Below are 72089 nucleotides of genomic sequence, written 5' to 3'. Positions count from 1 at the left end.
GGGATTGCATTGAATCTATAGATTGCTTTGGGTAGTATAGTAATTTTCACTATATTGATTCTTATGATCCATGAACACGGTATATTTCTCCATCTATTTTTGTCCTCTTTGATTTCTTTCATCAATGTTTTATAGTTTTCTATATATAGATCTTTTGTTTCTTTAGGTAGATAAATTCCTATTTTATTCTTTTCATTGCAATGGTGAATGGAATTGTTTCTTTAATTTCTCCTTCTGTTTTCTCATTGTTAGTGTATAGGAATGAAAGGGATTTCAATGTGTTAATTTTATATCCTACAACTTTACTATAATCATTGATTAGCTCTAGTAATTTTCCAGTGGAGTCTTTAGGGTTTTTTCTGTAGAGGATCATGTCATCTGCAAACAGTGAGTTTTACTTCTTATTTTCCAATTTGGATTCCTTTTATTTCTTTTTCTGCTCTGATTGCTGTGGCCAAAACTTCCAAAAGTATGTTGAATAGTAGTGGTGAGAGTGGGCACCCTTGCCTTGTTGCTGACTTTAAGGGAAATGCTTTCAGTTTTTCACCATTGAGGATAATGTTTGCTGTGGGTTTTTCATAAATAGCTTTTATTATGTTGAGGTATGTTCCTTCTATTCCTGCTTTCCGGAGAGTTTTTATCATAAATGGTTGTTGAATTTTGTCAAAGGCTTTTTCTGCATCTAATGAGATAATCACATGGTTTTTATCTTTCAATTTGTTAATGTGGTATATTACACTTATTGATTTGTGGATATTAAAGTATCCTTGCATTCCTGGGATAAAGCCCACTTGGTCATGATGTATGATCTTTTTAATATGTTGTTGGATTCTGTTTGCTAGAATTTTGTTAAGGATGGAATAACCAACAAATCATAGAAGAAATCAAAAAAGAAATAAAAATATGCATAGAAACAAATGAAAATGAAAGCACAACAACCCAAAACCTAGGGGACACTGTAAAAGCAGTGCTAAGGGGAAGGTTCATAGCAATATAGGCTTACCTCAAGAAAAAAGAAAAAAATCAAATAAGTAACTTAACGCTACACCTAAAGCAACTAAAGAATGAAGAAATGAAGAACCCCAGGGTTAATAAAAGGAAAGAAATCTTAAAAATTAGGGCAGAAATAAATGCAAAAGAAACAAGAGACCATAGCAAAAATCAACAAAGAGAAAACGACTAGACCATTCAGATATGACCTAAATCAAATCCCTTATGACTACACAATGGAAGTGAGAAATAGATTTAAGGGACTAGGTCTGATAGACAGAGTGCTTGATGAACTATGGTTGGAGGTTTGTAACATTGTACAGGAGACAGGAATCAAGACCATCCCCAAGAAAAAAAAAAATGCAAAAAAGAAAATGGCTCTCTGAGTAGGCCTTACAAATAGCTGTGAAAAGATGGGAAGTGAAAAGCAAAGGAGAAAAGGAATTATATACCCATTTGAATGCAGAGTTCCAAGGAGTAGCAAGGAGAGATAAGAAAACCTTCCTCAGTGATCAATGCAAAGAAATAGAGGAAAACAATAGAATGGGAAAGACTAGAGATCTCGTCAAGAAAATTAGGGATACCAAGGGACATTTCATGTAAAGATGGGCTCAATAAAGGACAGAAATGCAGAAGCAGAAGATATTAAGAAGAGGTGGCAAGAATACACAGAAGAACTGTACAAAAAAGATCTTCAAGACCCAGATAATTACGATGGTGTGATCACTCACCTAGAGCCAAACATCCTGGAATGTGAAGTCAAGTGGGCCTTAGGAAGCATCACTATGAACAAAGCTAGTTGAGGTGATGGAATTCCAGTTGAGCTATTTCAAATCCTGAAAGATGATGCTGTGAAAGTACTGCACTCAATATGCCAGCAAATTTGGAAAACTTAGCAGTGGCCACAGGACTGGAAAACGTCAGTTTTCATTCCAATCTCAAAGAAAGGCAATGCCAAAGAGTGCTCAAACTACTGCACAATTGCACTCATCTCACACACTAGTAAAGTAATGCTCAAAATTCTCCAAGCCAGGCTTCAGCAATATGTGAACCATGAACTTCCAGATGTTCAAGCTGGTTTTAGAAAAGGCAGAGGAACCAGAGATCAAATTGCCAATATCTGATGGATTGTCGAAAAAGCAAGAGAGTTCCACAAAAACATCTATTTCTGCTTTATCGACGAAGCCAAAGCCTTTGACTGTGTGGATCACAATAAACTGTGGAAAATTCTAAAAGAGATGGGAATACCAGACCACCTTACCTGCCTCTTGAGAAACCTATATGCAGGTCAGGAAGCAACAGTTAGAACTGGACATGGAACAACAGCCTGGTTCCAAATAGGAAGAGGAGTATGTCAAGGCTGTATATTGTCACCGTGTTTATTTAACTTATATGCAGAGTACATCATGAGAAATGCTGGGCTAGTGGAAGCTCAAGGTGGAATCAAGATTGCCAGGAGAAATATCAATAACCTCAGATATGAAGATGACTCCACCCTTATGGCAGAAAGTGAAGAAGAACTAAAGAGCCTCTCGATGAAAGTGAAAGAGGAGAGTGAAAAAGTTGGCTTAAAGCCCAACATTCAGAAAACGAAGATCATGGCATCTGGTCCCATCACTTCATGGGAAATAGATGGGGAAACAGTGTCAGACTTTATTTTTCTGGACTCCAAAATCATTGTAAATGGTGATTGCAGCCATGAAATTAAAAGACGCATACTCCTTGGAAGGAAATTTATGACCAACCTAGACAGCATATTCAAAAGCAGAGACATTACTTTGCCAACAAAGGTCCATCTAATCAAGGCTATGGTTTTTCCTGTGGTCATGTATGGATGTGAGAGCTGGACCTTGAGGAAGCTGAGCACTGAAGAATGGAGGCTTTTGACCCGTGGTGTTGGTGAAGACACTTGAGAGTCCCTTGGACTGCAAGGAGATTCACCCAGTCCATTCTAAAGGAGATTAGTCCTTGGTATTCATTGGAAGGACTGATGCTGAAGCTGAAACTCCAGTACTTTGGCCATATGATGCGAAGAGCTGACTCACTGGAAAATACCCTGATGCTGGGAAAGATTGAGGGCAGGAGGAGAAGGGGATGACAGAGGATGAGACGTTTGGATGGCATCATCAGCTCGATGGACATGGGTTTGGGTGGACTCCGGGAGGTGGTGATGGACAGGGAAGCTTGGCGTGCTGCAGTTCATGGGGCCGCAAAGTGTTGGACACAACTGAGCGGCTGAACTGAACTGAACTGAAAAGGTGGTTCTTTGAGAAGATAAAGAAAATTGACAAACCAATTTTATTTATCTCTTCAAGAAACAAAGGGAGAAGAATCAAATCAACAAAATTAGAAATGAAAATGGAGAGATCACAACAGACAACACAAAAATACAAAGGATCATAAGAGACTACTATCAGCAACTATATGCCAATAAAATGGAAAACTTGGAAAAAATGGGCAAATTCTTAGAAAAGTACAACTTTCCAAAACTGAACCAAGAAGAAATAAAAGATCTAAACAGACCCATCACAAGCACAGAAATCGAAACTATAATCAGGAATTTTCCAGCAATCAAAAACCCAGGACCAGACAGCTTCACAGCTGAATTCTACCAAAAATTTAGAGAAGAGCTAACACTCATCTTTCTCAGAATCTTCTAGAAAATTAAAGAAAAAGATCAACTTCCATACTCATTCTATGAGGCCACCATCACCCTAATACCAAAAGCAGACAAAGACACCACAAAAAAAGAAAACTACAGGCCAATATCACTGAAGATCTTTTTTGTATAGTTCTGTGTATTCTTGACACCTCTTCTCAATATCTTCTGCTTCTGTTAGGTCCATACCATTTCTGTCAGTGTTTATTGAAGAATATATATTAATCTTTTTTAAAGTTTAATAAATTGCTGTTGTTTCTATGATAGTAACCAAGTGCCTCATCATGCTGAACAGGACTGCCTTTGATATCTCATTCTTTCAGCCTTGCCAGACTTGTCTCTTAATACTATTTATTTTGTTGTGAGGATTATACATTTTCAGAATTTTAGTTTCATTAATCTTTCCTGAAGGACTTCTTGAATGCTGACTTTTGAATCAACCTCCATTATACCTTCTCCCAATGAGTTAGGTATTCCTAACCCTTGATGGCTTTACCCAAATATCAGGGCCCAAAATCCGAGATTAGATCTGGTTTCTGAGTTGTAAGCTCCCCAAGACATCATGGCAGTTCTCAAAATGGCAATTCAGCAATTAACTGTGCATTTAGCTTTTTAAAGTCTTGTCATTTTGTGATCACATAAGCTTCATAGACACATAACAGGCTTCTCTGTTTCATTACCCCAGTGTTTCAAATTAAGTGAAGGGAAGTTGAGATTAATTTAAAGCAAGCATAATAAATTTTTTTCAGTACACTTCTTGTACAACCAAGTGTAGTAAGTAACCAAATTGTCGTATTTTTCAAAATTATAATTAAATTTATAGAGGATAGGAAACTAATTACAACACTAAAAATAAGTACAACTCCTGAATCATATGGTGGCTCTATTTTTAATTTTTGAGAAACCTCCATACTGTCTTTTATGGTGGCTGTGCCAATTTCTAGTTCAATCAGCACTGCATGAAGCTTCCCTTTTCTCTATATGCTTACCAGCATTTGTTATTTTTTGTCTTTTGGATGATAGCTATTCAGATGGTATAGGGAGTATCTCACTATTGTATTGCTTTGCTTATTCCTGGTGATTATTGCATTTTTACATGCTTCTGTTGGTCATATGTATGTTTTCTTTGGAAAAAATGTCTATTTAGGGCCTGTGCCCATTTTTAAATTGGGTTGCTTGTTTTTTTGATGTTGGGTTTTAAGTGTTCATTGTATATATAGAACATTAAGCCATTATCAGATATATTGTATACAAATATCTTCTGCCATTTAGTAGGCTGTCTTTCATTTTGTTTATAGTTTCCTTCTCTGTGAAAAAGCTTTTTAGTTTGATGCAGTTCCATTTGTTTATTGTTTGCCTTTTTTTACTTTGCCTGCTGCTGCTGCTGCTGCTAAGTCGCTTCAGTCGTGTCTGACTCTGTGCGACCCCATGGACGGCAGCCCAACAGGCTCCCCCATCCCTGGGATTCTCCAGGCAAGAACACTGGAGTGGGTTGCCATTTCCTTCTCCAATGCTTGAAAGTGAAAAGTGAAAGTGAAGTCGCTCAGTTGTGTCCGACTCTTAGCGACCCCATGGACTGCAGCCAACCAGGCTCCGCCGTCCATGGGATTTTCCAGGCAAGAGTACTGGAGTGGGGAGAGGGAGGAGCCAAGATGGCGGAGGAGTAGGACGGGGAGAACACTTTCTCCCCCACAAATTCATCAAAAGAGCATTTAAACATCGAGTAAATTCCACAGAACAACTTCCGAATGCCGGCAGAGGACATCAGGCACCCAGAAAAGCAGCCCAACTCTTCGAAAGGAGGTAGGAAAAAATATAAAAGACAAAAAAAGAGACAAAAGAGGGAGGGACGGAGTTCCGTCCCGGGAAGGGAGTCTTAAAAAGAGAGAAGTTTCCAAACACCAGGAAACCCTCTCACTGCCGAATCTGTGCCGAGCTTTGGAAGCACAGAGGGCAACATAAAAGGGAGGGGAAAAAAAAAAATAAATAATAATAAACAATTAAAAATCGCGGATTGTGAGCCCTACGGGAACTCCCCCAGCGGAGAAGCAGCGCAGACGCCTGCACACGGCATTAGCAAGCGGGGGCTGGGCAGGGAAGTGCGGCGCGGGCTGTGTCCCTTAGAGTAAGAATCGGGCCGAATGTCCTGAGCGCTATCTGAGCGAAATAATTTGGGCTAGCAAACCAGACTGTGGGATATATACCACGCGAAAAGCCAGCCCTAACCTAAGACACCACCAGGCCCGCGCACAGAACAAAGGACTGAACAGAGATAGCCGGCTGCAGACCTCCCCCTCCGGTGACAGGCAACCAGAGCCGGAAGAGGGCAATCGCAGCCCCAGAGAGACACTATCTATAAAACTGTAAGCAGGCTTCTTTGCTAACTAAAACTTCTTGGGGGTCTGGACGGTCAACATCTGCCTGAGAAGGTGCGCCGGTTTTACACCCAGATAACCGAGTGGCGGGGAGGCGATAAGTCGCAGCATTGGCGCCCGCCAAGCACCTCATCGCCTGAGCTGCTCGACCTGGGAAGAACACAAAACGCAGGCCCAACCGAGTCTGCGCCTCTGAGGACTACCCGAGTGCCTGAACCTGAGCGGCTTGGACCTGGGAGCTCAGTCCAGGGCCGGCCTCTGATTGTTCCCGGCGGAACAACCTAGAGCCCAAGCAGTGTGGGCAGGGAGGTTACACGCGCCGTGAGCGGGGGCAGACCCAGTGTGGCCGAGGCACTTCGAGCGCACGCCAGTGTTATCTGTTTGCAGCATCCCTCCCTCCCTCCCCACAGCGCGGCTGAACAAGTGAGCCTAAATTAAAAAAAAAAAAAAAAATAGGGTCCTCCACCGTCCCCTTTGTGTCAGGGCGGGAACCAGACACTGAAGAGACCAGCAAACAGAAGAAGCTCTAACAGAGGGAAACGCCTTGGAAGCTACAGGCCATAGATTAAAACCCTGTGGTTACTACGGATTACATAGGAAGGGGCCTATAGATCTTGAGAAATATAAGTCGGACTAAGGAACTGCCAAAAATGAACTGAACCCACAATACTCACAACAAAACCAGAGAAAGACCTAGATATATTTTTACTATTTTTACGATCAATCTTTCTTTCTTTTTTTTTTAATTAAAAAAAAATTTTTTTAAGTCCTCTATTGTCCTTTAATTTTCACTTTTATAACTATTACTTTGCAAAAAAAAAAAAAAAGACCCTATTTTTTTTTTTTTTTCTTCTTCAGCAAACTTCATATATATATTTTATAATTTTTTGACCGTGGTTTTTTTTTTTTTTTTTTTTTCTTTTTTCTTTTTCTTCTTTTCTTTAACATTACATTTTTGAAATTCCAAACTCTACTCTAGATTTTTAATTTTAGCCTTTTGATATATGTTATCAATTTTGTACCTATAGTTTTTTTCATAATTGCTGTGACTTTTTTTTTTTTTTTTTCCTCTGTTTCTTTCTCTTCTTCTTTTATATAACATCGTATATCTGCAATTCCAAACTCTACTCAAGATTTTTAATTTATGCTTTTTGGTATTTGATATCAATTTTGTACCTGTATTTTCTTTATAATTTTTGCGACATTGTTTTTGTTGGTTTGTTTGTTTTCTCTCTTTATTTTTCTTCTTCTTCTTTTTTTTTTTTTTTTTTTTTTTTTTTAACGTTGTATTTTTGAAATTCCAAACTCTACTCTGGATTTTTAATTTTTGCTGTTTGGTATTAGTTATCAATTTTGTACCTGTAGTTTCTTTATTACTTTCACGACCTTGTTTGTTTTTCTTTGTTCGTTTTTTCTCTCTTTCTTTTCCTTCTCCTTTTCATTAACATCGCATTTTTGAAATTCCAAACTCTACTCTAATTTCTAATTTTTGTTTTTATGTATTTGTTACCAATTTTGTACCTTTAAGAACCCAATCTTCAGGACCCATTTTTCACTAGTGTACGAGATTACTGGCTTGACTGCTCTCTCTCCCTTTGGACTCTCCATTTTCTCCACCAGGTCACCTGTATCTCCTCCCTAACCCCTCTCTACTCTACCCAACTCTGTGAATTTCTGTGTGTTCCAGACGGTGGAGAACACTTAAGGAACTGATTACTGGCTGGATCTGTCTCCCGCCTTTTCATTTCCCCCTTTTATCCTTCTGGCCACCTCTGTCTCCTGCCTCCTTCTTCTCTTCCCTGTATAACTCCGTGAACATCTCTGAGTGGTCCAGTTGTGGAGTGCACATAAGGAAGTGACTACTGGCTAGCCCACTCTCTCCACTATTGATTCCACCTCATCTCATTTGGGTCACCTCTAACTCCCTCCTCCCTCTTCTCTTCTCCATGTAACGCTGTGAACCTCTCTGAGTGACCCTCACAGTAGAGAAACTTTTCATCTTTAACGTAGATGTTTTATCAGTGGTGCTGTATAGAAGGAGAAGTTTTGAAACTACTGTAAAATTAAGACCGATAACTGGAAGTAGGAGGCTTAAGTCCAATCCCTGACTCCAGGGAACTCCTGACTCCAAGGAACATTAATTGACAGGAGCTCATCAAACGCCTCCATACCGACACTGAAACCAAGCACCACACAAGGGCCAACAAGCTCCAGGGCAAGACATACCAAGCAAATTCTCCAGCAACAAAGGAACACAGCCCTGAGCTTCAAGATACAGGCTGCCCAAAGTCACCCCAAAACCATAGACATCTCATAACTCATTACTGGACATTTCATTACACTCCAGAGAGAAGAAATACAGCTCCATCCACTAGAACATCGACAAAAGCTTCCCTAACCAGGAAACCTTGACAAGCCACCTGTACAAACCCACACACAGCGAGGAAACGCCACAATAAAGAGAACTCCACAAACTGCCAGAATACAGAAAGGACACCCCAAACTCAGCAATTTAAACAAGATGAAGAGACAGAGGAATACCCAGCAGATAAAGGAACAGGATAAATGCCCACCAAACCAAACAAAAGAGGAAGAGATAGGGAATCTACCTGATAAAGAATTCCGAATAATGATAGTGAAATTGATCCAAAATCTTGAAATTAAAATGGAATCACAGATAAATAGCCTGGAGGCAAGGATTGAGAAGATGCAAGAAAGGTTTAACAAGGACTTAGAAGAAATAAAAAAGAGTCAATATATAATGAATAATGCAATAAGTGAAATTAAAAACACTCTGGAGGCAACAAATAGTAGAATAACAGAGGCAGAAGATAGGATTAGTGAATTAGAAGATAGAATGGTAGAAATAAATGAATCAGAGAGGATAAAAGAAAAACGAATTAAAAGAAATGAGGACAATCTCAGAGACCTCCAGGACAATATTAAACGCTACAACATTCGAATCATAGGGGTCCCAGAAGAAGAAGACAAAAAGAAAGACCATGAGAAAATACTTGAGGAGATAATAGTTGAAAACTTCCCTAAAATGGGGAAGGAAATAATCACCCAAGTCCAAGAAACCCAGAGAGTCCCAAATAGGATAAACCCAAGGCGAAACACCCCAAGACACATAGTAATCAAATTAACAAAGATCAAACACAAAGAACAAATATTAAAAGCAGCAAGGGAAAAACAACAAATAACACACAAGGGAATTCCCATAAGGATAACAGCTGATCTTTCAATAGAAACTCTTCAAGCCAGGAGGAAATGGCAAGACATACTTAAAATGATGAAAGAAAATAATCTACAGCCAAGATTATTGTACCCAGCAAGGATCTCATTCAAGTATGAAGGAGAAATCAAAAGCTTTTCAGACAAGCAAAAGCTGAGAGAATTCTGCACCACCAAACCAGCTCTCCAACAAATACTAAAGGATATTCTCTAGACAGGAAACACAAAAATTGTGTATAAATTCGAACCCAAAACAATAAAGTAAATGGCAACGGGGTCATACTTATCAGTAATTACCTTAAACGTAAATGGGTTGAATGCCCCAACCAAAAGACAAAGACTGGCTGAATGGATACAAAAACAAGACCCCTGCATATGTTGTCTACAAGAGACCCACCTCAAAACAGGGGACACATACAGACTGAAAGTGAAGGGCTGGAAAAAGATTTTCCATGCGAATAGGGACCAAAAGAAAGCAGGAGTAGCAATACTCATATCAGATAAAATAGACTTTAAAACAAAGACTGTGAAAAGAGACAAAGATGGTCACTACATAATGATCAAAGGATCAATCCAAGAAGAAGATATAACAATTATAAATATATATGCACCCAACACGGGAGCACCGCAGTATGTAAGACAAATGCTAACAAGTATGAAAGAAGAAATTAACAATAACACAATAATAGTGGGAGACTTTAATACCCCACTCACACCTATGGATAGATCAACTAAACAGAAAATTAACAAGGAAACACAAACTTTAAACGATACAATAGACCAGTTAGACCTAATTGATATCTATAGGACATTTCATCCCAAAACAATGAATTTCACCTTCTTCTCAAGTGCACATGGAACCTTCTCCAGGATAGATCACATCCTGGGCCATAAAGCTAGCCTTGGTAAATTCAAAAAAATAGAAATCATTCCAAGCATCTTTTCTGACCACAATGCAGTAAGATTAGATCTCAATTACAGGAGAAAAACTATTAAAAAATCCAACATATGGAGGCTGAACAACACGCTGCTGAATAACCAACAAATCACAGAAGAAATCAAAAAAGAAATCAAAATTTGCATAGAAACAAATGAAAATGAAAACACAACAACCCAAAACCTGTGGGACACGGTAAAAGCAGTCCTAAGGGGAAAGTTCATAGCAATACAGGCACACCTCAAGAAACAAGAAAAAAGTCAAATAAACAACCTAACTCTACACCTAAAGCAACTAGAAAAGGAAGAAATGAAGAACCCCAGGGTTAGTAGAAGGAAAGAAATCTTAAAAATTAGAGCAGAAATAAATGCAAAAGAAACAAAAGAGACCATAGCAAAAATCAACAAAACCAAAAGCTGGTTCTTTGAAAGGATAAATAAAATTGACAAACCATTAGCCAGACTCATCAAGAAACAAAGGGAGAAAAATCAAATCAATAAAATTAGAAATGAAAATGGAGAGATCACAACAGACAACACAGAAATACAAAGGATCATAAGAGACTACTATCAACAATTATATGCCAATAAAATGGACAACGTGGAAGAAATGGACAAATTCTTAGAAAAGTACAACTTTCCAAAACTCGATCAGGAAGAAATAGAAAATCTTAACAGACCCATCACAAGCACGGAAATTGAAACTGTAATCAAAAATCTTCCAGCAAACAAAAGCCCAGGTCCAGACGGCTTCACAGCTGAATTCTACCAAAAATTTAGAGAAGAGCTAACACCTATCCTGCTCAAACTCTTCCAGAAAATTGCAGAGGATGGTAAACTTCCAAACTCATTCTATGAGGCCACCATCACCCTAATACCAAAACCTGACAAAGATCCCACAAAAAAAGAAAACTACAGGCCAATATCACTGATGAACATAGATGCAAAAATCCTTAACAAAATTCTAGCAATCAGAATCCAACAACACATTAAAAAGATCATACACCATGACCAAGTGGGCTTTATCCCAGGGATGCAAGGATTCTTCAATATCCGCAAATCAATCAATGTAATACACCACATTAACAAATTGAAAAATAAAAACCATATGATTATCTCAATAGATGCAGAGAAAGCCTTTGACAAAATTCAACATCCATTTATGATCAAAACTCTCCAGAAAGCAGGAATAGAAGGAACCTACCTCAACATAATCAAAGCTATATATGACAAACCCACAGCAAACATTATCCTCAATGGTGAAAAATTGAAAGCATTTCCTCTAAAGTCAGGAACAAGACAAGGGTGCCCACTTTCACCATTACTATTCAACATAGTTTTGGAAGTTTTGGCCACAGCAATCAGAGCAGAAAAAGAAATAAAAGGAATCCAAATTGGAAAAGAAGAAGTAAAGCTCTCACTGTTTGCAGATGACATGATCCTCTACATAGAAAACCCTAAAGACTCCACCAGAAAGTTACTAGAACTAATCAATGACTATAGTAAAGTTGCAGGATATAAAATCAACACACAGAAATCCCTTGCATTCCTATACACTAATAATGAGAAAACAGAAAGAGAAATTAAGGAAACAATTCCATTCACCGTTGCAACGGAAAGAATAAAATACTTAGGAATATATCTACCTAAAGAATCTAAAGACCTATATATAGAAAACTATAAAACACTGGTGAAAGAAATCAAAGAGGACACTAACAGATGGAGAAATATACCATGTTCATGGATTGGAAGAATCAATGTAGTGAAAATGAGTATACTACCCAAAGCAATCTATAGATTCAATGCAATCCCTATCAAGCTACCAACAGCATTCTTCACAGAGCTAGAACAAATAATTTCACAATTTGTATGGAAATACAAAAAACCTCGAATAGCCAAAGCGATCTTGAGAAAGAAGAATGGAACTGGAGGAATCAACCTACCTGACTTCAGGCTCTACTACAAAGCCACAGTTATCAAGACAGTATGGTACTGGCACAAAGACAGAAAAATAGATCAATGGAACAAAATAGAAAGCCCAGAGATAAATCCACGCACATATGGACACCTTATCTTCGACAAAGGAGGCAAGAATATACAATGGATTAAAGACAATCTCTTTAACAAGTGGTGCTGGGAACTCTGGTCAACCACTTGTAAAAGAATGAAACTAGAACACTTTCTAACACCATACACAAAAATAAACTCAAAATGGATTAAAGATCTAAACGTAAGACCAGAAACTATAAAACTCCTAGAGGAGAACATAGGCAAAACACTCTCTGACATACATCACAGCAGGATCCTCTATGACCCACCTCCCAGAATATTGGAAATAAAAGCAAAAATAAACAAATGGGACCTAATTAACCTTAAAAGCTTCTGCACATCAAAGGAAACTATTAGCAAGGTGAAAAGACAGCCTTCAGAATGGGAGAAGATAATAGCAAATGAAGCAACTGACAAACAACTAATCTCGAGAATATACAAGCAACTCCTACAGCTCAACTCCAGAAAAATAAATGACCCAATCAAAAAATGGGCCAAAGAACTAAATAGACATTTCTCCAAAGAAGACATAAAGATGGCTAACAAACACATGAAAAGATGCTCAACATCACTCATTATCAGAGAAATGCAAATCAAAACCACTATGAGGTACCATTTCACGCCAGTCAGAATGGCTGCAATCCAAAAGTCTACAAGTAATAAATGCTGGAGAGGGTGTGGAGAAAAGGGAACCCTCTTACACTGTTGGTGGGAATGCAAACTAGTGCAGCCACTATGGAGAACAGTGTGGAGATTCCTTAAAAAACTGGAAATAGACATGCCTTATGATCCAGCAATCCCACTGCTGGGCATACACACTGAGAAAACCAGAAGGGAAAGAGACACGAGTACCCCAATGTTCATCGCAGCACTGTTTATAATAGCCAGGACATGGAAGCAACCTAGATGTCCATCAGCAGATGAATGGATAAGAAAGCTGTGGTACATATACACAATGGAGTATTATTCAGCCATTAAAAAGAATACATTTGAATCAGTTCTAATGAGGTGGATGAAACTGGAGCCTATTATACAGAGTGAAGTAAGCCAGAAAGAAAAACACCAATACAGTATACTAACACATATATATGGAATTTAGAAAGATGGTAACAATAACCCTGTGTACGAGACAGCAAAAGAGACACTGATGTATAGAACAGTCTTATGGACTCTGTGGGAGAGGGAGAGGGTGGGAAGATTTGGGAGAATGGCATTGAAACATGTAAATATCATGTATGAAATGAGTTGCCAGTCCAGGTTCGATGCACGATACTGGATGCTTGGGGCTGGTGCACTGGGACGACCCAGAGGGATGGAATGGGGAGGGAGGAGGGAGGAGGGTTCAGGATGGGGAACACATGTATACCTGTGGCGGATTCATTTTGATATTTGGCAAATCTAATACAGTTATGTAAAGTTTAAAAATAAAATAAAATTAAAAAAAAAAAAAAAAAAAGAGTACTGGAGTGGGCTGCCATTGCCTTCTCTGTTACTTTGCCTGAGGAGACATATTAAATATATATATATATATATATATTGCTAAGGCTAATGTCAAAAAGCATACTGCCTATGTTTTCTTCTAGGAGCTTTATGGTTTCAGACCTTACATTTAAGTCTTTAATCCATTTTGAGTTTAATTTGTGTATGGTTTGAGAAAGTAGTTTAGTTTGATACTTTTGCATGTAGCCATCCAAGTTTCCCAGCATTGTTTATTGAAGAGACTATGTTTCCCCCTTTATATTCTTGTCTCCTTTGGCATAGATTAATTGACTATATGTGAATGGATTTATTTATGGGCTTTTAATTCTGCTTCATTTATCTATGTGTCTGTTTTTGTGCCAGTAGCATATTGCTTTGATTACTGTAGCTTTGCAATATAGTTTGAGATCAAGGAACATGCTACTTTCAGCTCTGTTCTTCTTTCTCAGGATGGTTTTGGCTACTTGTGGTCTTTTGTGTTTCCATACAAATCTTACAACTAATTATCTTAGTTCATGAAAAATGCCATTGGTATTTTGATAGGGCTTATGCTGGATCTATAGATTGTTTTGGGTAGTATGGTCATTTCAATAAATTAATTTTCCTAATCCATGTGCACTGTGTAACTTTCCATCTGTTTGTGTTGTCTTTAATTTCTTTTATGATGTCTTACAATTTTCTGAATACAAATCTTTCACTTCTATGGTTCTATTTTTGATGAAATTGTAAAAGAAACTTTTTTCTTAAATACTCTTTCAGCTAGTTCATTGTTAGTGTGTAGAAATGCAATATATTTCTTTATATTAATTTTGTATTTTGTGACTATTGAATTCGTTTATTAGTTTTACTAGTTTTTTGGTGGAGTCCTCACAATTTTCTATGTATAGCATCATGTCATCTGCAAACACTGACAGTTTCACTTCTTGCTTTCAAACTTGGATTCTTTTTTTGTCTTTTACTTGTCTAATTGCTGTAGCTAGGACTTCCAATATCATCTTAAATAAAAGTGATGAGAATGGGTATTCTCCTTTCATCCCTAATCTTAAAGGTATTGCTTTCACCTTTTCACCCTTGAGAATAATGTTGGCTGTAGGTTTGTCATTTATGGACTTTTTATATTAGGTATGTTCCCTTCATACTCACTTTGTTGAGAGTTTTTTACTATAAATGAATATTGAAATTTATCAAAATCTTTTTCATCTATTAAGATAATCATATAAGTTTTATTCTTCAATTTGTTAATCTTGTGTATCATATTGATTTATTTTATGGACATTGAAATCTCTTTGCACCTTTGGATAAATCTCATTTTATCATGGTCTATATCCTTTTAAATACTGCTAAATTTGATTTGCAATCCCTTTTTGTGGTTCTAATTGAGCATTTTACATAATTCCATTTTTTCTCCTTTCTTAGGCTATTTTTTATAGTCTTCTTTTGCTTTTTTAATGATTGTTCTAGAGTTTGCAATTATATTTGTTAATATTCAGTTAACAAGTATATTTGTTAACAATTATATTTGTTAACATTCAGTTAACACTATGCTCAAAATTCTCCAAGCCAGGCTTCAGCAATATGTAAACCGTGAACTTCCTGATGTTCAAGCTGGTTTTAGAAAAGGCAGAGGAACCAGAGATCAAATTGCCAACATCTGCTGGATCATGAAAAAAGCAAGAGAGTTCCAGAAAAACATCTATTTATGCTTTATTGACTATTCCAAAGTCTTTGACTGTGTAGATCACAATAAACTGTGGAAAATTCTGAAAGAGATGGGAATACCAGACCACCTGACTTGTCTCTTGAGAAATTTGTATGCAGGTCAGGAAGCAACAGTTAGAACTGGACATGGAACAACAGACTGGTTCCAAATAGGAAAAGCAGTACGTCAAGGCTGTATATTGTCACCCTGTTTATTTAACTTATATGTGGAGTACATCATGAGAAACACTGGACTGGAAGAAACACAAGCTGGAATCAAGATTGCTGGGAGAAATATCAATAACCTCAGATATGCAGATGACACCACCCTTATGGCCGAAAGTGAAGAGGAACTCAAAAGCCTCTTGATGAAAGTGAAGGTGGAGAGTGAAAAAGTTGGCTTACAGCTCAACATTCAGAAAACGAAGATCATGGCATCCAGTCCCATTACTTCATGGGAAATAGATGGGGAAACAGTAGAAACAGTGTCAGACTTTATTTTTTGGGCTCCAAAATCACTGAAGATGGTGACTGCAGCCATGAAATTAAAAGACGCTTACTCCTTGGAAGGAAAGTTATGACCAGCCTAGATAGCATATTCAAAAGCAGAGACATTACTTTGCCAACAAAGGTCCGTCTTGTCAAGAAACTATGGTTTTTCCAGTGGTCATGTATGGATGTGAGAGTTGGACTGTGAAGAAGGCTGAGCACAAAGAATTGATGCTTTTGAACTGTGGTTTTGGAGAAGACTCTTGAGAGTCCCTTGGACTGCAAGGAGATCCAACCAGTCCATTCTGAAGGAGATCAGCCTTGGGATTTCTTTGGAAGGAATGACGCTAAAGCTGAAACTCCAGTACTTTGGCCCCCTAATGCGAAGAGTTGACTCATTGGAAAAGACTCTGATGCTGGGAGGGATTGGGGGCAGGAGGAGAAGGGGATGACAGAGGATGAGATGGCTGGATGGCATCACTGACTTGATGGACATGAGTCTCAGTGAACTCCTGGAGTTGGTGTTGGACAGGGAGGCCTGGTGTGCTGCGATTCACGGGGTTGCAAGGAGTCGGACACGACTGAGCAACTGATCTCTGATCTCTCTCTCTGATACTGTTTTATAGGTAGTACATGTGCCTTATGATGACACAATAATTCCAATTTTCCCTTCCTATTCCTTTTATCATTTGTGTGATTTGTTTCACTTATGCATATGCATACATAATCAAATACATTGATGCTATTATTGTTTTGAATAAGCTATTATGTGTTAGATGAATTGAAAATATTAGAAATGAAAGTTTTTATTTTAATTTTGCTTAATTCTTCTTTAATGTTCTTCCTTTCTTTATGTAGACCCAGATTTCTGATGTACATCATTTCCTTCTGTAATGAATTTATTTTTAGCGTTTCTTGAAATATCCCTTAGTTTTTGTTTGTCTGAGAAAGTGTTTATTTCATCCTCTCTTTTGGAGGATAATTTTGCATGGCACAGAATTCTAGGTTGATTTTTTTCCCCCCTCAAGACTCTACTCTCTTCTTGCTTGCTTGATTTACTAGGAGAAGTTACATGTAATTCTTATCATCACTCCTCCTTAGGGAAGGTTATTCCCCCCTGCCCCACTGGCTTCTAGTTCCTTTCAATATTCCTTCTTTCTTTTTTCTGTCCTACAGTTTCACTTCAAGTATCATTGCTTCAAATACTCAAAACTATTCTTGTTTCAAATCTGTTTTTGCTCTTGAATTTCTTTCTTCTTTTTATGGTATTGTCATTATTTGATTTGTCTCACAGTTTATGGATATTATGTTCTGCTATTTAAAAAAAATCCAGTTTATTATTAATTTTGAAAGTTTCTATTGTGATATCCTCAAGCGTGTCTTTCCTGAGCAGTGTCCAATCTACTAATGAGCATTCTTCATTTTTGTTAGAGTAGACCACTCTTGATCTCAAGAATTTATGTTTTATACTTTCTCAATGTTCCTGTCTGCTTACATTACACATCTATTCTTGCATGCTATCTATTTTATCCATTAGAACCCTTAGCACATTAATCACTATTTTGAATTAACCAGTCTGATAATTCCAACATCCCTGTTAGATCTGAGTCTGGTCTGATGCTTTCTCTGTCTCTTCAAACTGTTTCTTTGCCTTTTAGTATGCTTTATAATTTTTTCTTAATAGGCAAGCATGATCTTATGGGTGAAAGGAGTTCCAGTAACTGACCTTTAGGAGTAAAGTGTAAGTGTAGAATGGAAGTCTTTCAGTGAGACTTTTCCTCTGTAGTGTGAACTTTACCAGTGCCTCTCATTTTACCCCTTTCTCCATGAAATTAAAAGACACTTGTTCCTTGAAAGAAAAGCTATGAAAAACCTAAATGGCATATTAAAAAGCAGAGATATTACTTTGCCAACAAAGGTCCATATAGTAAAAGCTATGATTTTTCCAATTGTCATGTATGGATGTGAAAGTCAGACCATAAGGAAGGTTGAGCACTGAAATATTTATGCTTTCGAACTGTGGTGTTGGAGAAGAATTTTGATAGTCTCTTGGACAACAAGGAGATCAAACCAGTTAATCCTAAGGGAAATCAACTGAATATTCATTGGAAGGACTAATGCTAAGGCTGAAGCTCCAATACTTTGGCCACCTGATGCAAAGAGCTGACTCATTGAAAAAGACCCTGATACTGGGAAAGACTGAAGGCAGGAGAAGGGGACAACAGAAGATGAAATGGTTGGATGGCAACTCACCAACTCAATGGACATGAGTTTGAGCAAACTCTGGGAGATGGTGAAGGGAAGGCAAACCTGGTATGCGGCAGTTCTTGGGGTTGCAAAGAGTCAAGACACGATTGAGCAACTGAACAACACCAATAACCCTTACCTGGGACAAGAAGTGTAGAGTGAACTGGGTATTTCTCTTCCCTTAGGTTGGTTAGACTCTGAAAAAAAAATATACTAGTGTAGGCTCTGGTAAAATACTCTCTTGAAGGTAAGTCTTATTAAAAAGGATAGAAAGCTTTGGCGTATTTCAAAATGGTATCTCCCACACTCCCACAGGAGAAGTAAAAGAGTACATTTTCCAGGTATTCAGTTTAAAAATTCGTTCAAGCTCCTGAAGGTATAACTCCAAGTTTGGGGCCTCATCATAACTGTGAACCTTGGAGTTTTTAATTCTTAGATTTATCTACACTGAGCCTCCAGCAATTCATCAATTATAATTCAGATTTTCTTATCCAGCACTGGTTTCCACAGAGGTTTCTTCTCATGGGTTTCTGATCCAATAATTTGTGATTCTCTGTATTCACCTGTTGACCTCTCCAATTTGGGGTGAGCCATTTGCCTTAGAACTTCACTTCTCTGACAGATCTAAGTAGAGTTGTTGATTTTTCAGCTTCATATTTATTGTTAGAATGGAGTGATGCCATTAAATTTTATGCCTTATAAACAATTTTCTATTTACTCATCCCTACCTTTATCTCTTGCAAAATAGCCATAACTTAATTCAGGAATCTTCCTGTCTCAGTGTGGTGGCAATCTTTCAGGAGAGATGGTCTTATCCATCTTGAATTGGATCTGGATCATATTTGGTCTAGCTGATCATTATGTATATATTTTCTTTGGTTGGCACTGGTTTAGAAATGGATATATTGCACAATTCTGTTTAAGGAAGTTTCAGAGCTCTCTTTCTACTGTACATTATTCTGTCTGAGTGTGATATCTGAAATTTCCACAGCGATCTTGTAAATTTAAGAGGGATGTGCTGAGTTTAGCACATTAGTAATATGGATGATGTCATCAAGCTGTTGAATTAATCAGATCCTGCAGCCAGCTCTATGAGTTGTTATTATGAAAAACACCCTCATTTTATAATTATTTGTAAACAATTTGGAAAACTCTTTCATAAGGTTTTTCTGCAACTTATTCTTGAGTGTAACTAACTTGATTCACAATCAATGGGTAAACAAAATAATAGGTACAATTTTTTTTTCTTAAAATCATTTTTCAGTTATGTCTTTCCTTTATCAAAGAGAGAGCATTTCCCTCCATAAGATTTAATTTTGAAGCAATATTTTATAAGAATAAGACCCAGTTTTCCCCACAGCCAGTCCCTCCAATCAGGAAGTGTGTGCAAGACTATTATCCTCATAGATCTGAGGGCTGACCAAAGAGGCAAGAACTACAATCCCACAGCCTCAGAAAGAAAGTCACAATCACAGAATGATCAAATGGATCACAGCTTTGTCATGGCAAAGGGGCTTGTATAGCTCAATTAAGCTATGAGCTATGCAATGTAGGGCCATCCAACATGGACAGGTCATGGTGCAGAGTTCTGATAAACTGTGATCTAATGGAGAAGGAAATGGCAAACTACTCCAGTATTTTTGCCTCAAAACCCCCATGTACAGTATGAAAAGGCAAAAAGATATAACACTAGAAGATGAGCCCCTCAGGTCGGTATGGTACTGGGGAAGAGCAGAGAAATAGCTCCAGAAGAATGAAGAAGCTGGGCCAAAGTGGAAATGGTGCTCAGTTGTGGACATGTCTGGTGGTGAAAGTAAAGTCCAGTGCTGTAAAGAACAGTATTGTATAGGAACCTGGAAAGTTGGGTCCAAGAATCAAGGTAAATTGGACTTGGTCAAATAGGAGATGGCAAGAGTGAACATTGACATTTTAGGAATCAGTGAACTAAAATGGATGGGGATGGGAGAATTTAATTCAGGTGACCATTATATCTACTACTGTGGGCAAGAGGCCTTTAGAAGAAATGGAATAGCACTCATAGTCAAAAAAAAAAAGAGTGTTTGGGAGAAATCTTATATACGGCAGAATGATCTTGGTTCATTTCCAATGCAAACCGTTCAACACCAGAGTAATCCAAATTTATTCCCCAACCACTAATGCCAAATAAGCTGAAGTTAAACAATTCTATGAAGACTTACAAGACCTTCTAGAGATAATATAAAAAAAGGTATCCTTTTCCTCATAGGGGAGTGGAAAGCAAAAGTAGGAAGTCAAGAGATACTTGGGGTAGTAGGCAGGTTTGGCCTTGGAGTAAAAAATGAAGCAGGGCAAAGGCTAATAGAGTTTTTTCAAGAGAATAAACTGGTCATAACAAACACTCTCTTTCAACAATATGAAAGAAAACTACATATGGACATCACCATGTGGTCAACACTGAAATAAGGTTAATTATATTCCTTGCAACTAAAGATGGAGAAGCTCTATATAGTCAGCAAAAACAAGACTGGGAGCTGACTGTGACACAGATCATGAACTCCTTGTTGAAATATTCATGCTTAAATTAAAGAAAGTAGAGAAAATCACTAGGCGACTCAGGTATGATATAAATCAAATCCCTTATGATTATATAGTGGAGATGATGGATAGACCCAAGTGATTAAATCTGGTAGGCAGATTGCCTGAAGAATAATGGATGGAGGTTCACAAAATTGTGTAGGAGTCAGTGACAGAAACCATCCCCAAGAAAAAGAAATGCAAGAGGGCAAGGTGAATATCTAAAGAGACTTTACAAATAGCTGAGAAAAGAAGAGAAGCTAAATGCAAAGGAGAAAGGGAAAGATATACCCAACTGAAGGCAGACTTCTACAGAATAGAAAGGCAAGATAAGAAAGTCTTCTTCAATGAACAATGGGAAGAAATAGAGGAAAACAATAGAATGAGAAAGACTAGAGATCTCTTCTAGAAAATTGGAGATACAAAGAGAACACTTCATGCAAGGATGGGCACAATAAAGGACAGAAAACCTAAGGACCTGAGAGAAGTAGAAGAAATTACAAAGAGGTGGCAAGAATACACAGAAGAACTATACAAGAAAGGTCTTCATGACCTGGATAACCATGATGGTGTGGTCTTCATTTAGAGCCAGACATTTTGGAGTGTGAAGTCAAGTGGGCCTTAGGAAGCATTGCTACAAGCAAAGCTAGTGATAGTGATGGAATTTCATCTGAGCGATTTCAAATCTTAAAAAGAAGTTGCTGTTAAAGTGCTGCACTCAATATGCCAGAAAATTTGGAAAACTCAGTAATAGTCACAAGATTACAAAAGTCAGTTTTCATTCCAGTCTCAAAGAAGGGCAGTGCCCCAAAATGCTCAAACTACCCTACACTCGCTCTCATTTCACATGCTAGCGAGGTAATCTCAAAAACCTTCAAGATGAGCTTCAGCAGTATGTGAACTGAGACATCCCAAATGTACAAGCTGACTTAGAAAAGGCAGAAGAACCAGATATCAAATTGCCAATATCCATTGGATTGTAGAAAAAAGCAAGCGATTCTAGAAAAACTTATACTTCTGTTTCATTGATTACCCTAAAAGCTTTTGACTGTGTGGATGACAATAAACTGGAAAATTCTTAAAGAGATGGGAATACCTTACCTGTGCCCTGAGCAACCTGTATGGAGATCAAGAAGCAACAGTTAGAACTGGACATGGAACAATGGACTGGTTCCAAATTGGGAAAGGAGTACAACAAGGCTGTATACTGTCACCCTGTTTATTTAACTTACACGCAAAGTACATCATGCGAAATGCTCGGGTGGATGAATCACAGGCTTGAATCAGATTGTTGGGAGAAATATCAATAACCTCAGACATGCAGATGATATCACCCTAATGGCAGAAAACGAACAGGAGCCTCTTGATGAGGGTGAAAGAGGAGAGTGATAAAGCTGGTTTAAAACTCAGCATCCAAAACACTAAGATCACAGCATTCAGTCCCATCACTTCATGGTAAATATGGGAAAAAATGGAAATAGCAATAGAATTTTTTTTCTTTGGCTCCAAATCACTGCAGACAGTGACAGCAGTCATGAAATGAAAAGATATTTGCTCCTTGTTGGAAACTATGACAAACCTAGACAGCGATTTAAAAAGAAGAAACATCACATTTCTGACAGAGGTCCATATAGTCAATGTATAGTTTTTCCAGTAGTCATGTATGGATGTCAGATTTGGACCACAAAGGAGACTGGGCATCCAAGAGTTAATGCTTTCAAATTGTGCAGGAGAAGACTCTTGAGAGTTCCTTGGACTGCAAGGAGATCAAACTAGTCAATCCTAAAGGAAAACAATCTGGAATATTCATTGGAAGGACTGATTCTAAAGCTAAAGCTCCAATACTTTGGCCACCTTATGCAAACAGCTGACTCATTTGAAAAGACCTTGATGCTGGGAAAGATTGAAGGCAGGAGGAGAAAGGGATAACGGAGGATGAGATGGTTGGATGGCATCACCAACTCAGTGGACATGAGTTTGAGCAAGCTCTGGGATTGTGAAGGGCAAGGAAGCCTGGTGTGCTGCAGTCCAGGGTTTGCAAAGAGTTGGACGTGACTTAGTGATTGATTAAAACAAAGGAAGAAGCATTAGTAATTAATAAGCTGAAAATTGAAATAAAACTTTATTTCCAGTACTTATGCACAATGACTTTATACAAGTTATCTAACTTTCTATTCTTCAGTTTCCTCATATGTAAAATAGTAATGGCACCTACTTCAGGGTGTGAAGAGGAACTCAAAAGCCTCTTGATGAAAGTGAAAGTGGAGAGTGAAAAGGTTGGCTTAAAGCTCAACATTCAGAAAATGAAGATCATGGCATCCAGTCCCATCACTTCATGGGAAATAGATGGGGAAACAGTAGAAACAGTGTCAGACTTTATTTTTTTGGGCTCCAAAATCACTGCAGTTGGTGACTGCAGCCATGAAATTAAAAGACGCTTACTCCTTGGAAGGAAAGTTATGACCAACCTAGATAGCATATTCAAAAGCAGAGACATTAGTTTGCCAACAAAGGTCCATCTAGTCAAGGCTATGATTTTTCCTGTGGTCATGTATGGATGTGAGAGTTGGACTGTGAAGAAGGCTGAGTGCTGAAGAATTGATGCTTTGAACTGTGGTTTTGGAGAAGACTCTTGAGAGTCCCTTGGACTGCAAGGAGATCCAACCAGCCCATTCTGAAGGAGATCAGCCCTGGGATTTCTTTGGAAGGAATGATGCTAAAGCTGAAACTCCAGTACTTTGGCCACCTCATGTGAAGAGTTGACTCATTGGAAAAGACTCTGATGCTGGGAGGGATTGGGGGCAAGAGGAGAAGGGGACGACAGAGAATGAGATGGCTGAATAGCATCACTGACTCAATGGACGTGAGTCTCAGTGAACTCTGGGTGTTGGTGAGGGACAGGGAAGCCTGGTGTGCTGTGATTCATGGGGTCGCAAAGAGTCGGACACGACTGAGCAACTGATCTGATCTGATCTAATCTGATGGAGATTAAATGGGATAATCTATATAAAATTCTTATCAAGTATCTAAAACTTGTAAAATAGTAGTTGCTTAGTTGTGTGTGACTCCTTGCAACCCCATGGACTTTAGTCTGCCAGGCTCCTCTGTCAATGGAATTCTCCAGGCATAAATACTGGATTGAGTGTCCATTCCTTTCTCCAGGGGATCTTCCTGACCCAGGGATCAAACTTGGTCTCCTCCATTGCAGGCATAATCTTTTACTTTCTGAGCCAGTAGCAAAGCCCCAACATTGTAAGCACTGAGTAAATGTTACTTGTTATTATAAGTAACATTTTTTTTTTCTGAATTGCAGCATTATCTACTAATTTTTCTCTGCCTTTCAAGGTAATCAAGTTTCTACAAGAGAAAGTTATATGGGAATAAAATTATTTCCAGATAATATACCTCTAGACTATGTATGCTTAAAAGCATTCTCAATCTGTATAATTCTATGAGAGAGGAATTAGATTTGTTTCAGCTAAATCATTTTAGAAATAACCTTAGATTTTAGGATTGGCTTTTAATTCTATTTTCACTGTTGAGTTTCTCTCCTTCAAATTAAAATTTCAGAACAAACATTTATATGGTACTGTTTTTTTTGGCCACATGGCTATGCTTGTGGGATTTTAGTTCCCTGACCAGGGATTGAACTCATTGGCAGTGAGAGCATGGAGTCCTAGTCACTGGACTACCAGGAAATTCCCTACATGATGCTATTCTTAAGAATAAAATTTATTGACAAAAACTTAGTTTTCAGTTTATACCAGCATAGAGGTATTGACTATTGAACATGAGGTCAAGATTGTGATATCTTATATTCTTTTCAAATTAATTCCTGAAAATGAATATAGCAGTTAAATGGAAGTCCCATCTAAATATCTCAACATAATATGCTTCTATTTAGGTTTTAACACTGATATATACTTATGTAAGTATGATATGTGAAAATATTAAAATAAGATTGCCATTTCCAAGATATTAGTACGTTCCATTGCTTCTCTTTGTAACATGGCTTTAAAAATGCATTTTCCTGACACTCTTACCCATTTATTTCTTAGAATTTTTTTTTAAAGCAATAGACCCAATGATTCCCTCTGATACCCTTTCCTCATTTTATTCTCAATAATGACTCTTTGGGGAGCAATGCTATGGGGAATGAGATTGATTACCCATCACTGCTTCTGATGTGCTGTTTAACCAAGCTGGTGAACCATAGATTGTCATCATAGAGGGCATCAAATCAACAGTGTGTGCCATGCAGCCTACACTCCTGTGCACTTAACAATAACGAGAATTCTTTTAGCTCATTAGACAGCCCAAGGAACTGCTAAGTAAAGTTCAAGACAAAAATGTTTTCTATAATTCTGGGTAATCTACATCACTAAATAGGTTGAAAACTAGGGTCTCAGGTATATGACTTCCTGATTTAAACCTTATGATGGTCAAAGAAATTCCAGACTTTAAATTACATTAAGGGAAGAGGTGTGTTTCAGTTTTGGACTTAAATACATGATGACTTTTTTTAAGATTCATAATTATCAGTAGCAGTAACTTGTCTCCCAAATCTCTCTCCAAAATACAACTTATTGAGCTGTTTTTTTTTTTTACTTTAGTTTAAAATCCTTCTCTGACCCCATGCCATGCTTTTTTCTTTGAAGATTTTAGGAAACTATTTGGAAAGGAAAAAAATATATATATATCTCTCTCTCTCTCTCTCTTAAATCCTCACATGTATTGGTTAATTGTTTCACATATTAACATTTTACCTTCCAGTAAGACTGTCAGATTTTCAAAGAGGACATCCATGGTTTCTTTTTATTTTCTATATTATAGTAGTCATACTATACACAGTCTTGTATGTAGAATTTCATTAGTAGAATTATGCTAAACTTCTTATTCTGCTAAAGTAGTTGGATTAAACTAAATTTTCTTAAGTAATTTTGTTTGGAGTTTATTTTATGAGGAAGGCTATTTGTAACGCAAAGCTAGTCATACCTGTTCACACACAACGCTCTTGTTTTCTCTAAGTATACATTGGGTATGGTTTAAAAACAGAAACGAAAAACTTTTTAAATAGACATGTAAAGTTTAAAAATAAAATAAAATTAAAAAAAAAAATAGACATCGCTTATCAAATGGCAACGCACTCCAGTACTCTTGCCTGGAAAATCCCATGGATGGAGGAGCCTGGTGGGCTGCAGTCCATGGGGTCGCTAAGAGTCGGACACGACTGAGCGACTTCACTTTGATTTTTCACTTTCATGCATTGGAGAAGGAAATGGCAACCCACTCCAGTGTTCCTGCATGGAGAATCCCAGGGACAGGGGAGCCTGGTGGGCTGCCGTCTCTGGGGTCGCACAGAGTCGGACATGACTGAAGCAATTTAGCAGAAGCAGCAGCAGCTTATCAAAGCACCCCTTTCACTTATTGAAAAAATCTTGTACAAAAACCAAACTTTTGTACAAATCATCTCTGTTTACTTATACAGAAATATCCAAAGGCACTAAACATTTCTGAGAATATCTATAATATTGCCAATAGAATATAATAGTTGTTATACATTAATATGGGGGCTTCCTTGTGGCTCAGCTGGTAAAGAATCTGCCTGTAATGTGGGAGACCCCGGTTTGATCCCTGGGTTGGGAAGACCTCCTGGAGAAGGGAAAAACTACCTACTCCAGTATTCTGGCCTGGAGAATCCCATGGACTGTATAGTCCGTTGGTTCACAAAGAGTCAGACACAACTGAGTGACTTTCACTTTCACTTACACATTAATATGGAATGCAATATGGAGGCATTTTTTCTATTTTTTTTAAGAAAAACTAAATGGGGAAATTTTTATAATCTTAAAAATTCAAAACCCATTCTATTTGAAACTAAACGTAACAGTAGCATTTTAAAATAAATTGCTAATTCCTACCATACCTTGAACTTAATTGAACAAAAACAGCCTTTTCCTTCTTCTGTATTTCCCTGTCAAAGCTTATCATTTTCTCCTCTTGACAAAGCTTCTATTTTTACCCTTTCTAATTGTATTCTAATTTTGAAGAGAGTGCCTGAAACATAATAGATAATAAAAAATTTTATAGGAAAATCAATTGATTGAAAAATCACTCCACACATTAATTGTTTTTGTTTTCTTTTGTGGACATTTTATAATATATTGGATAAAATTGTCAGCATGTTTCACAATAATTTTGTTTTTTCCTTTCTATATTAAATTGACAAAATATAAAAGAAATATAATAATATAGATAGAAAGCAACTTATTTAGCTTCTTTGCTTGATAAGTGTGTTTAGACATTGATGATGTTAGTGCTTTTAAAGTCACTACAGGCGAAAACTCCACTAAACCTCATAGTCTTTTAACTTTATATGTGCATTATGTGAGGTAGCTTAATGAAGAAGGAGGGAATATAAGAAAGAATAATATGCACTTTAATAAATCATATATCCTTGTGCTATTTAAATGTTTCTTCAAGGTTGATTGAAACTTTAACCTCAGTCTCAATAAAAAAGAAAAGCTTCAAATTTGCCAGACCTTGAATTTTTACAACACTATGTTGAATTATGCAGTGATCAGTCAATTATTCATCTCCCTCAGCCTGAGATAGCTGTGCTTTGAAAAGCATGCAAAAATGGGGCTACAGAATGTGATGCTGTGTCAACACATTTCACTCAGGATTGCTTACAAGACAAATTTTTGTTTCAACATTGATTCTAGTTTTCTTGATGTTTGCTTCTAATAAGGTACCTGTTACAAATCAATTTCAGTTTGCATGCTTTAGTTTCTGATTCAGGATGATACACTGCCAAAATGACATTACTGCCTTTTCCATAGATTTCTACACCCGCCTAAGAAATAGAGATCTTTCATATTTCAAGGTAATCTTAACATAAGGTTTGCAAAACAAACCTACTTTGTCTGCTAAGGGAACAGGGAAGAATGGATTTATGTGCAATAGTTGGAATTCTTAAAATATTTCATCAATAAAATAAATAGAAGGATGCAGAAATACAAGTGTGCTGGCTTCTAACAAATCTATTATAAAGGAAGGATTCTATTTGGGAAGCAGAGAAGGAGAGAAATATCACAGCAATGATTGAGGGTGCTTTGGAATTTGAAGCCTGAGTTAGAATCATGATTCTGTGATTTACCAATTCTTTTACCTAGGGCAAATAAAATTACCTCCTGGAGCCTCAGATATCTCATTGTTTTAACAGGGAAAACATACACATAGGAGGGTTAGAAAAATTATATAATAGAATGTATGTTGAGTGTTTAAAACACAAAGTTTGGCTCCAGGTGAACACTCAAAAACTTGAACCTATTTTAATTAATTGACCATTGGAGTCTAGAAGGGAAATTCACATAGATGTTTAGACTTTAGGACACACGATTTCTTAAACTGGTAAATATGATAAAATACCCTGTTTTAATTAATGAATGAGTTCTGTCCAAACTACTCTGTCCAAGAATCTATGAGTATATTTACATTTGATGGGAAGTATGAAGAGCTGGAAGGGCACTAGCATTAGCTACTTGTTCTGATTACCCATAATGTCACCTTTGTCTGTAGCATATTCCTTTCTAATGAAGTTATCTTGCTTGGCTTTTCTAGGATCTTTCTGGCATTAGTGGAACATTTAGATAACCAACATAAATTATGAAATTCAAGTCTCAGTTGATTTCCTGTTGAAAGTAAGTATTCCTAGGCAGCTCTAATCTGACAGTGATATCACCCCCTCATGTTCAAGGAAAACTACCTGAACAGAATTGAAAGTCTGGCACCTTGTCAGTTCAGATACACACTGCTTAGTTTTAGTTTTAACTTTAAATCCTTTACAAAGTTGACTTGCTTTTTCAGTTTGAAGATAATACCAAAAGGGTATACATTGTCAAAAGGACTGCAAAATAATAAACAATTTATTTCAAAATTGGCAAACAAAAGTAAGTAAAGAATTAAAGATATTATATTGCCACCTTTAAAAAACCAAATTAGCCACCATATTTCTGAAATTAATTATATCTGATAGCTATAGGATTTAAAGGATTACAAACTAGTTTTACCAAGTGCACATGACATTGAATAATCTAGATATATATTTATTCCTTGCTAAATATTTTTATAATAAAACGAGCCAAGTCTAATTAACACAAAAGTTGCTAGATCAGATTCACACAGCATTCCACATAGAAAGGACATTTTGGGGAAAAAAAATCTGACAAACTCAAGAAGAGCTATTTCACTGTACAGAATATGAGCTTATCTGCATCATTGTTTTCAAAGGTATATTTCTCTCTTGTAAGAAATACTGAGTAAAAATCAGTGGAGCAGGGGTTAATGAATCTAGGACCAAATGAATCTGGGTATATGCTCCATTAATCAAAAAAAAAAAAAAGGAAAAGAAGAAGAAAACTGCCCATGTCGTTTATTTAAATAACATCTTAAAATATATATTCAATAAAGCTGAAACACCTTAATGGCCATTGACCTCATTCTTAGTCTAGTGTTTATCTAGATTTTCCTCACTTCCAGAAATAGTCATTGCAAGCTCATATATATTTATGTCATTACTCTTACAATGTTTGAAGTTATGAAAGTATAAAGGAATAATTTTGCATTATCCAGAATTCTATCAAGAGGAAAAAAACACAAATATATGAAGGAAGGCAGTGAAACATGGAAAGCAAGCATACAGATTTGGGAGTAAAATGACATGCATTTACATCCAACCTCCATCACTTCCAAATCTTTGTTTGTGTAACTGTGGCCAAGTGTTCAACCTAAATAGATCTTAATTTGCTAACCTAAAAATGGTGATTATCATATTTAGCTCAAAGGGTTATCTTAGGATAAAATGAGGTACTCATGCTATAAATACCTACTATATTTATATACTATACTTATATAGTATATATATATACTATATGTATTTATAAACTATATAAATAGTATGTTTATATAATGTATGTATATACTATATGTACATACTATATAAATACATATAAATTATATAAATATATATTTATACATACTATAAATGCTCATATAAAATACTTCTTATATTCTTTAGTATATGGCACATTCTTGAACATGATATTGCTAACTATCTTGATGGCTTGAAAACAGAGGGAAGAAATTATTTTTCAGAAAACTTTGAAACTACAATTCTAATGTATTTCTAACATACAATTTCTACCACCTTTATGTGATCTAAATTAACATACTTTCTCTATTTTCTTTGTTGTTTATTTTTTATCTTCCCTTCTTATTTTGTCAAACAACTCTCTACCTACTATCTATATATTTTATATATATATATATATATATATATATATATATATACACAGACACACACACACACACATATCTGTGCATCTATCTGTCCATCTTTCATAAGTATACATATATGGGTTTATATCCATTTCTTTTTCACTTTGAAGAGATGGTCCATCCTATTTTCTCCAACTGTTCTTTCTTTTTGTAAAATGGGACTATATGTTATATTCATTGGTGGAGATGTCCAAAAAATACAGATAAACGGGTCCATGCTAGACTTAAGTCAGAATTCTCAGGTGTGGGATATAGGAATGATTATTTAAAATTTTAAAGAGAGAATTTCTCAGGTTATATTGATATATAAGAAGTACTGAGGTAGAATATTTGGTGTTTCTATTATGCAGTTCTGCCAATATATGAAGCCCAGCAAATAAGAACAAAGAATAAAAATACGGCAATTCATCGAAATAGTTCTATTTCTGTATTTATTTATTAATGTGCCACCTTGTTCCTAACAATGAATTGACCCAATATTAAAAAGATAAGAGCTTTGAAATGCTAAAAATATTTAAATTAAGTGGAGATAAAAAGGGAGTATCAAAAAGGGAAGGGAGGGAACTAAAAAGAATTGGGGATGAGGGCTGATTTAAAATATTCAATGTAGAAAGACTTATGCATTTGTTGACAGACCACAAATTTTACTTTAAGCTTTGTCCAGCCAAAGCCAAGAAAGAAAAATGAGTCATTTCAATGTTTATACAGTCTATAACATAAAAGTAAACCAATAGATAAGGAAGCCTAATTACTCCTTATAGAGCAGAACATAACCTCTCCAGTCAGTGTACAGATGATACTGGGTCCAATTAATTGGGCAGATTTAACATATATTTTTTTTGGATCAGGAAAATACAAAACTTCCAGAAAAACAGGAAAATTTCTATCTTAATAAAAAGTGCAAAAATCTGATGAATCAAGTCTCTTGGCTCACAAATCAGTCTGAAAGTTAACTTCTACTGTAGCATCATACATAAAAAGCATACTATTCTAAGGGGCAAACTTCTGAATGTAGTTCTCTAAATTGTACAACTAATCTTAACTATCTTAAAATTTCAAGATATATATTTTTCTAGAAGAGTATTTTCATCTTGGAATGAATTGCTACCTTTCGTCTAATCATACCAGAGGTAATAACATGGTTGCTAAAAGAGCTTCTTCTACTAAAGCTAGTACAAGTGATGAGGCCATTATAGTTTAGGGTGTGTTCCATCCTTTTGTAAGAGATAATTCCACCTGAGATGACTGTAATAGATACAGTGTGCTGTGATGCAGTGTACCATAATAGAGTATAATGTGGCGCTGTATGACTGTAGGCCTTAGAATGACAGTCCTGGGCCAAACAACTTAGGACGATCAATTTGATTTACACTTAAGGCTGATGCAAACCAAGGCACATGAACTTCATGAAATCCATTTAGTCCCACATGCAGTGATGGAGACCTAGAAAATAGTCATTTTCTTTCCATCTTTTCTGGCTGTTCAATTTTTGTTGAGTGCCATATAATGTACTGAAATAAACTGTCAACATACACTGCTGTTGCTCATTGGCAAAAAGCTCTGCTGCTCTTTGGATGGTTGACAAACTGTCCATGGCATCAGCATAGAATCTTTATAAGTTTAAAATTAGATATACATCATGCTATAGTGAAATTCTGCTTTAGTGACAAGACTACACACACACACACACACACACACACGTATATATATATATATGTGCAATATATAGGTGCATATATATATATATATGTTTGCACCTATGATTTTTTTTAAATTCAGCTCAACATGTATTTATTGGGTGGTTTATGTACAAGTGCTGCTATGCTGAGTGCTGGAGATGAAAGAATGAATAATACATGCACCAAACACTTGAGAAAATCATAATATAGGGGATAATATAGGTGTAAAAACAAATAAATTATAATAAAATATGATAAATACTTTTAAAATGAAAAGGAAATGTGTTGTGGGACCTGCTTAGACAAATTGTTTTGTTTTCTTTTTCCTATGAAACTTACTGGAAAGGTGACATTTGACCTGGGTTTTATGAGACAAAGGTCTCTCCATTCTAAGCACATGCAAGAACATTTTTATAAGTCCTGGAACATTAAAATTGCGGAATATTATAATATGCTGCAAAGTTCTATAAACTGGAAGCATAGGAGTTTAGTATATGAGAAAAGTATGGACAACTTTGTGCCCAGTCTGAATGACTTTGCATGCCAAACTCAGGAACTGAGCTTTTATTTTGCAACCAATGGACACTAAAGGGAGGTCTTAATGTAAAGTAACAAAATCATTTTTTTTAAAGACAATCATCATGTTGAAGGGATAGATTGCTGAAGTAATTTGAAAGAATGATCAAGACACACTTGAAATAAGACCATGACAGTGCAGACAGCAAGACAAGTCAGACTTGAGAGATATCTCTAAAAAAATTTTTAAAAGTTGTGCTGAGTAATTAAATTTAAGTCAGTGAGAGAGTGGGCAAGATCCAAGGGATAATCAAAGCTTCCATCTTGGAAGAATATAGAAATGAAAGCTGACTCTCTTGGCTAAGAGAGGACACTAGGAAGAGTTTGGTTTGAAAATAATAAACCAAATTCAGTTTTGCATATGTTCAATTTAAGGCACTTGTGAGATATGAAGGAGTGTTGATAAAGAATTTGGAAGTATAGACAGGTTCTTAGGAGGAAAAGTGTGACTGGGGTTAGAGATGTGTGATACTTTGGCATATGGGATGCACTTTATGCATGTTATATGTTATAAAATTATATAAAATATAATTTTATATTATTATATAGAAGTATATCTTGGATGCCTCCTCATATATTCTATTATCTATCTCTTTGACCCTCAGCTATTCACTATTAATGCCATGCAAGCCACCACTGCATGGATCATGCTGCATGGGCTCTGACCACCTTTGTGTGCCGATGCATCTCACGCTCACACCTTGTGTCTTTTCCCTCTTGCCTTGAGATACTGTTTTTGCTCATATGATGTGAGACATGGGAAGTATCCTCTTGCATCTTTGCAAGCACAGACTAAAAGTAGAGGCAATTTAACGTGCTGTGGAGTGAAACTGTGATCAATGGAAGTCAAGAGCCAGCAGGTAAATTATTTCCCCTTCATTCTCAAAATGGACTTCCGTTAGTTCATACAGACTCTCAGAACATGGCCTAAGGTAATCATCAATCAGTTATGTTTGTTAATCATGGGTGCCTCCATCTTAGTTACAACACTTCATTCTCTTTCTCCTTTCTTATCCCATTTTTCTTTTAACTCATTCTCACTTCCCTAGGATTCTATGTAGTAATAGAATACTATTATTCTATTATACTAACTATAATACTAATGTTAGTATTCTAGAATACTATCTTTAAGACTTTATGTAAGGCAGTGCTCTCTGGAGAAATTAGACTATATCACATTGGGGAAACTGTATCATTTCTGGGGCCAAACAAGAGACAGAAAACACTCAGTAGTGTGGACAGGTAAAGTTTAATATGAAGAATTATTAATTATTACAGGATTAAAGAATTGATGTAATAAATTGCAGTAATAAAGAACTGATGAGGGAAAAGCAAAAACAACAACAACTCTAAAAAATATAGGAGTCACAGATGTAAAGACAAGGAAGCCACTCCCTGTGGAGCTGAGATAGAAAACCCAAGCAAGTTCTCCCAGGCCAAGATCAAGGGCTTGTTTGAGAGGGCACATCCTTGGCTCAATGAATGGCAGAGAAGTTGCTGTGGTGCCACATTGGAAGAACTTCCCAGAAGTTTGCCTTCTAGGATGCTAGGGAAAGCTCTTCACAAGGCGATATCTCATCAGAGGTACCTCAATACAGAAACACCCAAAGGAGTTATCTGGGAAAGTTCCTGGCTGACAAATCCTTCTGGCCACCATGCAGCACAGGACACTGCAGAAGATATTGCTGCTGTGGAAACTTGATGCTGAAGAATCTGTGAGTGCAGTGGGAGTTTGTTGTTACACAAAAAGCACCTACCACAGGCACCAGGCCCTTGGAAAGTTGAGTGTTCTGTAGAAGCTGAACCCTGGAGAAGACATCGTGGTGCAAGAGCCTGGCTAGGAAGAACTGAGGCCGGGGAAAATCCCTTTCCTTCAGCAATGCTACTCCAGCACCCTCTACTGACAAAGCTTAATGTTAGGGCAATTGGAAAAAGAGAAATATTTAAAGGCTCAAACCCATTTCACTGAGGAGAAAAAAAGGGTTAAAACAAAAACAAAAAAAACAACCTAATAAATCCATCTCTGGCATGTAGACTAAGACAAGTACTTTGGAAGAGTGTCACAAGTAGTATAGAAGACAACAAGTAATACAGACTGATGGATCTGCTGCTGCTGCTGCTAAGTCGTTTTAGTCATGTCCAACTCTGTGCCACCCCATAGACTGCAGCCCACCAGGCTCCCCAGTCCCTGGGATTCCCCAGGCAAGAACACTGGAGTGGGTTGCCATTTCCTTCTCCAGTGCATGAAAGTGAAAAGTGAAAGTGAAAGTGAAGTTGTGTCCGATTTGTAGCAACCCCATGGACTGCAGCCCACCAGGCTCCTCCATCCATTGAATTTTCCAGGCAAGAGTACTGGCGTGGGTTGCCATTGCCTTCTCCAACAGATTGATGGGTCAGGACATTTTAAAAGATGCTAGAGAATGTTGAGCCTGTGTGAAAAAATGATGGAAAGATCGGAGAACCAAGGAGAGAGGGATGCTAGAAAAAGACAAGGTGATCATAGTTTTGAGAAAAAAAGGTGGTTAAGAGTTTAGTCACTTTGGAGAGATGAAGAAGGATGAAGAGTGAACAAAAGCCTTTGAATTTGTAAATGTGTAGATTGTCCATGATATCAGTTAGGGATGTATCCATAAATGATTTAAGCGTGAAGGCAGAATAAGATAGAATGAAAAGTAATTGGATATTGAGGAAGCAGAGATACTCAAGGGATTTGCAGACAAGTGAAAAATGTAGAAATATAAATGACAAATGGTATAAAGTATTTTTGTTTTATTATTTTTGTGTCATTTTTTAATGAAAAAAAAAAAAACTTTGACATGTGTGTAGATGGAGAAAGACATGGAGAAATCGGAGTTGGAGTGGTGGGAATTTCATGTAAAGTCAAAGGGAAAGCTTGGGAAAGAAAAAGGGTTCCCCTTTCACTCTGAAAAGATATGAAAGGGTTAATAACAGAAGACATGCCCCATGGATAAATCTCAGGCCTACAATTAGAAGACCTGAGATGTGACTTCTTTTTTCTTTCTGGTGATGGATTGTTGACCTTATGCACATTCTTACTGTGTCTCAATTTTCTACATGTTAAACTTGTGATACGAGCTCAGTAACATCTCAAATCCTCTTGAGAGTTAATATTCAGAGCAATGTTAGGCTCTCCGTTTTATAGTTGGAAAATAAGAAGTAGAAAGGATAATTATTTGCCAAAGTTATCCAGAAAGTCAGTGCTAATTTTGAGAGATGAACACAGCATTCGAGCACTGAGATCCAGGCAAAGTGCACAAAACGTTTTTTACAAAGTCAGTTTTACCTGAACAACCTTAATAAGGCAACTCATGAAATGTTTGAATAGTGCATCAAATAAGTCTATGTTGTTGTTGTTCAGTCGCTAAGTTGTGTCCTACTCTTTGTAACCCCATGGACTGCAGCACTCCAGGCTTCCCTGTTCTTCACTATCTCCAAGAGTTTGTTCAGACTCACGTCGATTGAGTCAGTGTTGCTATCTAACCATCTCATCCTCTGCCAGTCTCTTTTCCTTTTGCCTTTGATATTTCCCAGAATCAGGGTCTTTTCCAATGAGTCAACTCTTTGCATCAGGTGGTCAAAGTATTGGAGCTTCAGCATCAGTCCTTTCAATGAATATTCAGGGTTTATTTCTTTTAGGATTGACTTGTTTAATCTCCACAGAAACACGTCTAGAATTCAGAAATATAATATTAGTATAATATTAATATACAGTCCAGCATGAGAGCCTACTCTCTAAGTCTGATGGTTTAGTCATTAAATAATGTCTGATTCCTTGTGACCCCATGGACTGTAGCCTGCCAGGCACCTCTGTCCATGGGATTTTCCAAGAAAGAAAACTGGAGTGGTTTGTCATTTCCTTCTCCAGGGTGTCTTCCCCACTCAGGGAATGAACCTGCATCTCCTGCATTACAGGCGAATTCTTTACCAACTGAGCTACCAGGGAAGCCCAAGTCTGATGGACATGTGGAATACAAATCGGATCTTGAATAAAAGCATATTGTAGGATTTATATCAAGTGTAATAAAAAAGAGAAACAAAGGAAACTCATAAGTATCTGAGGTAACTGTAACAATTTATAGAATAATATTATCAGTAAATTTAGAATTAATAATAGTGCAGATGGACTCCAGTGAATTTCCCCTCTCAGCCCCTGTGTGTGATACACAAAGATCCTCAAATTCTTCTCAAATATTTTTGGGCAATCAAGTCATCTCTAGATCTGGTTAAAATGTAGATTTCGATTTAGTGGCCTGAGAATTTGGGCAAGGCCTGAAATTCTGCAGTGCTAACAATTCCTTGGTGATACAGACTAACATTGAATGGCAAGGGAAGGGTCTAAGGAACGGTAATTGGCTGAACTGAACCCCAGTATGGGACACATGCAAAAATAACTACAAGATAAATAATAGTGAAAAAAAGTTTCTAAAGGCATAGAACATTTCAAGGCTAGAATGTTACTTTTTTATTCATGCCTTATGTTTCAGTTTTAGTTTCCACATTTTTCATATAGTCCCCTTTAAAATTTTTAACAACTAATGTTTGCAGCAGATTTATGAATATAAGTGACAATCTAGATGAGTGCTTCTCATAATTTTCTTTGCAAACAAACTATCACATAAACCTAAGTGATTAATTAAAAGCAGATCCTGAGGGGCTGTTGCAGACTGGAAAAGACTAAGGAGAAATGATGCAATGCAGGAACCTGTAACAGAAGGATACTAATAAAAAAAGTTAGTGTAACTTAAAGTCTGTAAATTGATTAATAATTTTGTACCAATGGTAATTTTCTACTACTAAAAATTATACTGTTTATGCAAAATGTTCATCCTAGAAGAGTTGGAATGAGGGAAATAATGAGACTCTATACAATTTTACTAGTTTTGTGTGTGTTAAAGTAGTTCAAATTTAAAAGTTTGTTTTTAATAAAACCACATCCCTGTGCTCTATTCTAGAGTTATAGAATCAGAATCTCTAGAGGGAAGAACAGAAACATGAATTTTCAACACATTTCTTGGACAATCATTTTGCACACTAAGGTTGAAGAACAACCTAGAACAAAGCTTTTCCTGGATGGATCTTACTTTAACCCTACCTCCAGTGTAGAGAGGGAGAGTGGGCAGTTACAGAACAAACGTCTACTCCAGCATCATAGTTTGGTTTTGTTCACTGCAGATTATGTAGAGAGTTAGGTTCTGCACTGCAGAACCAACAAACCATGGTATAATCCTGCCATTTCAGTTTGTTTGTCTACTTATCATCTTACCTTTACTGGTGCTAAATTCTAGAGCAATCTCATGTGTTTTGGGACTAAAGATTTTACCTTGTCAGAACTGTGTTAACTTACCATTAAGGCCTGTGCACAATTTTATACGAAGGAGTAATCTGCTTTAGAGTATGATATTGAGGCTCTAAGACATCTTTCTGTTAGATTCTACATTATAGAAAGCCCGCACGTGGAAAAGAAATGTTGAATTTTTCGAAGCTGGATCCAAATCAATAACAAGTCTAATGCTTAACACTGCTGATATGTCAGTCATTTGCCAGAATGGTGTGCCATTCATACTGTTAAATGAACATTTTCATTTCCCAGAGGAGTGATCTGCTGTCCATCCTTATAATGTGGAGCATGGTTCCCAGGCTATTTACATCAGCATTGCTCCCTTACAATGGGCCTGTTTCACTGGTTTACATAAATTGAAGGACACTTTTAAATAAACTAGAAAAGAATAAATCGACAACTGCTTGTGATTAATCAGAGAGATTGTGTGACAAGGAAAAGATGCATCAGAAAATAAGAGGAATATTATGGACACCAACTTTAATAATGTATAAAATACATTTAAACAGCCTTATTTGGGAAAGATCCATATTGACTAAATGCAACAAAAGGGTGATTTACAGGAGATTTTCTTGTGCGTTATTATTATAATGTGACTAGAAACAGGAAACAGTATTTGTAGTTCCAATCATCTAATGAGGTCAGTACCAAAATGTAGATTTTTTTTTTAGTGTGTTCTGTGGAGATATGTTCATATGAATTTTTATGAACTTGAATGGGCAGATTGAGAAGCTAGCTTATTCTTCTTTTCAAATCAAGGATATTGAGTAAATTTGAAATTTGAAAGCTAAATTCTAACAGTAAATATTCCATAAGTTATTTCTCTTTATTATGCAACAAGTATCTCAAAGACAAATCTGTGGTGGATTCATTTTGATATTTGGCAAAACTAATACAATTATGTAAAGTTTAAAAATAAAATAAAATTAAAAAAAAAAGACAAATCTGTAAATAGAAAGGAATGGATCTTCCTTATTCTTTCTGAATTCATTCATTGCTGTGGAATATAAACCCAATTCATAACAAGTGAAAATTACTCTGAGAAATATTCTGAAATCAAATTTTCCCAAAGAAAAGGAGAAACATACTTTCATGGATTCAAACATTCCCATTTGTGTATTAAATATGGAGATATGAAGAAACGTATTACTTATGTATTCTTTTTAATTCAACAAATATCAGTTTACTAAATGAAACAAACACGAGCAAGAGTTTGTGTGCATATAACGGACACACCCAATGTGAATACTCATGAGTGTCCTGGAGTGAAAGCTTTAACAAATCCTCATTATTCAGGTAGTTAAAGAGCAGGCTAAATAGCAGTCCTGGCATGCTGTAAATCCTCAAGGCTGACAGAGAAGTGGTTATGACAGCTTTCACATTATCTTATTGCAGAATCGAGGCGGTAGTCACAGCTGGCTCATATGTCAAAATGTGTCAGGACTTAAATGGTAAAACAGGAGTGCAACAGCAATTGGCTTTTCAATCAATAACACAATCAATATATTTCACAGATATTTTCGCATATCTAAATTACTCTGCAGAGATGAGGGAGCCCGACTGAGTGTTTATAAATCAATAAAACACACAGCTAAAGGACATCTGCTCCTGTTCTTTTAGTTCAAGGTGCTGTTTGCCTTTTCTTTCCAACCCTCTTCTTATTTAAGAATGCACTTTTGAGGACAAACAGCCCTCTTGTGCACACAAATCAGCTTACTGCTGCATTTTGTGCCCACGATGTTTTTTAATATTTCTGTACTTGAGCATTCAACTAAATGGAAGGACAGCTTTTCTTAGCTTAGAATGCTCTGACTGTTAGAATTAATAAAGTAGCTTTCAAATTTCAAGTAATATATGCTACATAAACTTCAAATAAATAATATCAAGCTACAGCATCCAGACTTGCAAGTTAAAATAATAACCCAGGGCATTATTTTTTTCTCACATAGAATAATATTTGTCCTGAAAATTATATATTGTATTTGTGCAGCTATGTCACAAATGAGAAAAATGCTGTCCTCTACAAATCTATCTCCTTTGCAGGAGCAAGGAGGGGCAAGAAAGAGAAAAACTACAATTTAATGCAAAACTCTAGTACTGACATATAATTTTATTTCCATCCTGTATATCAAAATGAGGTGAAGTATGAAGCATAGTTTAACAAAAACTGCAGTATTTTGAGTTAAAGCTGCCATATTCTATCAGTGGCCTCTATAACACAGGGTGATATTATGTTTCATTCTGTCAGTGCATCTTTAAAAACAGAAGACCATATTGTGTTACAAGTGGAATGCAAATGAAATACATCAATCCCTACACTTTTCCTAAGCTTGTGTTGCTGGGGAAACACTTTCCAAGCAGCTTACACTGAAACATAGGCAATTGAAGGGTCATGGTAAGGATATCACTTTCTTTGAATTTGGGACATGATTCAAAAATGGGGCACCAAGATGAAAGACTCTTCTTATTCAAAGCTCATTTTTTGCCACCGTTTTTTTTCCTATAAATTTGTAACTAAGAATACTTCTTACTCAATAGCTAGAATGATTGTTTTGCCTATCAAATTCACAATGCCTTATGAATATAGATGGAATCTCATTCCTATGGCCAACGTTACCTTATGACAAGTAATAATCTTTCCACTAATAAGTGGTTAATTAGAATGCAATTTCCTTCATCAGGTCCCACCCTATTTTTCCAGACTTATCTCCCACTAACTCTGTCTTTATACCTTACAGCTCAAGTTATGTCATTCCATAAAAGTGTCTAGAACTATCAGAGTTTCATACACTTTTTCAACATTCTAAAATTTTTTCAGCTTGTAAACTTATTGAATTTGTCATTGTTGTAAGTCCCATTTGAAATCCAACCATCGTGGGAAGTCTAAGTCAGCCTCTAACTGGAATTAGAGGCTTGTTCTAAACTTTTAGATCATTTTTCTTATGGTTCTGAGATACTTAAATGCTGCCTTTGTTTGCAATTATTTATTAATGGCTCCTTCCCTGATATACCTTATAAAACTCTCTGATATGTGGGAATTGCCTTGGCCAATTTTGATTCTCTACTTTCAAATAAATATTGAATCATTTCATTTATTTTTATTGAAGAAAAAAGGGCTTAAGGTTATAAAATCATTTAGAGAAAAGAATATAGATTAACTTTTAGTTTCTCAGAAAATTTGGCTATTTGGGGTTTTTTGTGTTTCCTTAAAAATTTTTTAAACTTTTTGTTCGAGTTCTCTGAAAAAAGCCATTGGTGTTTTCACTGGAATATCATTGAATCTGAAGATTGCTTGAGTTGCATAGTAATTTTATATTAATTCTTCTAATCCATGAACATACTACATCTTTTCATATATATATACATAATAGAATACTACCATTTGTGACAATCTGGATTTACCTAGAGGGTATTATGCTAATTGAAATAAACCAAACTGAAAAAGACAAGTGCTATGTGTTATCACTTATACGTGGAATCTAAAAAATAAAGCAAATGACTATAACAAAACAAACACAGATATACAGAACAAACTAGTTGTTACCAGTCGGAAGAGGGAAGGTGGGAGGGCAAGATAGGGATAGTGGATTAACAGGTACAGACTATTCTGCATAAAATGAGTCAATTGCAAGGATATTATTATGCAGTACAGGGAATATATTCAATATTTTATAATAAATTCAAGTGGAGTATAATCTATAGAGTTGTGAATCACTATGTTGTACACCTAAAACCAGCACATGATAAATCAGCTATATTTCAATAAAATATTTAGGAATAAGAAAATTAAGTTTTATCCACGTGATATTAAAACAGACATTAATGTGTTGTTTCAATAACAGAGAAAATAAAGTTAGATAAAAATAAAATTTAAATAACATGTAGAACATAATGTGACTTTTATTATTTATATATATATATATATGAAAACACCTAAGAATTTTTTCAAAATATAGGATTATACACAGAAACCAAATATACATCCTCTATCCCTCTACCGTTTGGGAGTAATATAGTTACAACATAAGAACACTTCAGGGCTGTCCCATTTCAGTTGCAAATTGATTTCTCAACTAATTTTTTCCTTCCTTTGTCTGGCCTTAGAAAATATGGCTGATTTTCTGTTTCTGAGAGGCATCCTCATTATATTGAATTTTTCTTCCTAGAGGGCTGGCTACAAAACTTCCTCAACAATCCCATCTTTACGGCCATAAAATCATATATACATTTTCTATTTTATTTTATTTTTTTATTTTTTTCTTTTCCCATTAAGTTTATTATAGAATATTGAGCAGAGTTCCTTGTGCTTTACATTGGGTCTTTGTTGATTACCTATTTTAAATATAGTAGTGTGTTTATGTCGGTCCCAAACTTTCAATCTATTCCCCCCATCCTTCCTCCCTGGTAAACATAAGTTTCATTCTCTAAGTCTGTGAGTGGATTCTGTTTTGTAGGTAAGTTCATTTGTATCATTTTTAAAATTAAATTCTCCATATGAGTGATATACCGTATTTCTTTCTCTGCCTGACTTACTTCACTTGCTTTTATTCCAATTGTAAAAGAGGTACTCCATATATTTAAAAAGGAAGGGTTATAAAGGCTTAAAAGATAATAGAAATTGCTTATAGTCATTTTTACCCCCATTGGATGCATTAAAAAGGAACTTCTTAGCTTTTATTCCTGATGGTTAGCCTTAACTGGTCTTCTTCCCCTTTGAGACCATATTTAAGGACAATATTTATTCTCTTTTTATTTAAAAAGCCATCAAATTAGGCCAAAGAAATATTCTTTTTTTCACAATAGCAGGGTTCATCTTTATGAAGATCTAGGATGCTAACTTAAAGCTTAGTTTAGCAGAGAAACATTAAAAGAAAATTCTGAATATTATTATTTTTATTTTTTGAATATTTCATTATTGGCAGTAAATAAGTTTTTGAATATTCATCTCCAAAATAAAATTTGCAATAAGAAATTTATATATAAATTGACTTAATTAAAATTGAATCTTACTTCTTATAGGTAAGTCAGTGGCCTTGTATTGTTCTCAGCTTTGAATAACTAATAGCAACAACAACCATAATTATAAATAATCTTAATTGAGTATGAACTATGTCCCAGACACTTTCTATATTCAGTCTGAAATCAAATATAATCTCAGTTTAGATGCTTTTCTCTCCAGATGGAATCTATTTGTATGTTTGACATTCTGTTAAATATACATTTGCAAAACTGGAGCCAGAAAACAGCATTGGGAATTTGTGTTCAGGAATTAGGGCTTTAAAAATGCTATAATGTCTTCAGCCAAAATATAAGATGGAAACATAATGAGGCAGATGTAAACTTAACAAAAGAAGAAATAATGGGAAAATTTTTCTCCATAATGCACTTGGAATTGCATGCAGACATGTTTATAAAGTTGTCTACAATCTTTTCTTTCCATGAAATCCACCCCCCCCATAAATATTCAAATGATCAGCCTCCAAATAGCATACCACTCCTCACTGTTTGCTTACTTGTTGTGGTAACAAATTCCTTTAAAGCTGATGAGGTAAATCTGAGGACGGGTATTAAATTAGTCTAGGATGAAAGCACAGACCCTCAGATCATCTGTAGAGCAATTTAGGTATGGACAAGCTTTGAACTAATTTTGAAGAAATCAGGCAGAGTAAGTAAGTGTTGGACTCCTCTTGAAGACATAGGCAAATGAGAACTATAACAAGCTTTTAAAATATACTGAGGACTCAATTTGGTATCTCATTATCAGAAAACTCAATACAAAGTGAAATAGTTCAGAAGGTTTAAAGTATTAATTGATAATGAAAAAGAAGAAAGATGGTTGACAAAGGGTAGATTCAATTTGATTCAAAGGCTAAGAAAACATGAAAGTTTTAAGTAGCAACAAAGGAGAACTGTTTTGTTGACAGTCATGCAAATAAGCATTGACCCATATGCTCAGTGCCTAAAATAAATTTAGTGTACTTTGTTCACATTTCCTGTCAGCTTGGGTTTTATAACAAGTTGCATTTTGTTGGAACTCTGAGAATACTTGTTGCAGGAAGGATCTTGTCTTCTTTTAACCTGCTGATTACTAGAACACTAAAAGAGTATGGTTGAATGGAAGGCTGAAGCAATGGCATTTGTAATTTAATTTGGGTCAATGAACATTTGAGAAACCAAATATAACTTTCATGGTCTAATAATTCTTGAAAACTCTTTGAAAAGCTGGCTTAGCATTCTTCTTGCATTCTCTTGAAAAGTAAATCTTTTTAAAATATTTTAATTATGTAATATGTCAAATAGATATATATTTGCCATATATATATAAAGGTACTGAGCCACCTATTTATCTGCCATATAGATTGATATATTGTCATCTTTCAGAATTTAGGTTTTTAAGAAGTAAATATTAGAGATGTCTTTGAAGTGATCTTTTCTATTTTATTTGCATCACCTACACCTAAGAGAAAACAAATATCCTGAATTAGATGTACATTCTTCCTTTTAATATGCTAAATTATTACTGTAAAATTATATTAACTATATAACATATATCATTTTTTTACATTTTTATTTTTATAGTTATATTAAGCTATTATCACTTGTGACTTGATTTTATCACCCCCAAAATGTATTAGAGATTCATCACATTGATTTTTATAGAATTGGCATATTCTATTTTCTGCTTAACATTCCAGTGATCATACAATTTATTCATCCATTCTATCATTGTGTGACATTTAAAGTTGTTTAATTAACTTGCTAAAAAAATGCCACAATCAACTCTTTTGTACAAGTGTCTTTGTACATGTATGAGAATTCTCTCATATATATAACTAACAATGAAACAACAAAATATCTGTGCATTTTCAATTTTACTAGATATTATTAAAATATCTTGTTATGAAATCTTACATATGCTGTTTGCAAAATCGGTTTTCCTGAATTTCCTAAAAAGTTTTTTTGTCTATATTTTAAAACACTTTTTATGTGCTTTATTTCTTTACTGTATCAGTGTTATATTTGTATATTATTTCTTATAGTAGTATTATTTAACATATTGTTTTCCTATAAATGATGTGTCAAGTGCAATTTATTGAATCATATCATTTCATTAGAGACTAGGAATCCTACTTGGGCGTATAACCATACAGGCATATGTGTATATAAAAGCATATTAACATATACACATAAAACACATATATACATATATAATTACATATGTGGTTACTGGTATATATGTGGATATGAATATCAAAGAGTTTCTATCATTTTATTCATTTTCTCTGTATCAACACAGCTAGAAGATAGAATCTCATCTTCTTTCTTTCCTCCTTTTTCTCCTGTTTCACTTTTCTTTTCTCTTCCTTCTTTCTTTTCTTTATTTCCTCCTCCCTTTTTTCTCTCCTCCTCTTCTTTTCCATCACCTCTCTTTCTGCCATTCTTTGCTACTACCTCTTCCTTTTTTCCTCTGTTCTGAAAATTATCATGACCATTATTTCACATATGAATTTTGGAATCAACTTCAACTTATTTGACTTCCCTGGTGGCTCAGACGGTAAAGCGTCTGCCTACAATGCAGGAGACCTGGGTTCGATCCGTGGATCGGGAAGATCCTCTGGAGAAGGAAATGGCAACCCATGCCAGCACTCTTGCCTGGAAAATCCCATAGACGGAAGAACCTAGTAGGTTCCAATCCATGGGGTCGCAAAGAGTCGGACACGACAGAGCGACTTCACTTTCACTTTTTCAGCTTATCAGATTTTTGGGGATTTTTATTGGAAGATTGGAAAGAATTTCATTATTTAAGTAAATCTTTCTATATAAAATGTCTCTGCTCTTATATAAGTGTATTTTCATGTTTTGTAAAAGTCATACTTTTTATTTCATAATCTTTCATATCTCTTATTGGATTTATCCCCAAAAGTGTTATATTATCATTGCCATTATTATTAATATTTTGGCTATTGAAATTCAGATACCCTTTATTACATACCCACATTTTTTTTGTAGAAACATAGGGATGTTACTGGGCTTTGCTAGTGGCTCACATGGTAAAGAATCTGCCTACAATGCAAGAGACCCAGGTTCAATCCCTTGGTCAGGAAGATCCCCTAGAGAAGGGAATGGCTATGTGCCGCAGTATTCTTGCCTGGAAAATTCCATGCACAGAGGATCCTGGAGGGTTACAGTCCACATGGTCACAAAGAGTCAGACATGACTGAGAGACTAACCCTTTTCCCTTCAGGAATATTATTATTATTTTTTAAATTTAAATTTATTTATTTTAATGAGGCTAATTACTTTATTATTTTTATATGTTGAGATTTTTCAGAATAATTTTGAATTTTTACTAGTCCCAGTTGATTATCTAAAGATCCTTTGCACAGTTTCTCTGGATATAATATGTATAGGAAATTGTGAAAATTTGTCACCTTCTTTATAGTTCTTAAATGTCATAACTTTCTTGATTTATTGCATTGCCTAAGACTTCAAATAAAATGTTGACTAAACATGGTGGTAGTAGACATGCATCCTGATTTTAAAGCTAATAAGCATAAATTTTTAACAATTAATAATGCTATTTGCTGTACAGTTTGGTAGTGCTGGGAAAGAGCAAATTAGCCAAGATGGCATGGTCAGGCTCTCTCACCCTATAGCCTCTTACTCTTGCCCCGCATTTTGTAAATAATGATTATGTAACAGCTGAGATCTGAGATGTAGCACTGCCCACGTGTATCACAAGGTCTCACTTGGTCATGAGTTCCTTTGTGCTTTCGGGATATATAAGCTTCACCTAAAAATTGGTGGCATTACTGCTGCATCATGGCTGTGTCTGTTGGGTCAGCCAGGAGAGGAGAAAATGTAGCATGTCTACTGCATTGGCTGCTACATCAACATCAGAGAGAATAAATGTATCTGCAGTTCCTTTGGCTCCTTGAGTCTCCCCTCAGCCTCTTGGCTCACACCTTGCCTATCCAGGGTTCAGCGAACAGTGTGAGCAGCAAGACAATTGGCACTGTGAACAGGATGAACAGCAAAACAATTGGCATAGTCGGCAGGATACCCAGCATGTAGGGAGCCCCAGTGGCTTAATAACAGCTCACTTTTTCCTGATCTAGCTATCTATTATCTGTGATTACATTCCACTACATCATCATGATTATTCTCTTTGTTTTTAACCAAATAAAATGGATGGAGGGTAAATGATTCTCAACAGCCTTAAAGATAGATACGCTCTAGCATATATATGGGAGAAGGCAATGGCACCCCACTCCAGTACTCTTGCCTGGCAAATAGAGTCAGACACGACTGAGCGACTTCACTTTCACTCTTATAAATTTTCCTCAAGTTGTTTATTTTGTGACTGATTTTGTAGAAGATTTTCTATTTTTTTCCAGAGAGCTAGATTTTGGTTTGATGGTCCTTATCATTATTTCTTATTGGTAAATTACTATTTTTTCCACACCCTCTGGGAATGCTCTGTGGTATATTTTCTAACCTCTTGAGTCAATTACTTTTCATTTTGTCTCTGTTCTTTTCCAAAACATGAGTTCCACACTATAAACATTCCTCTAAACCCCATAGGATCTACTTCTCTAGATATAGTCTCAATATCATTCTGTTCTAAATATTTGATGATTTCCATTCTCATTTCTTAAACTGTGATTTATGTAGAGTACCTAAATTTTCCAATAAAAGGAAATTTTAAAAATAACCCGTGGCAGACCACTCCAGTACTCTCGCCTGGAAAATCCCATGGACGGAGGAGCCTGGTGGGCTGCAGTCCATGGGGTCGCTAGGAGTCGGACACGACTGAGCAATTTCACTTTCACTTTTCACTTTCATGCATTGGAGAAGGAAATGGCAACCCACTCCAGTGTTCTTGCCTGGAGAATCCCAGGGACGGGGAAGCCTGGTGGGCTGCCGTCTATGGGGTCACACAGAGTCGGACATGACTGAAGCGACTTAGCAGCAGCAGTGGCAGATGCATGTTGATGTATGGCAAAACCAATACAATATTGTAAAGTAAAAAAATAAAAAATTATATAAAAAATAAGTCTTTTTAATGATTTATAACTCAGTGGAAAAGGTCAGTTTTCATTCCAGTTCCAAAGAAAAGTGAAAGTTGCTCAGTTGTGTCTGACTGTTTAAGACTATAGTCCATGGAATTCTGCAGGCCAGAAAGCTGGAGTGGGTAGCCTTTCTCTTGTCCAGTGGATCTTCCCAGCCCAGGAATCGAATATAGGTCTCCCACATTTCAGGCAGATTCTTTACCAGCTGAGCCACAAGGGAAGCTCAAGAATACTGGAATGGTTAGCCTATCCCTTCTCCAGTGGATATTCCTGACCCAGAAATTGAACCAGGATCTCCTGCACTGCAGGCAGATTCTTTACCAACTGAGCTATCAGGGAAGCCCAGTTCCAAAGAAGAATAAAGGCAAAGAATGTTCAAACTACTGTACAATAGGTTTCAACAGTATGTAAACTGAAAAATTCCAGTTGTACACGCTGGGGTTTGAAGAGGCAGAGGAACCAGAGATCAAAGTAACAGCATTCGTTCACTTCAGTTCAGTCGCTCAGTCATGTTGGACCCTTTGCGACCTCATGAACTGCAGCACACCAGGCCTTCCTGTCCATCACGAACTCCCGGAGTTTACTCAACTCTTGTCCATTGAGTTGGTGATGCCATCCAACCATCTCATCCTCTGTCATCCCCTTCTCCTCCCGCCTTCAATCTTTTGCAGCATCAGGGCCTTTTCAAATGAGTCAGCCCTTCATAATGGGTGGCTAAAGTATTGGAGTTTCAGCTTCAGCATCTGTCCTTCCAATGAACACTCAGGAATGATCTCCTTTAGGATGGACTGGTTGGATTTCCTTGCAATCCAAGGGACTCTCAAGAGTCTTCTCCAACACCACAGTTCAAAAGCATCAATTCTTCAGTGCTCAGCTTTCTTTATAGTCCAACTCTCACATACATAGATGACTACTGGAAAATCCATAGCCTTGACTAGATGGATCTTTGTTGGCAAAGTAATGTCTCTGCTTTTCATTATGCTGTCTAGGTTAGTCTTAATTTTCCTTCCAAGGAGTAAGCATCTTTTAATTTCATGGCTGCAGTCACCATCTGCAGTGATTTTGGAGCCCCCAAAAATAAAGTCTGACACTGTTTCCACTGTTTCCCCATCTATTTGCCATAAAGTGATGGGACCAGATGCCATGATCTTTGTTTTCTGTATGTTGAACTTTAAGCCAACTTTTTCACTCTCCTCTTTTTCTTTCATCAAGAGTCTATTTAGTTCTTCACTTTCTGCCATAAGGATGGTGTCATTTATTTATCTGAGGTTATTGGTATTTCTCCTAGTAATCTTGATTCCAGCTTGGGCTTATTTCAGCACAGTGTTTCTCATGATATATTCTGCATAGAAGTTAAATAAGCACAGTGACAATATAGAGCCTTAATGTACTCCTTTTCCTATTTGGAACCAGTCTGTTGTTCCATGTGCAGCTCTACCTGTTGCTTCCTGACCTGCATCCAAATTTCTTAAGAGGCAGGTCAGGTGGTCTGGTATTCCCATCTCTTTCAGAATTTTCCATAGTTTATTGTGATCCACACAGTCAAAGGCTTTGGCATCGTCAATAAAGTAGAAGTAGATGTGTTTCTGGAACTCTCTTGCTTTTTTGATGATCCAACGAATGTTGGCAATATGATCTCTGGTTCCTCTGCCTCTTCTAAAACCAGTTTGAACATCTGGGAGTTCACGTTTCACATACTGTTGAAGCCTGGCTTAGAGAACTTTGAGCATTACTTTACTAGTGTGTGCTGCTGCTAAGTCACTTCAGTCGTGTCTGACTCTGTGCGACCCCATAGACAGCAGCCCACCAGGCTCCCCCACCTCTGGGATTCTCCAGGCAAGAACACTGGACGGGTTGCCATTTCCTTCTCCAATGCATGAAAGTGAAAAGTGAAAAGTGAAAGTGAAGTCACTCAAGTCGTGTCCGACCCTCAGTGACCCCATGGACTACAGCCTACCAGGCTCCTCCATCCATGGGATTTTCCAGGCAGGAGTACTGGAGTGGGGTGCCATTGCCTTCTCTGACTAGTGTGTGAGATGAGTGCAATTGTATAGGAGTTTGAGCATTCTTTGGCATTGCCTTTCTTTGGGATTGGAATGAAAACTGACATTTTCCAGTCCTATGGCCACTGCTGAATTTTCCAAATTTGCTGGCATATTGAGTGTAGCACTTTCACAGCATCTTTTAGGGTTTGAAATAGCTCAACAGGAATTCCATCACCTCCACTAGCTTTGTTTGTAGTGATGCTTCCTAAGGCCCACTTGACTTCACATTCCAGGATGTATGGCTCTAAGTGAATGATCACACCATCGTGATTATCTGGGTCATGAAGATCTTTTTTTGTACAGTTCTGTGTAAACTGGCCACCTCTTCTTAATATATTTTGCTTCTGTTAGGTCAATACCATTTCTGTCCTTTATTGAGCAGCATTCGTTGGATCATAGCAAAAGCAAGGGAATTCCAGAAAAAAACAAAAACAAAACAAAACACCTACTTCTGCTTCATTGACTACAATAAAGAATTTGACTGTATGGACCTCAACAAACTGGAAAATTCTTCAAGACATGGGAGTATCAGAACTCCCTATCCATTTCCTCAAAACTTGCATGCAAGTATCAACAGTTAGAACCAAAAATGGAATGACAGAGTGTTTCAACATTGGGAAGGGAGTAGATCAAGTGTAGATATTGTCATCCTGCTTATTTAACTTCTATGCAGAGTACTTCATGCAAAATGCAGGCTGGATGAATCACAAGTTGGAATCAAGATTTCTGGGAAAATAACAACCTCAGATATGCAGATGATACAACTCTAATGGCAGTAAGTGAAGAGGAACTAAAGAGATTCTTGATGAAGGTGAAAGGGGAGAGTGAGAAAGCTAGCTTAAAATTCAACATTCAAAAAACTAAGATCATGACGTTTGGTATGATCACTTCCTGGCAAATGAAGGGTAAAAAGTGGAAGCAGTGACAGCTTTTTTTCTTGGGCTCCAAAATCACTGTGGATGGTGACTGCAGCCATGAAATTAGAAGATACTTGCTTCTTGAAAGGAAAGCTTTGACAAACCTGGTTCAGTTCAGTTCAGTCGCTCAGTCATGTCTGACTCTTTGTGACCCATGAACCGCAGCATGCCAGGCCTCCCTGTCCATTACCAACTCCCGGAGTCCACACAAACCCTGACACAAGTCAGTGATGCCATCCAACCATCTCATCCTCTGTCGTCCCCTTCTCCTCTTTCCCTCAATCTTTCCCAGCATCAGGGTCTTTTCAAATGGTCAGTTCTTCACAACAGGTGGCCAAAGTATTGGAGTTTCAGCTTCAAAATCAGTTCTACCAATGAACCCCCAGGACTGGTCTCCTTTAGGATGGACTGGTTGGATCTCCTTGCAATCCAAGGGACTCTCAAAAGTCTTCCCCAACACCACAGTTCAAAAGCATCAATTCTTCAGTGCTCAGCTTTCTTTATAGTCCAATTCTCACATCCATACATGACCACTGGAAAAGCCGTAGCCTTGACTAGACAGACCTTTCTTGGCAAAGTAATGTCTGTGCTTTTTAATATGCTGTCTAGGTTGGTCATAACTTTCACCATCTGCACCGATTTTGGAATCCAAAATAATAAAGTTAGCCACTGTTTCCACTGTTTCCCCATCTGTTTGCCATAAAGTGATGGGACCAGATGCCATGATCTTAGTTTTCTGAATGTTGAGCTTTAAGCCAATATTTTTACTCTTCTCTTTCACTTTCATCAAGAGGCTCTTTAGTTCTTCACTTTCTGCCATAAGGGTAGTGTCATCTGCATATCTGAGGTTATTGATGTTTCTCCTGGCAGTCTTGATTCCAGCTTGTTCTTCCTCCAGCCCAGCGTTTCTCATGATGTAGTCTGCACGTAAGTTAAATAAGTAGGGTGACAAAATACAGCCTTGACCTACTCCTTTTCCTATTTGGAACCAGTCTTTTGTTTCATGTCCACTTCTAACTGTTGCTTTCTGACCTGCACACAGGTTTCTCAAGAGGCAGGTCAGGTGGTCTGGTATTCCCATCTCTCAGATTTTTCACAGTTTATTGTGATCCACACAGTTAAAGGCTTTGGCATAGAAGCCTATTAAAAAGCAGAAACATCAGTTTGAAGACAAATGTCCATAAGCTCAAAGCTATGGTTTTACCAGTAGTCATGTATGGATGTGAGATTTGGACCAGCAAAGGCTGGTCACCAAAGTAAAGGCTGAGCACCAAAGAGTTGATGTTTTCAAATTGTGGTGTTGGAGAAGAATCTTAAGAGTCCCTTGAACTGGAAGGAGATAGAACCAGTCAATCCTTAATGAAATCAACTCGGATTCATGGAAGGACTATTGCTGAAGCTGAAAAGCTCCAATACTTTGGCTGTGTAATGCAAAGGGCCAACGATTTAGAAAAGACCCAGATGCTGGGGAAGATTGAAGGCAATAGGACAATGGTGTGGCAGAGGAAGAGGTGGTAGATAGCTTCTCTGACTCAATAGACATGAATTTGAGCAAATTCAAGGAGATGGTGAAGAATAGGGGAGCCTGGTGTGCTGCAGTCCACGAGGTCACAAAGAGTCAGACATGACTTGGTGACTGAACAACCACAACAATTTTATCAATGCAGCCAGGTTGTTTACTATCTGAGCCACCAGGGAAGTCCCTCAGATGTAATATGTTCTAATATGTCAATCTTGTTAACTGCTATATTCAAATCTGTTAATAATATTTTTCCTGAATAATCTATCCAGTGCTGTAAAAGATGCATGAAAAAATTCTAATTATAGAGTTTTAACTTCTCTTAACATTTTGCTTTACATATTTTAATTTTATATTATTGCTGCTGCTGCTGCTGCTAAGTTGCTTCAGTCGTGTCCAACTCTGTCAGACCCCATAGATGGAAGCCCACCAGGCTCCCCCGTCCCTGGGATTCTCCAGGCAAGAACACTGGGGTGGGTTGCCATTTCCTTCTCCAATGCATGAAGGTGAAAAGTGAAAGGGAAGTCACGCAGTCGTGTCCGACTCAGCGACCCCATGGACTGCAGCCTACCAGGCTCCTCCGTCCATGGGATTTTCCAGGCAAGAGTACTGGAGTGGGGTGCCATTGACTTCTCCGTTTATATTATTAGTTTCATGTAAATTATAATTACTTTCCTTCCTCATGTGTTAGAAACTGTTATGCACTTGTACAATGACCTATTTTATTGCCACAGTAATATATGTGTCTTAAGTCTATTGTGTCTCAAGTTAAGTTAGCTAACATATCTGTCTATTGAAAAATATTTTTCCAGTACTATTTCCCGAGATTTTATTTTCAACCTTTTGTGTTCTTGTTTGGCCTTGTCTTTAAATAGTTTGCTGCTGAATATAATTTTGGAGATCTGATAATATCTAAGTTTAATTTTGAGCTTTCGTATTTTGTACTTATGATTACTAATATACTCTATTTATTTCTAGTGTCCTATTTTTGTTCTCTACATGCCCTACTTTTCCTTGTTTCTATTTTTTTCTTTTTCTTCCCTTTTCCAGTTTTGAACTGTTTAGATTTTTTATTTTTCTCCTCCACTGACTTATAAGTTATATTTCTATTCTTTTAGTGCTTCTCTTTAAATTTTAAACATGCTTTACTTAAATTCTAAAGTTAATAAAATCTCTTTTCTTTCTGTGGAACTTGAAGTATTTATAAAGGGATTAGTATGAAAGAGAGAAATTTATAGAGAAGGATAGTTTCTTCCTGTACAATGAAAAATTTGAGCATACCTTTCAAACTAGAAAAAAGTTTTCCTGAATTTGAGGGATTGTAGAGAGATGATCCCTGTGGTTTCTTTATCTTCAGGGATCCCGTGCCTGTTATAGAATCACTGGAAATGAAGTGACCACTTCCCTTCCCTACTCCGCCCTGCACCACCCACCCCCCGCCACCCCTTACTGCAATGGGCATATGATCTCCTAGGCAGACAGAATCACACACAGCCTCATAAGTGATTCACATCCCCACATGGACATGGAATCAGAAAAGACGCACCAGGACTGAAGTAGAGGAGAATATGGAGATAAAAGGTGTTTCAGTGGTAATTTAATTGAAGCTACAGGTGACATCTCCCTCTGACAAATTGGTTGGCATTACATAAGGCCTCAAAAAGGGGGAACAGAATGAGTCCTGAAAGTGAAAGTTCCTTTAAAGTAGGAGAAATGGGGATTTGGGATTGAAAAATGAAAATACAACCTGCAATTTTTACACATCTGAATTTATGCATTAAGATTATTATTCATAAAAATGAAAAGATAAGAAATTATAATATGAAGAGCAAAACAGTGACTTACTTTGTACATAATTACATATTTGTTTAATTATATGTAAATACATTTAATATAATGTTTTTCCTCTGAAAGTAAAGGGAACAACTTAGAGTTCATGGAGTTTAGTATTCTCGTTTGCTAGTCTGTTACTAATCCTCAAGGTACTGGGTTACTGGCTCATGTCTGACTAGTAGGCAGAGGATGAGATTGGACTAAATGTTTTTTGACTCTGAGTTTAGTGCTCTTCCTACTGTCCTCTTCTTGCTATATCTGATGCATGGGTAGGAAGGGACATTGAAGTAATCACATCAAAATTCTAACAATTCCCTGTAGTGGAAAGGCACAAAGGTCCGAGTTTCAGAATATCCTTGCAATTACTTATTTGTAAATCCAACAACATGACTAGTAAGAACTGTAAGTAATCAGTAATACTTCAAAAATACAGTGTTGGATGATCTAACAGTGTGTAACTATACTTTTTCTATTATTTTCTAAATACCATAGGCATTTGAAGAAAAACTCCATAATCATCATTTATAATAAGCAGATGTCCTAGAAGTGAAAGTGAAGGTCACACAGTCGTGTCCAACTCTTTGTGACCCCATGGACTATACAGTCCATGGAATTCTCCAGGCCAGAATACTGGAGTATTCTGGGTAGCCTTTCCCTTCTCCAGGGCATCTTCCCTACCCAGGGATTCAACCCAGGTCTTCTGCATTGCAGGCGGATTCTTTACCAGCTGAGCCACAAGGGAAGCCCAAGTGACCTAGAAAACTACATCAAAGGTTTCTCTTCATTTCTAAAACTGTTCACTGTGTTCCATGTGAATAGTAGGCTATTTTACTATTTAAATGGAAAAAAAAAAAACACAACAGCTTTATTTCTATGTATAGGAGACTGAATGAAAGTATTATTTTCCTCTGAGTAATTTGTGACTATTTCAAAATTCTCAACAAATTCAAGCTTCATTTGACACAACAGAAATTTAAAAAATATATTATAGAAGTTAGAAAATTCTACAAGAGTCATGAGCAATGCTTTTTTAAAAAAAGCCATTCCTATTAAAAAATACTAGAAAAATGGGGGAGTAAATTAAAAGTTCAGGTAGCAGATTTGTGCTAATGTAGACATCTCATTTGTTTCAATCATACCATAAAAATATTTAAATGAAGAAAGAAAAATTGTTTCAAAAGAAATATACATGTATGTATATGATGTTCATAAAATATCCATGAAAGGAAAGATTACTAAATTTAGTCCAGAATTGAACCATGAGCCTTAAAATATTAAACCTTCATTAAAAACATTGCTGGTGATATTATCAGAACTAAACATTTCATGAGCCCAAAATATATACTAAAATGTGTATATTTTTAAATTTATGGAGCTATAGATTGAAAAAACATATTTGACATGGCGACCTCAAGACCCTATATGATGCTTAAAAATACTTTTTAATATACTCTGCTTTCTTGGGAATGAAATTGACCCAATATACTGTACAGTGATTTTTTAATACAATAATGAAAACATAAATGATGCTTGGATTAATTATAACATTTTGTGAATTAGTGTACCCATTTTAGTGTAAGATAAACTTATTTTTGTTATATGCTAGGTATGTCTCAGAAAATTTTGCCCTAATGATTAAGACTCTTATTATTACCCAGAAAAGGTGATACCTGAGAGGTGATTGATATAATTAGTGAAATGTGCTAGGAAATGATTAATTTGTTTAATAAGGCTTATGTTCTTTTCCCTCTGTTTTTGCAAGTATATTGATTACCTTATATTTTCAAGACAGTTCTATGATCAAAAATTTTTCAAATTATATGAGTTCTAATTTTGACCCTACCATTGATTTGATTTGTTATTGATCTTCCAAGGATAAATCATTAACCCCATCTAGTAAAACAAAAATTGCTCAGTATTTCATATGCTGAGTGAATGCACTAAGTTTTAAAAGGAATTCCCTGGGCAAAACTCAATACAATTGCCCTTTTGCTTATCCAGTGTTTGGTTGACTGTTTTCTCATAAAAAGAAACAGTGGGGACTTTATATAGTTCCTCCCTTTGTCATCCAGCTTTTCTCTAAGAGCAAAAAGTAGATATTTTGGCTTTAGACTGTCTGATTATTCAATGGAAAACAAAATTATTATCTCTTATCTAGATTATTTTTAAACTACAGAGAAACTGCTGACCTTAGTAGGACTATGTGAAATATATATATATATATAATGTGTTTTTTAGTGTGTTTGTTTGCTTTAATGAGACTTTAATTAGTTAGGCTGGATTCATAACTTCTCAATTTGTTTCAAAGATGTCCAATACAATTTCAAGGAAATATCCCAGGAGGAACTATTTCATTCACATTAATATAGGTTCTTTCCACTTCCCCAACTATTTCTCTTTTTAAAATTTAAAGCAGAATAAAGGATATTGATTGAAAAACAATTAAAATATGTATTAATTCATCATTATTACTCATTTGCTTTCTATAATTTGAGGTGATACATTTAATTTAGAAAATGCTGAAGACAACTGTGCATAATAGAATCACTTGCTGAAGAGTAAAGCATAGTATTAATATTGTAACAGTAAAAGCAATTTGCTATTTTATTTTTCTCAAACTCATTTTCAACAATATAGACTATTCTGAGATTCATAGGGTTAGATATCCTTGTGATAAAAAGGGTGCTAAAATTTTGACTTTGACTATGAAATTTGTTCCACTCTTCTAAAGAAACATTATGAACCTGTAAAGGGATTTTAACAACATGTCTTTCAAAGTCAAACAATGCAATTCTTATACAGAGAAGGATACATTGACTGGTAATGAGGTGTGAGGAGTTTCAAATAGCTTGGTGTGGGACCAAAGTTAATATAATTATGGACCACAAACCCAAGAATCATTCACTCTCTTATATCTGAGCTACCAGCCTGTAATAAAAGGTGGTCTTTCAGTTTTCATTGCACCGATTTAAAATGATCTATTGATCTGGACCAAAGAAAGACGAATATACTGAGGAACTGAGGCTGCCTCCAAGTGATAATAAGCAGAACAGGAAGAATGTAGCTGTGGGATCCGGAATCTTCTTTCTACAAAAGGCGATGGCAAAAGCTGGGACTTTAAAGAACAATGACAAAGATTCAGAGAGGAATGTTATTCTTGTGGCCCTTGAGAAAATGCATTAAAAGAATGTCAAGGAACTATAGAGGAGAATCACACAAGTGAATAAAAGATGGGTTCTTTGCAGTTGCGGACTGAAGCAGACACCAAAGAAACACAACCATGGTAACTGTGGAAGTTTTACTTATTTCTAAAGGCTTTTGCTTATTGTTTTTTGTTTGTTTGCTTTTTCATTTTGTTATACCCAGAGCAAATGAAAATGTGGCAAGAAAAAAGGCCCATCAAATATTTCAAATGTGGACATTTTCATGTATGTTCAGATCAAAAGCAATAGTATTAAGTGTTTCTCTGCTCCATATTTACCTTCTAATTTTTGATGACTCATGGACACAGACATGAACACTCATGTTTGGCAGATCATTTCTTTTCAATAATTATGTATTGAGAGAATAGCATTGAAATATGTATATTATCATACGTGAAACAGATCACCAGTCCAGGTTCGATGCATAAGACAAGGTGCTCAGGGCTGGTGCACTGGGATGACCTAGAGGGATGGGATGGGGAGGGAGGTGGGAGGGGGTTCAGGATGGGGAACACATGTACACCCATGGCTGATTCATGTCAGTGTATGGCAAAACTCACTACAATATTGTAAAGTAATTAACCTCCAATTAAAATAAATTAAAAAATAGAAAATAGCTTTGATAACATGCTTTGGTATTATAAATAGTTGCCTTTAAAAAAAAGATGTGTAAGTTTCAAAAGCCCTTTGTGTTTGAGGAAGAAAATGTATTTGGTAATATAACTTTAAATGATTCATTCTGTTTTATACATTCTGCTATTTCAGGTACAGATACCTTTGGTTTTAATTCATTTTGTCTCTGTCACACTCTTCTGTGAGAATGTCCTTAAATTATAGGGGAGAAATTATTTTAACACCTTCTCTTCCCTCCAGCATAAATAAAAACAAAAAATACACAATATTTTTTCTACTTAAACATCAGTGTAGATATTGTGTAAACACTTAGGTCAGGATTAAACACATTTATGTGTGTAGACACTTTAGTATTTAAGAATTAAAAGCGATATAAATGAAATATTTCATTTTCTCCTTCTCACACCTCATCCAGATGTACTTTCCCACTTCACAAAATTTCTTAAGCCACTGACACATGTTTTTCTCACTCCTGCCATTAACTTTTTCTGGATTTTGCAAGGATCCAAACTGAGTTGTATCTGACTCAGGTTGTGTCCCTGAGAAAATATGCAGCAAATCTGCTCTCAACTTGACCCTCAAGGCTGTAATTGGAAATGAAGAAAGAAATACTCACAGTTTTGAAAAAGCATATGTAATATGGTAGAAAGTACATGGCCCTAGACTCAGGAAACTTGAGGGTAGATCTTGGCTTTTTCAAATAATTAGCTAAGGGTTCATATTTCTCCAAGCCTCTTCTATGCTAGATGAGCATGAATTGATCAACCTGAAGGTATTTTGTGGTCTTTAATTGTCTGTATTTTACTGCCTATATATTCAGTTTTATATTTATTAAATAAATATGTATATATGTATATTTGCTGTTCTTTAGTCCCTAAGTCGTGTTCAACTCTTTGGACACCATAGGCTGTAATATGCCAGGGTCCTCTGTTCATGGGATTTCCTGGCAAGGATACTAGAGTGGGTTGCCTATTCCTTCTCCAAGGAATCTTTCTGACCCAGGGATTGAACCTGTGTCTTCTGCATTGCAGCAGATTCTTTACCTCTGAGCAATGGGGAAGCACCATATATGCATATATCATATAATGTAATTTTAATAAATATATGTGTATATATACCTATATATATATATATATATATATACATTCATACATATATATACACCCACACCCACACCTACACACAGATCGAGCAAAAATAGCAATTGAACTTTCCCCATATCCCTACCTCTAGTTCCCTGAGTAAATCACTTTTAACATATCCTCTTGTTTCTTCAGTTGTTATGCTGTGTAATTTAAAACAATTTCATCAACAAATTTGACAAACAGCTCATGTGATTCAATATCAAGAAAAACAAACAAACAAGCAAATGATGGTCAGAAGACCTAAATAGATATTTCTCCAAAGCCACACAGATGGTCAAGAGACACAGGAAAATGTGTTCAGTTCAGTTCAGTTCAGTCGCTCAGTCTTGCCTGACTCTTTGTGACCTCATGGACTGCAGCACGCCAGGCCTCCCTGTCCATCACAAAGTCCCAGAGTTTATTCAAACTCATGTCGGTTGAGTCGGTGATGTTATCCAATGGATGAGATCCAACCTCTGTCCTCTGTCCTCCCCTTCTCCTCCCTCCTTCAATCTTACCCAGCATCAGGGTCTTTTCAAATGTGTCAGCTCTTCGTGTGAGGTGGCCAAAGTATTGGAGTTTCAACTGCAGCATCAGTCCTTCCAATGAATATTCAGGACTGGTTTCCTTTAGGATGGACTGGTTGGAACTCCTTGCAGTCCAAGGGACTCTCAAGAGTCTTCTCCAACACCACAGTCCAAAAGCATCAATTCTTCGGTGCTCAGCTTTCTTTGGAGTCCAACTCTCACATCCATACTTGACCACTGGAAAAACCATAACCTTGACTAGATGGATATTTGTTGGCCAAGCATTGTCTCTGCTTATTAATATGCTATATAAGGTGGTCATAACTTTCCTTCCAAGGAGTAAGTGTCTTTTAATTTCATCCCTACAGTCACCATCTGCAGTGATTTTGGAGCCTCCCAAAATAAAGTTACTCAGTGTTTCCACTGTTTCCCCATCTATTTGCCATGAAGTGATGGGACTAGATGCCATGATCTTCGTTTTCTGAATGTTGAGCTTTAAGCCAACTTTTTCACTCTCCTCTTTCACTTTCATCAAGAGGCTCTTTAGTTCTGCTTCACTTTCTGCCATAAAGGTAGTGTCATCTGCATATCTGAGGTTATTGATATTTCTCATGGCAATCTTAATTACAGCTTGTTCTTTCTCCAGCCCAGCATTTCTCATGATGTACTCTGCATATAAGTTAAATAAGTAGGGTGACAATATACAGCCTTGACATACTCCTTTTCATATTTGGAACCAGTCTGTTGTTTCATGTCCAGTTCTAACTGTTGCTTCCTGACCTGCATACAGATTTCTCAAGAGGCAGGTCAGGTGGTCTGGTATTCCCATCTCTTTCAGAATTTTCCACAGTTTGTTGTGATCCACACAGTCAAGGGCTTTGACATAGTCAATAATGCAGAAGTAGATGTTTTTCTGGGACTCTCTTACTTTTTCAATGATCCAGCAGATGTTGGCAATTTGATCTCTAGTTTCTCTATCTATTCTACATCCAGCTTGGCCATTTGAAAGTTCACGGTTCACATACTTTTAAAGCCTGGCTTGGAGAATTTTAAGCATTCGTTTCTAGCGTGTGAGATGAGTGCAATTGTGTGATAGTTTGAGCATTCTTTGGCATTGCCTTTCTTTGAGATTGGATTGAAACCTGACCTTTTCCAGTCCTGTGGCCTCTGCTGAGTTTTCCAAATTTGCTGGCATATTGAGTGCAGCACTTTCACAGCATCATCTTCTGGGTTTGAAACAGCTCAACTGGAGTTCCATCACCTCCACTAACTTTGTTCATAGTGATGCCTCCTAGGCCCGCTCGACTTCACATTCCAGGATGTTTGGCTCTAGGAGCGTGATCATGCCATCGTGATTATCTGGATCATGAGGTTCTTCATGACATTGTACAGGAGGCCGATATCAACCATCCCCAAGAAAAATAAATGCAAAAAGGCAAAATGGTTGTCTGAGGAGGCCTTACAAGTACCTGTGAAAAAAAGAGAAGTGAAAGGCAAAGGAGAAAAGGAAAGATATATTCATTTGAATGCAGAGTTCCAAAAAATAGCACGGAGAGTTAAGAAATCCTTTCTCAGTGATCAGTGCAAAGAAACAGAGGAAAACAATAGAATGGGAAAGACTAGAAATCTCTTCAAGAAAATTAGAGATACCAAGGGAACATTTCATGCAAACATGGGCACAATAAAGGACAGAAATGGTATGGACCTAACAGAAGCAGAAGATATTAAGAAGAGGTGGCAAGAATACACAGAATGATACAAAAAAGAACTTCATGACCCAGATAAACATGAAGGTTTGATCACTCACCTAAAGATGCTCAACAGCACTATTAGAGAAATGCAAATCATAAGTGCAAAGAGATATCACCACACACCAGTAAGAATGGCTATTATCAAAAATGTACAAATATGGGAGTTCCCTGGAGGTCCACTTGTTAGGGCTCCATGTTTTCATTCCCGAGGGCTTTGGTTCAATCCCTGGTTGGGGAACTAAGATTCCACAAGGTGCAGGGTGCTGCCAAAAACAAAAAACAGATAATTAATACCGGGCAGGGTGAAAAGGGACTACTATCAGCAATTATATGCCAAAAAAATGGACAACTTGGAAGAAATGGACAAATTCTTGGAAAAGTACAACTTTCTAAAACTGAACCAGGAAGAAATAGAAAATCTTAACAGACCCATCACAAACACGGAAATTGAAACTGTAATCAGAAATCTTCTCGCAAACAAAAGCCCAGGTCCAGACGGCTTCACAGCTGAATTCTACCAAAAATTTAGAGAACAGCTAAACCTATCCTACTCAAACTCTTCCAGAAAATTGCAGAGGAAGGTAAACTTCCAAACTCATTCTATGAGGCCACCATCACCCTAATACCAAAACCTGACAAAGATGCCACAAAAAAGACAACTACAGGCCAATATCACTGATGAACATAGATGCAAGAATCCTTAACAAAATTCTAGCAATCAGAATCCAATGACACTTTAAAAAGATCATACATCATGACCAAGTGGACTTAATCCCAGGGATGCAAGGATTCTTCAATATCCACAAATCAATCAATATAATATACCACATTAACAAATTGAAAAATAAAAGCCATATGATTATCTCAATAGATGCAGAGAAAGCCTTTGACAACATTGAATATCCATTTATGATAAAAACTCTCCAGAAAGCAGGAATAGAAGGAACATACATCAACATAATAAAAGCTATATATGACAAACCCACAGCAAACAGTATCCTCAATGGTGAAAAAGTGAAAACATTTCCCCTAAAGTCAGGAACAAGACAAGGGTGCCCACTCCCACCACTACTATTCAACATAGTTTTGGAAGTTTTGGCCACAGGAATCAGAGCAGAAAAAGAAATAAAAGGAATCCACATTGGAAAATAAGAAGTAAAACTCTCACTGTTTGCAGATGACATGATCCTCTGCATAGAAAACCCTAAAGAATCCACCAGAAACTTACTAGAGCTAATCAATGAATACAGTAAAGTTGTAGGATATAAAATCAACACACAGAAATCCCTTGCATTCCTATACACTAATAATGAGAAAACAGAAAGAGAAATTAAGGAAACAGTTCCAGTCACCATTGCAATGAAAAGAATAAAATATTTAGGAATGCCACTGTTGCTGCTGAGTCACTTCAGTCATGTCCAACTCTGTGTGACCCCATAGACGGCAGCTCACCAGGCTCCCCTCTCCCTAGGATTCTCCAGGCAAGAACACTGGAGTGGGTTGCCATTTCCTTCTCCAATACTTAGGAATATATCTCCCTAAAGAAACAAAAGACCTATATATAGAAATCTATAAAACACTGGTGAAAGAAATCAAAGAGGACATTAATAGATGGAGAAATATACCATGTTCATGGATCAGAGGAATCAATATAGTGAAAATGAGTATACTACCCAAAGCAATCTATAGATTCAATGCAATCCCTATCAAGCTACCAATGGTATTTTTCAAAGAGCTAGAACAAATAATTTCACAATTTTTATGGAAATACAAAAAACCTCGAATAGCCAAAGCAGTCTTGAGAAAGAAGAATGGAACTGGAGGCATCAACCTGCCTGACTTCAGGCTCTACTACAAAGCCACAGTCATCAAAACAGAGTGGTAGTGGCACAAAGACAGAAATATAGATCAATGGAACAAAACAGAAAGCCCACAGACAATTCCATGCACCTATGGACACCTTATCTTTGACAAAGAAGGCAAGAATATACAATCAATACAAGAAATACAATCAATACAAGAAAAGACAATCTCTTTAACAAGTGGTGTGGGAAAACTGGTCAACCACTTGTAAAAGAATGAAAACTAGAACACTTTCTAACATCATACACAAAAATAAACTCAAATGGATTAAATATCTAAATGTAAGACCAGAAACTATAAAACTCCTAGAGGAGAACATAGGTAAAACACTCTCTGACATAAATCACAGCAGGATACTCTATGACCCACCTCCCAGAGTAAAGGAAATAAAAGCAAAAAAACAAATGGGACCTAATTAAAATCTTCTGCACAACAAAGGAAACTATAAGCAAGGTGAAAAGACAGCCTTCAGAATGGGAGAAAATAATAGCAAATGAAGCAATTGACAAAGAATTAATCTCAAAAATATACAAGCAACTCCTGCAGCTCAATTCCAGAAAATTAAATGGCCCAATAAAAAAATGGGCCAAAGATCTAAACAGACATTTCTCCAAAGAAGACATACAGATGGCTAACAAACACATGAAAAGATGCTCAACATCACTCATTATCAGATAAATGCAAATTGAAACCACAATGAGGTACCATTTCACACCAGTCAGAATGGCTGCTAATCTAAAAGCCTACAAGCAATAAATGCTGGAAAACTGGAAATAGAACTGTCATATGACCCAGCAATCCCACTGCTGGGCATACACACCAAGGAAACCAGAATTGAAAGAGACACATGTACCCCAATGTTCATCGCAGCACTGTTGATAATAGCCAGGACATGGAAGCAACCTAGATGTCCATCTGCAGACGAATGGATAAGAAAGCTGTGGTACATATACACAATGGAATATTACTCAGCCATTAAAAAGAATACATTTGAATTAGTTCTAATGAGGTGGATGAAACTGGAGCCTATTATACAGTGAAGTAAGCCAGAAAGAAAAACACCAATACAGTATACTAATGCATGTATATGGAATTTAGAAAGATGGTAATGATAACCCTGTATGTGAGACAGCAAAAGAGACACAGATGTATAAAACAGTCTTTTGGACTCTGTGGGAGAGGGCGAGGGTGGGATGATTTGGGAGAATGGCACTGAAACTTGTATAATATCATATGTGAAACAACTCACCAGTCCAGGTCGATGCATGATACAGGATGCTTGTGGCTGGTGCACTGGGATGACCCAGAGGGATGGTATTGGGAGGGAGGTGGGAGGGGAACTCAGGATGGGGAACAAGTGTACATTTGTGGCAGACTCATGTTGATGTATGGCAAAACCAATACAATATTGTAATTAGCCTCCAAATAAAATAAATAAATCTATATTAAAACAAAGTAAAAAAAAAAGGGAACCCTCCTACATTGTCATTGGAAATATTAATTGTACAGCCACTATGGAGAACAGTATGCAGATTCTTTAAAACAACTAAAAGTAGAGTTATCATGCTGCTGCTGCTGCTAAGTCACTTCAGTCGTGTTCAACTTTGTACGACTCCATAGATGGCAACCCACCATAAGTCCAGCAATTCCTGGGGACATATCCAGAGAAAAACATGTTTCAAAATAAATAAATAAATAAACAAAAGGTTACATGCACCCCAATGTTCATTGGATCACTGTTTACAATAGCCAAGTTGTGGAAGCAATTTAAATGTCCATCGATGGATGAATGGATAAAAAAGATGTGGTACACTTTTATTATGGAACATTACTCAGCCATAAAAAGAATGAAACAATACCATTTGCAACATAGATGGACATAGACATTATCATAGTAAGTGAAGCTAGTCAGACAGAGAAAAATAAATATCATATGATATTACTTATATCAAAATCTAAATGGAAATGATACAAATGAACTTATTGACAAAATGGAAACAGACTCACCAACTTAGAGAACAAACCTGTGGTTACTAGGGAGAAAGGATGGGGGTGGAGGGATAGATCAGGAGTTTGGGACTGACCTGTAGCTACTACTATATTTAAAATAGGTAACCAACAAGGACATACTGTATAGCATAGGGAACACTACTCAATATTTTGTAACTTAAATGGGAAAAGAATTTGAATAATTACATGTATATGTATAACTGAATCACTTTGATGTACACCTGAAACTAACAGAACATTGTTAGTCAATTATGTGCCAAAGTAAAATTGTAAATTAGAGTATATTAATTACCTTTCATAACCAAGTTTTTTTGTTTTCTGAAATAAGCAAGTGTCTCCTCATTTTACAATTTGACAGCAGTCTAATACATTAATTATTCATACCTATGCTTCACTTACTCCTTGGAAGGAAAGTTATGACCAACCTAGATGGCACATTCAAAATCAGAGGCATTACCTTGCCAACAAAGGTCTGTCTAGTCAAGGCTATGGTTTTTCCAGTGGTCATGCATGGATGTTAGAGTTGGACTGTGAAGAAAGCTGAGTGCTGAAGAATTGATGCTTTTGAACTGTGGTGTTGGAGAAGACTCTTGAGAGTCCCTTGGACTGCAAGGAGACCCAACCAGTCCATTCTAAAGGAGATCAGTCCTGGGTGTTCTTTGGAAGGAATGATGCTAAAGCTGAAACTCCAGTACTTTGGCCACCTCATGTGAAGAGTTGACTCATTGGAAAAGACTCTGCTGCTGGGAGGGATTGGGGGCAGGAGAAGAAAGGGACGACAGAGGATGAAATGGCTGGATGGCATCACCGACTCAATGGACGTGAGTCTGAGTGAACTCCGGGAGTTGGTGATGGACAAGGAAGCCTGGTGTGCTGCAATTCATGGGGTCACAAAGAGTCGGGCACAAATGAGCGACTGAACTGAACTGAACTGAACCGATGCTTCCCAGGTGGCGCTAGTGGTAAAGAACCTACTTGCCAATGCAGGAGACATAAGAGACTAGGCTCAGTCCCTAGGTCAGGAAAATCCCCTGGAGGAGGGCATGACAACCCATTCCAGTATTCTTGCCTGGAGAATCCAATGAACAGAGGAGCCTGACAGGCTACAGTCCATAGAGTCCCAAAGAGTCGGACATGACTGAAGAGACTTAGCACCCCCCACGCATGTGACAAAAAACTATAAAACTTTAACTAATGTGGCAAAATTCATAAAATGTTTACTTGTCATTTCCTTGTGTGTCTGTATATGTTTTTCTTTGAATCTGATATTCTATCAGAATGCTGATAAGAGCTTGTCTATCTTACGTCTCACTAGGAAATACTTATCCTTCTCTCTTGATTGGATGTTTGTTTTGCTTCTTTTTCTCTTTTTGCCTCATATTATAGGGAACCATATCTTCAAGAAGCTTCTTGAGAAAGTATACTGGAATTTTAAATTCTTGTTTTTAGATCCTTCTTGTTTTATTTTGGACTCATATTTAAATATAATTATTCTATTATTTTAAAGGCCTTTTTCTTTAGCGGCCAGTGTCAACATTACTGAGGTTAATGTGGTTTGATTACTGAGAATTTATATATTTTTTATTTTAACCCTCAAAACCAACTGCTAAATCATAGAAGCTTTTTAATTATTCTTTTTTATTTTTTGGTTGACATTGTTCCAATATTTCTCAATGTTCTACTTTAATATGGACTTTTCCCCATTAATTTGTCTAACTCTCCAGTGGGTCAATCTAGAAAATTGTGCTTTAGCAAAAAAATTTTGTTTCTGTGACTATTCTTCCATCTAGTTTTCCAGCTGTTTTAGGTAATCCTTTCACTTGGGTCTTGGAAATGATGCATTTATCTTTTTATTTTCCTATTTTTTCTTACTCATTGACTTTACTATTCTTATCATTTTAAAGAAAGTCACAAATTGTCCTTTAAAAATTTTATTGATTTATTCAAAGTATTACCATGATCATATTCTGTAATCACCAAGAGTCTCTCCTTGGACACATACATCTTCTGTTATTCAGTCTCTAAGTCACGTCCAGCTCTTTGTAACCCCATGGACTGTAGCACACCAGGTTTCCCTGTCCTTCACTATCTCCCTGAGTTTGCTCAAACTCACATCTAGTGAGTTGGTGATACCATCCAACCATTTCTTCCTCTGTCACTCCCTTTTCCTTCGGTCCTCAGGATTTCCCAGCATCAGAGTCTTTTCCTTGAATCAACTCTTCATATCAGGTGGCCAAAGTATTGGAGCTTGAGCATCAGCTTCAGTCCTTTCAATCAATATTCAGGGTTGATCTTTAGGATTGACAGGTTGGATCTCCTTGCTGTCCAAGGAACTCTCAAGAGTCTTCTCCAGCACCACAGTTTGAAAGTATCAGTTCTTTGGTGCTTAGCTTTCTTTATGGTCCAGCTCTTACATCAGTACATTACTACTGGAAAAACCGTAGCTTTGATTAGATGGACTTTGTTTGCAAAGTGATGTCTCTACTTTTTTAATACACTGTCTAGGTTTGTCATAGCTTTTCAGTTCTTTTTTGAAAAACAAAACAAAACAAAATTTTGTTTCTGTCTTTTTTGTTAGAGATTTTCTTCAAATGCCTCCTGAGGTTTGGCTGCCAACTTGTAATGAAGAACTAAACAGACGATTGATAGATCACCCATGTTTGGGACTTTCTGAATGATAGGCTTCATCACAGGAGGAAAAAGTTGGAACACTTCATTGGGAAATTCTTCATGGCATAGCTGTTTGTCTTTTCTCCTAGAATCTGGAAACTTTCCCTAGTGGAATCCTTAGACTTCTGCCTACATTATACACTAAGCTCAGTTTTCAGTATCCAGTCTCTGGGGATTGAATGGGAAAAAAAGAAGTGGGGGGGCGGGTCTCACTATTTGATGTATTCAATTTCCCTCAGTAGCTTTCTGTTCAATATCACAATTTACTTTTATATTCATCTGTGGCTTGTTTCCCCATATCCTGAGTTTCTATGATTTAATTTCCCCAAGATTAGTTTTTCCTTGTAGTCATCTTGCTATGCTAGGTAAGGAAGGACACCTGATGAAGGCTTGTTTACAGATATGTCAACTACTCTCCTGTGTTTGACTCAATCCCTAACCTCTACCTTCACAGTCATGTGCTGTCTATGACACCAGGACCTCTCAGGATACTGCAGTGTAAACCATAATGCATCTTGTTGCTTATGTGCCAGGTTTCTTATCTTTGTTGGATTCAGTTGCCATTGATCCATCCATTCTTCTATACTGAGTTTTCCAGAATGTGAAATCTATTAACTTTTTGTGTCTCCTCTTCCATTCTTTCATGTGTTTATGCATCAATAGTTTTTAGTTGATTATTTCACTGCCATTTTAGTGAGATTTTATGTGGGAATGAAGATAATTGTTCAATTTGGAATAATTAACCTCAAGAATGCCAATAATCTATACTTCATTTTTTCTTTAAAAATAGGACAATTTGTTTAAATTTGAGAATATGGGTTGTCAAAATAAATGAAGAATAGAACTTTTCTTGTTGAAGTAGTAACAAGGGAGATAAAATCTAATTGGATTTCATGTTTCTGTCCAGCCCTCAAGAAAATGTCAACAAACAGATTCTATATAAATATGATCATACAACATTGGTTAGGGCTCAGTACCAGACTACAGAAAATACTTTACCTAATTCAGGCGTAAATGAATTTATTACCAGGAATTTTGATAGGCTAGAAGAATGGGTTCCATGTGCAATTTTGATCTGATTATTTGCAATCTCAGTACTTCTGCTGTGATTGGAAAAGCACTTAGCTCTGTTTAGAAAACCATCAAATTAGAAAGCCTCTGCAATAACTTGTGCCATCAAAATAGCTATTTCCACCAAATCCTCTTTTTCTTTCTAACTGTGATTCAACTTGATGTTTTGAGCAAATGCATTTATTTGGTGGAACTTCAGACACATCTCAAATCCAATGGCAGGAAATTCTGAGAAGTACTTTTTCAATTTCTATGGTGTTGTCCAGCAAAAGGAAAGGGTACATGTTGAGAAACTTATTTTATTATGTAGCCATCCACCTCTCTATCTACCTACATCTGCAGTACCTTGCTTTAATCACACAACAGTATAACTTGGATATTTTAGCTCTGCTTTAAAAAAAGTGCATATAATTCCAAATGAGTTCTTCAAGCATGCTCATCTCTACCCAGGATTAAGAGTGGAAAAGTCAGATGCTGGAATTGATTCACTGTTTGGGTTTTATACATTGAGTATAAAATTAGGGTAAGAATGCAGACAATGATAGACTACAGTCTTTGAAGAGAAAGAATATTTAGAATACACTAATACTATCCATACAGTATTAACCAATTTATTAGATACAATTCTTACCTGCAATGAATAAACCCATTTTAGTTAGTGTAAGACGGAAATAATGCAATAAAGTTTATTAGAAAATTCACAGAACTTACTCCGAAAAAGAAACATAATACTTCAAAGCTACTCTATCAGAACAACCCAAATTGCATTGAAGAGTAGCTTTGACTGAAACAATACTATGTGGACTTAGTCAGAGACTCTGCAGACAGCATTGCTAATGCTGGGCAGTTTGCATTACCCTTTAAGCTTCTGTCATTTTGCTGTAGAAATCTGGCTTCCTCAACAAATATACTCATAGAATAAATTCCTAGCAACACCAGTTTGTTCACAGGCCTTCTGAATTAACAGAATATCAATCGTGGGTCTTAGGTGCAAAAGAGTGCTTGCTTGATGAATAATAAGTTAAGAAAAATCCAAATGTCTTCTCTGATAGGACTGAAGAGAAATTATAGGAAATTGAAAGAACTAGTGAAAATGAATGTTGACATCATTGGTTGTGTTTTGGGAATTTAATATTTAACTGATATAGCCATTGAAGAAAAAACAAGTATTTTGAATACTTAGTCACTAAATAAAAGTTTGCAAAATAATTAAAGACAAGTAATACCTTTTAAATACAGTAAATATATATAATAAAAATCTAAAAATGTGCATAAATGAAAAGCAACTAACAAATTTTCCTATATTTAAACTAAGGTTTAGAAGAGTTTTGTATAAGCAACACATAGCAATTTTAATAGCAATGGAAAATAAATGGCAAAATGAACTTATTAATAGCTTGTTACTGGAATTTTAGTACCTCCAGAAAAATGACAAAGTGTTTAAAAAACTATCTGAAATAGCTCCAAATTTTCCACATGTTTGATTTCCTTTGCATGCTAGAGAATTTTAGGTTATATCATACATATATAAGTGATACAGAGTGATATACATAGAAAATAGGCCTTTTAGAGCATACTTTTTAGCAATTAATATATCAGATTATTATAGCTTTCATTTATAAAGTTGTAATACATAACTTTAACTTAATATGCCCTTCAAATTATTAATGCATTTTGGCAAGAACAGCAGTTCAATGCAAAACTGGAGTGTCTCTCACTGATTTACTTATTATAGTAGCAGAGATACTGTAAGATACATTTCATCATACAAATGTCTCTTTCTGAGTAAACAGAACCAACAGTTTCTAAAAGGATTTACTTTAAGCAACACACAATATAACTATCACTTTAGATCTACTGTTTTTAGAACATCTTTTATGTTATTTCAATAGAAATTGTTTACCTTAATGGATTGTCATATATGCTTGCTGCTAATATCATATTTATTTTATGATAATAGTTACAAATTTTCCTAAAATTATTTTTATTTACTTTGAGATTTTTGACTGAATCATTTTTTACTTCCTAGTAACAAAGGACAAGAATTAGTAAAAAAAAAAAAAAAAAAAAGACATATTATCTCCTGAATCATAAAGTTTAAAGAGAGAGTTGAAGGTAAATAGAGATGAAATGGAGTTCGAAATAGAGAATAATAAAGATGAAAGGGAGCTTGAGTGAAAAAAAATTAAGAGTACTGAAATAAGAAAGAGGGGGAAAAAGTTTGATATAAAAAATGGGATGTAGGCAAGAAGTAATAAAACAGAAGAGAAAATAAATTGACATTGTTATAAAGTACCCATGAAAGAAATCACACAGTTTGTTGATGGAGAAGAAAAGTAATAGTTTTTCTTAAATGTTTGTAAAATAAAAGAAGTCTAATCATGTCTTTAGATGAATAAGGTTACATGGATCTTATAGGATGAATATGAGAATATAACTGTCACACTGAGTCACGTCAACACCAGAGATCCAACATAGTTTCTTTGATGTTTTTCAGAAAAACATGCTAGTTGCCCTCCACACCCGAACCTCAGGGAGTCTGTGATCCCTAGCTTCCTTTTGGTAACCCATTATAAACTCCATTCATGAATATATCTAAGCCTTTCCTGATCCTATTTATATTTTGAGACTATATAACCTTCCTGGATAATGACTTGCATATGTTTACTACCAACTGTGAAAAGTACAAAGCATAAATCCCTTTTATCTTTTACCCTACATTGGGCATCCTCTAGTCCTGGTACACTTTAATTTGGTAAAAGGAATCCATCTTTACCTTTCAAGATTTGGCAGACTTTGAATCTATGCATTCTCATCTGTAGTTTTATAAAACTGAATATTCTAACTTTTTACAATACTCTGACACGGTAGCAAAGTTTTGCCACAGCTTTGCTTTTAGTTCCTTACATGATCCGAGAGAAATTATCTCATATTTCTAGGCCTCCAAGCTATGTATAAACCAAAGTGCTTGATCATCTTTAAAATTTCTTCCATCTTCCTCATACATTAACACTCAGCTCACTCTGCCCCTAGGAGGGAAAGAGAAAGATGTGGAAGAGAGGACACAAACTACATGGTAGATGACTATGTGATCTTTAGAGTTAAACCACCAGGATTAAAATTCCATTTTCTCCACTTATCTCTATGCCCTTATGCAACTTGCTTACTTCTCCAACTTTCATTTCCTC

This window comes from Bubalus kerabau, chromosome 12 (assembly GCF_029407905.1).
Source record: "Bubalus kerabau isolate K-KA32 ecotype Philippines breed swamp buffalo chromosome 12, PCC_UOA_SB_1v2, whole genome shotgun sequence".
Lineage (NCBI taxonomy): Eukaryota > Metazoa > Chordata > Mammalia > Artiodactyla > Bovidae > Bubalus > Bubalus kerabau.
The sequence above is the reverse complement of the archived record's forward strand: the minus strand, read 5'-3'. Positions refer to the sequence as shown.